We start from the raw sequence: 72,089 nt of genomic DNA, 5'->3' as shown, positions 1-72,089 counted from the left end.
TGCGATTATCAGTGGGAGTGGAAGGATGAGGAAGGAAGCCTTGGGATTCTGTGATTTGTGAATCTGCGATTTGACAACATGTTTACTTGTCTTGTTGGTCGCATTATATAAAGCAACTTTTTCCTAGATACGTATATCTATTGGAGACTTATACGTAGATTCAATTTTTTGTTGCGAGGTTTTGTGTATGAGTGCAGTGAACTTTGTTTCCAGTGACACTCCTTCGTGCTTTATCAAGCTGTATATTCGCATTTGTATATTCAATTGTAACTTCGCATTTCTAATGAAAGAGGGCGAGTCAAATGAATGTGAGATAAGCCGCCCCGTGCAATAATGGTTCGATTCATTATCTGCCAGGCATGCGCGTAGCACACAGGCATCTCTCATTTACAAAAGTGCTACACAGGTGTGAGGATAAATGTTCTTGAGTACTGTCATACACTGAGTTGAACATGGTTACGTGACGTAATGGACGCTGCAAAAGTTGAACAGCGCGGTGTCGTGAGGTTTTTTACAGCTGACCTGAGTGACGGAGCGATAGACCAGCTCGTCAAGTACCTAAACACGCTGTGGCAAGAAGGGAACGTTCCGGCGGAGTGGAAGCACGCCGTCGTCGTAATGATCCCCAAGCCCGGAAAGAAAATCCAGATTGAGAACCTGAGGCCCATCTCGCTGACGTCGTGCCTAGGAAAACTCTACGAGAAAATCGTCACCAAGCGCATCCAGCGGCACCTAGAAAACGGAAGATACTATCCAAACTCGATGTTTGGGTTCAGGGCCAACCTCTCGACACAAGACGTTCTGCTGCAGCTCGAGAAGGAAGTCCTGACTACAATGCCGAGAAAGGGCGAAAACGTCGTCATGGCCCTCGACGTCAAAGGGGCCTTTGATAACGTCAGCCACGAGGCCATCATGGAGGGCCTCAACAATACAAACAGCGGCAGGAAGACCCACGACTACGTCATGGACTTCCTCTCGGGCAGAACGGCGTCGGTCGGCCTGGGCGAGCTGAGGAGCGGTATCTTTGCAACGCCTAGCAGAGGTACGCCCCAAGGCTCGGTAATCTCGCCCGTACTGTTTAACGTGGCGATGCTGGGCCTAGCGAAGAGACTCGAAAAGATCCAGGGAATCCGGCACGCGATGTATGCGGACGACATCACGGTCTGGAGCACCTGCGGAACCTTGGAAGAAAAGCGAGCGGCGCTGCAACATGCGGCCAAGTGCGTCGAAGACTACGTGAAGGAGAGGGGCCTCAGGTGCTCCACCGAAAAGTCCGAACTGCTAAGAGTCGGCAGACATCCCACCAAGGCGAAACTGGAGGTCAGCCTCGAAGGACAACTCATCCCCGAACGCAACATGATACGCGTCCTCGGCATGTGGCTGCAAGGCAGCAGAAAGTGCAACCACACCATCGGCCTCCTCAAGAAGTCGACCGAGAACGTGAGCAGAATGATAAGCAGGGTCTCCCTGAAGAGGCACGGCATGAGAGAAGAAGACACTCTCAAGCTCGTCAACAGCCTGATCGTCAGCAGAGTCATGTACTCGCTACCCTACCAAGTGAGGACTAAAACGACCAACGAAGAGATTGAAGTCGTCCTGAGGAAAGCCTACAAGACGGCGCTGCACCTGCCGAGAAACACCTCCAACGAAAAGCTGATGCAACTAGGGGTGAGCAACACCTTCGTCGAAATGGCGGAAGCACAGCGGAAAGCGCAAATGAAAAGACTAACGGGGACCTACACGGGGCGAAACCTGATCGGTAAGCTGGGCTTCGAAATAGGAGACGTCGACCGGTACGAGGATGTACCGGCGGGAATTAGGAAAACCTTTAACGTAAAGCCTATACCGAAGAACATGGATCCCAGGCTCCACGAAGGCAGAAGGAAAGCTAGGGCCGAATACATAGAAAAGACAGTGGCTAGAGAAGAGAACACTCTTTTCACGGACGCGAGCATAAGTGTAATAGGAAGCGAGGCAAAGGCCATCGCGGTAGTAATGAACAAGGAGGAAAAGCTTGTCTCGTGCGTCTCGGCCGAGATATGGAGCGTAGCTGAAGCTGAGGAAATCGCCGTGGCGCTGGCGGCGATGCAAGGATATAGGGAGAATAAATCGCTAAATATTCTCACAGACTCGAAAGAGACCTGTCGCAACTACATGAGGGGCAGAATATGCAAAACTGCCCTTAAGATCCTCAGAGGGGGTAACCCCTCGGAGGAGGCGAAAATCAAACACAATCTGATCTGGATACCTGGACACGAGGGCATAAGGGGTAACGAGGCGGCGGACGGTCTAGCTCGCGCTAATAGATTCCGGGCTGGGCCGCAGCAGGAGTACCGCGCTAGTTACGCCGGGATCCTCAGTGACAGTTATTCGGAATTACTGCAACACTACAGGGGGACTAGATTCAAGTACCCACCGCCCCATAAAGCACTGACGAAGGAGGAAGCAACGAGCTGGCGTAGGCTCCAGACAAACACCTTCCCCAACCTTTTCATATTCAACAAGATGTTCCCAACGCAGTATAGGGACACCTGCCCCTGGTGCGGGGCTACACCCACACTCTATCACATAACTTGGGAGTGCGAACGAAACAACGCATTCCGCGATCATAAACCCCCGAGTGCGGAGCATTGGGAGAGCCGGCTCGTCAGCTGCGAGCTCGCCGTCCAAAGAAGGATGGTGGAGCACGCTAGGGACGCGGCCAAACTCAGTGGAGCCCTGGACTGAGGGACCACCCGTGCTGAAGAGGCTTCCCTTCGACGAGAAGACAGCGTGAAGAAGAGAAGACCTCGATCCGCGAGAATTCCATTTTATGATTCAATAAATGTTTCTCTCTCTCTCTCTCTCTCTCTCTCTCTCTCTCTCTACAGCTGAAGGCGTTTGCGAAAAAGAAATTAGTCACCGTATGGCTTCCGTGTACGTTGAATGTTGCAATTCATTCGCCACTGTGAAGCGTTCGTACAAACGGTTCAAAGAAGGGCGTGAAAGTTGCAAAGACGATCCAAGACAGGGATAAAGCCACCATATAATACTCCACAACACTATTGCAAAGGTTGGTGAGCTGATTAGACAAGCACAGACGATAAGCATCGATGAACTGGCAGGGTGTGTGAATATCGGTCACGGTTCGGTTCACACCATAATTAATGAACATCTAGGTTATAGGCTCTTGTGTGCGCAATGGTTGCCCAAGATATTGAAGCACCGCCACAAGAGGGAGAGGTTCGGCGCTGCCTTGACTCCTATGTCCGCTATCACAATCAGGGTGAGGACTTCTTTACTGCAATTGTGACTGGGGACGAATCATGGTGTCGCTACTACGAGCCTGAAACACGACGGCAAAGCTTACAGGGAATTAAACATTTGAATTCACCACCGCCAAAGAAAGCAAAGGTTGTCATTTCCGTCGGAAAGGTGTTGACTTTTCTTTCGATTGGCAGGGGCCATTACTGATCCAGTTAACTAAACATGGAGAGAATATCAATTGTTTCCGTTATTTTGAAATGCCGGAACGCCTGCGTGTCGCAATCAAGAACAAATGACGTAGGAAATTGACGAATCAGGTCAACTTGCTCCACGACAATTCCCGTCCCTGTGTCGTTGTTGAGGCTAGCACAAAACTGCCAAAGTTCAAGTAGGAAACGCTGCAACATCCGCCATACAGCCCAGACCTGTCGCCTTGAGACTTGCACATTTTGGAACAATTGAAGAAACAGGTCAAGGGAACCTGATTCGTTTCGGACAATGACGTGAAAGAGGCAGTTACAGACTTTTTGAAGCAGCAACCGAAGGAGTTTTATGAGACGCGAACCACGCGACTCGTTAGTCAATGGGACAATTGTCTCAACGCTCATAGAGGCTACTTTTAAATAAAGTACCCCCTTTTTCATATATTTGCATTGGCTCATTTTCACTTGCCTCGCCCTCATATATATCGCAGAACTCCTGCTTTTTATATGTGCTCTCTGCTGAGGCTATAATTTCGATGCAATTACTCACAATACACGACCGGTGACAGCTGCTCTTGCGTAATTCATTGGAATAAAGGACAGCCTCATTGAGCTTTTTCACTGGCCGTTACATATGTATAAAGATGTAAACGAGGTTCATGAATGACAAAATTTTATTAACATATTTGTCCTCTACTTCTTCGTTTCACGGCCTTTACATTTTTCCTATCAGCGGCATGCACTGCTTTGCTGGTTTCGAACTGGTGTAGTTCTAAGGTTAATTTAATATTTTCTTTGCTTATCAAATAGACAAAAAACAAGGAAGCATTGATATCAGTGATGTTCAGCGCCATTCTTGGAGCGTAAGGCTATATCCTTTTATAAAAATATAAATATTTTACTTGTTTCAACAGTGCGTAGCGTTCAAGAATTTGTTTGCAGAATCTTTGGCAATGGAAATGCAGTTATTATTCATGTATTTCATTCCCCGACAAATTCTATAAAGAGAAGGCCGAGCTGCAACGTGAGCCCCCCCTCCCCCCCGAACAAAATTTCTGGCTACGCCACTGGTCCACACTGTCACGTTTTGCGTATACTAATGAAATACCGTGTCTGGAATACCGACGAATTGCCACGCGAAAAGATATAGGGCAAATTTTAAGCACTATGGTAGACCCTTCTCCAAAACAGTGCTCGGTTATTTTCGTGCCTACTGGGAAACAGGAGGTGCGGTGTTCGAACAAAGAAACGGCGAAGTCATGGTCGCACGGCAAAAGTGGGAGTCAGGGCATAATGCGAAAGATCACCTATTGGCTAACGTCGTAGGTTTTACGAACATCGGTGGTGAGCACAGTCCGTACATTGCTTCATCTTCCCCTTTCTGCAAGCACCACGGAAGATGAATTTATGCTATCATAAATGCCTTGGACATTGTACAAGAAATTCTTTTAATCTAAAAGCAAAATATTAGCATAGGTGTCTTGTTTTATAAAACAAACGTAAATCGAGGAAATGCGAAGAATTTTGGCAACACGCACGTGAGAATTAGGCCTAAGACTTCTGTTTTGAATATCTTCGTTAGGCTCAGATAGTTAAATATGGCACAGTCCCACCGAAAGAGAACGAAATAATCCTCGGCGAAATGAAAAATTCTCACAAAGTCACGTGCTTCACACTCACGCAACCTGTGTACAACGCTCTAAAGAATATTACTTGGTAGCACTCTAAACCCAATATACGTTCCATACCTCAGTATCCAGAGGTAATCTTTCCACGACACAAAAGCAGATCGTAAAATAAAGCTCAGGAGCTCCACAAAGGCTTCAGCCGTCACTATGAATTATCAGCATCAGCCTGGCTACGCCCACTTCAGGGCAAATGCCTCTCCCATACTTCTCCAACTACCCCGGACATGTGCTAGTTATGGCCATGTTGCCCCTGCAAACTTCTTAATCTCATCCGTCGACCTAACTTCCTGCCGCCCCCTGCTACGCTTCCATTCTCTAGGAACGCAGTCCGTAACCCTTAATGACCAGCGGTTACCTTCCCTCCTCATTACATGCCCTGCCCATGCCCCCCAATTCTTTTTCTTGATTTCAACTAAGATGTCATTAACTCGCGTTTGTTTCCTCACCCATTCCGCTCCCTTCTTATCCCTGAAGGTTACCCCCACCATTCTTCGTTCCATAGCTTGCCGCGGCGGGCTCAATTTAAGTAGAACCCTGTTCGTAAGCCTCCTGGTTTCTGCACCGTAGGTGTGTACTGGTAAGACACAGCTGTTTTACCCTTTTCTCTTGAGGTATAATGGGAACCTGCTGGTTATGATCTGAGAATGCCTGCCAAACGCACGCCAGCCATTCCTATTCTTCTGATTATTTCAGTCTCATGATCCGGATCTGCTGTCTTTACCTGCCCTAAGTAGATGTATTCCCTTACCACTTCCAGTGCATCGCTACCTATCGTAAACTGCTGTTCTTTTCCGAGTCTGCTAAACATTACTTTAGTTTTCTGCAGAATAATTTTTAGACTCGCCCTTCTGCTTTGCCTGTCCACGTCAGTGAGCATGCATTGCAATTCGTCCCCTAAGTTACTACGGACTACGGTGCCTGTGGAGCTGCTATAGATATCTTTAAATATTTCCGTAAATATCGACAAAGTCAACCTACTCATTTTGTTCAGTGATGTTCTCCTTTGCAAATTTTATCAACTGTTCATGAGTGGGAAAGAATAGAATAAATATTTTACGTCACGACTGATAACGCTACAAAAGTCAATAGCTAAGCGACCAGAAGTGGAGTCTCTAAAAGGATCTTTAACATCTACAGGATTTAGGAGCATGCACAACATAGGCTTAAGGCCGATAAGCGGAAGAGTAGCAGTTTTATCAAGACCTTCTTTGGCTTCTGTATTAGTGCCACCTCAGCATGCTTTCATTATTCACAGAGGTCGTTGGTCGTCCAAATTGCACGTCCAAATTGCAACCAAGTCAAGCATCAACTGCAGCACAGAGATATCGATGTCCTTGAACACTTCCTAAAAGATCGCATCTGCGCCTTGCGCTATGTTTTGCCTGGTCAAAAACTGCCTGAAGCTCGGCAGTTGTCAACAACACTTGCATGCTTTCAATGTCTGATTACCTGGGAGTCGTGCCAACTTATGCAGGAAGAATATACGCAATGTCGAGTAGTGGTGGGGCTTCATCGTATTCAGGTAAAAAATGTTTGGCCACTTCTGGTGCAAACAGATTTGGCATGTAGCTATAAGAAAGGAATGCACTGGCTGTTGGATCCGAGCTGCGACCGCCAAATTCCATGTTGGGTAACGTTCGCAAAATGAGGCGAATCATAACCACCACATCATGTTGCCACTTGTTATACCGTGACAGCTGGGGAACTTCCGTATGGGGATAAGAAGTCGCAACATATTCTCTAGTCGCTGGCTTGGTGGTCCTGGCGCTGTGGTACAGCACCGATTGAAAATGGATGGGGAAGCATACGCCGTAAATCCGGGGATGTGTGAAAGAAAGCTTGTCTCCTGAGAGAGGGGGGGGGGCAGATAGCAAGGGAAGAGTTGTCCGAAAGCAAGGCAATGGCGAAGCTCCGTTACTTTATGGGCTTGTACTCAGCCCGCATGCAATAGCGCAGCGTTCCCTTCGAAGGAATAATAATGGTAGCGATTAAATATTTATCAATAGTGTATTTGATAGATCATGCAGTTTCCGGACCACAGTGTTGGCCACCCCAGCTGGAGTTAGTTTGTCCCGTGTCGATACACAACTGGCGGGTGGTTCAGATACAGTGCGCGCCAACTCTGTTTCACAGGTCGTATGGCGCATCGAAAGTGAATGGCGCTTCTCTAGACGAACCGCGTGACTTCCTTCTTGAGATTATATATCTGCTGATCCAGCTTCGCCATGTGGTATGCCGGTATAAGAGCCATTTCAGGCAAAGTTGTATCCCGCTCAGTGCGTGTTTTTCCCCTATTGACGATGTCGCAATACCCCGAACCATCGTAGTGAATCTGTCGAGGGATGGTAACAATGGTATGTCTTCTTGGGAAGTGCGGCAGAAATGCGAATCGACTGCTTGTCAAAACGACACTGTCGTTTCGATGCAGTGCCATGAAACTCTGGTAGCACTTGCGGTTTCGGAGGGCTTTGATAGCCTTATTTTTGTCTGGACAAACATCGAACGTGATATCATGATTATTTGTGTGGCAGAGTCAGTATTTGTATCTGCGTGTATATGGAAACTCTATAGAACTAACTGTGGAATATGGACTTGAGGCTCGCATGTGGCGAGGATTGAAACACCGATAGCAGTCTAGCACCCTTCTCCTATACACACGGAACTGCTAGTTGCATTGACAGTAGATATTACAGCTCAGCGAAGTCCGAGGACTCTGGATAGTGACAAGGACCGTGTGTACGTGACCAATGTAACCATGAGGCTTTGTGTAGAACAGAGCAAAAAGGAAACAAGGTTTTGCGGTGACTCTTCAGGCTAACACCAGTTACTAGATTCTGATGAAAGCCCGAGCAGATTGTCAGAGGGTTTGCACTTGTACAGTAGAATCGGCTGTGACCCACTGGGCAACGAATACCCTCCGGACATTCCGATTAAACCCGAACGTCCAAGTACCGGTCAGGACGCCCAGTGGCTAAGATGTGGACAATAATTTCGTGATGTCCTATTTAAGGCATCCTTTAGACATTCACACGATTGAATATCTGGGATCTAAACAGAATCCCATAACTTTAATCCCATGGATGTCCGAAGAATGTTTTCAACGGAATGTCCCATACCGGCTATATGTGGGACCAACACACACAATCGGACACGTACTACGTAATCAGATCGGGGAATGTTAAGTCTCTTCCACGGCTGACTTCAGTGCACGCTCTTTCGAAAAGACATCTCAGCCAGCAATGTGAAGCTGCTGCACTGCGAGTCACACTTCCGATGCAGGCGATAAATGGAAAAGTTGCAATGAACGACCGAAACTGCACAAGCATATCGGGTGGAAACGTAGGCAGAGCGCCGGAACAGCTGCGCATTACCACCAACCGCAAGGCGTAACCGAACCAATCTTGTCCTACACTCTCCGAACATGTCGAGAAGGCCGAGTGCGGCAGCCTCTGCAACGGCTTTAACCCGTCCCGTAGAACGGAGCAGTGACTGCCTTTACCCAGTCGAATCGCCACATCATGTTGCATGGACGCGCACGCTTTGTGCTGATTTGCCCGAAGTTGGTCACATGACATAACACCGCTGCCTTACTGGATCTCTTCGCCCTTCCCTGTAAGCTCGGAATGCCTGAAAGCCTGAAGGTTGGTGGGTTGATGCGTTCCGTGCTCTCACACGCGCAGTTCGCGCGATTTCTCTGAACGTGGTGGTTCTGTCATGCGCTCATGATTTCAAGCGTGAACTTTTGTCAGTTCCAGGTGAACGTTTTCTTCGTGCGCTTTGGAGCTCCGTTTCTGCTGCGCCTGTACGTCTTACGCCTATCAAGAGGTAAGTGACAGTTGAAGTCATTGTTTTTCTATTAGCAGTGCTGCAAGCATTGCGACTAAAGTGTCGTGTGTGCGCGTAATCGAATGAAGGGCATTGTACATAGCCACGGTTTGCGGCGACGGTAGCATCAATCGGCGATTGATCATTCATTGTGCTGCGTTTGTTCGCATTGTACTGGTTTCCTGCAAACTTCCGCTTACTTTGTCCTATATTTCTGCGCAGCGCTAAGATCCGCCTATAAAAAATTTCTGAATTCGAAACTTTAAAACCGCTAACTTCTAAGTAGCCCACAAGATGGGTCCGTGAGAGTTATCGTTCTCTTTCCTGTACAGTAACGAATAATGAGAAAATGAATAATAATAACAACTTCCCGACGCACACTGTGTGGAATAGCCTTGTTTGTGCTTCGTTTGCGTTTTCTTTGCGTAACCGCGATTGCGAAAGCTATAAATCGCACAAATGAAACAGTTGAAATAGCTTAAATTTTCTACGCAATTGTATCGCGGTCGGTGCATTCGCTGCAAGTTATGGCACGCTTCGGCCTCCGCGGCCCCAAACCGCGGGCAGCCCTGATTCTACCTTTGATTTTCCGCGCTGCCCCTTAGGTGACCTGGAGATCTTGCGCCGCCTCTTTTTTAATGATATCAGGTGGTATCCTGAGACCTCCATTTGACGGTTACATGTGGCCTCCTAGAGCAGTACCTGTAAAAAATCCTGTGTATTGACGCAATGAAAAAAGTGGCCCGTGACCTATACAACACCAGTCAGAACCTTGCCCACGTTGTCGTAATAACGAAACATCTGGGCGACTTGTTAGACTTATGCGTATTTAAACGTGAACAGATGCATGCTAGTATGATGCTAAGGTCAACTTCACGTCACAGCTCTGTAAGGACGAAACGTGCGCGCTCATTAGCTCGTTCGCACGTGGTCTCATTTTTATTATTACGAGAATTGTGAGTTGACTCTTATCGCGCGCTCGCAGTGAGCAAACGTGTAGCTTAACCTTCGTCTACCATTGATATTTTGTGTGCTTAACGATCGCGATAGCAATCGTAAAAATTGCGTAAGAGTGGATTAACTGAATTTTCCTTACTTATTTATTTCAATACTCTGAATGTCACGTGGGGCGTTACAAAGAGGGGTGGGATTCTATACAATAAGTGGAAATCATTCTTTCGAAGGATGATCTAACAGCTTGTCGCTAACCTTGGCAGGAATGAATAAGCGTGCAGTTTGTACATGAACTTTGGACGTTGAATACAGATGTAGACATCTGTATCCCAATCGGAGCACTTGCTGCACGTGATGATGGCTAATTGGCCAGCCGCACAGCTGAACTTTACCACGCTTGGTAAAGTGGTAAAGTTGTAAGTAAGAGAGGTATATACATATATATATATATATATATATATATATATATATATATATATATATATATATATATATATATATATATATATATGGTATGATGGTTATACGATCAAGCTCAGGTCTCAGCTTCCTGTAACGATCGACACATTTACGCTATTTATACTATACCTCGTTCGCACGGGGTCGTATTGTTTCATATTAGTAATGGGGAACGTTTGTAGATCTTCGTTCACTGCTAAATTTGTGTCACGCCCCCCCCCCCCCCATGACTGAATAACCATGTCACTTGAGCTTCATCTGCCCCGTCAGTTTTATTTTTTGGCGTAACGGCTACTACGAGAGCGATCGTAAAACGGCGTACGATTGAAATAACTACACAACTGTGGGCGTATGTATCGTGATCGCAGCACTTTTTGCACGTGATGGTTTGCCAGCCGCGCAACTGAATTTCCCCACTCGTTTCTGTCAAGCAATTCCCTACATGCTCGTTTCTGGGAATAAAGAATGCGCGACTTCTTGTTAACTGGTGCTTATTTACACTTTCTCGGGTGCATCCTAGTATGTTGGTGGCGTCAAGCTTAAGTCTCAGCTCTCTGTAATGATGGAAACGTTTACGCTTATTAGACTATTGCTCCGAATTAGCACGTCGTCGCATTTTTATTAATGGAGTCCCCACCACGGTGCCCGCATTTCGAGGAGGGCGATGTGCGAAAACACCCGTGTACTTTATATTTAGGTGCACGTTAAGAACCCCAGGTGGTCCAAATTAGTCCGGAGTCCCCTACTATGGTGCACTTCATAATCAGATCGTGGTTTTTGCTGGTAAAACCCAATAATTCACTTTTTTAGTAACGAAGAACATTTTTATTTTTTGCTGTTAATTAAATTTCTGTCAGGTGACTTACCATGTCGCTTAAGCGTCGATCGTCTACCGTTTGAGCTTTCTTTGCGTAACCGCGTTTGTAAGAGCAATCGCACAACCGCGGAAGTTCCGAATAACGGAACTATATTGTAGGCGTTTGTCTTTCAATGGCGGCACCTAGCACACAGGGCGGTTGACCAACCGTGCTGCTTCAGTTTTCTTCTCCCGTATGCTATCATCATTTGGGCCAGCGTATGTGCTGACATGTGTGCGCGACGCGCTGGACAAGATTGCGAGGCTGTTTTATCCCCATATTGCCATTGTATATTTACTGAAGTTATATAGTCGACATTCGCCTAATTTTTTTTTTTTTTTTTGCGACGGAAGTTGTAGGGACACTCCTGGTGAAATTGCGCTGACGCGGGCGTGCCCCGCGGTGGGTTGTGGCTTCGTGGGCGCTGTTCCCGCGCAGCTTAGTGTCGAAGGTTGCGTAAACTTGGCTCTGGAAATGCACTGTTGCTGGAAGCAGCAAGAAGTGATCGCTTGTCGCTGCTGCCCCGGCCGCTTCATCATGTCAGCGTTCACACAGCGTGTTTACCCTCAGTGAGATGTGTTTATGTTTGTCTTTGCGCACGAGACGAAGTTTCCTAGTTTAACAAGAAAGCGAACGTTTACTGTAACTTACATTTGCGATAACATGTACAGCTGCCTAATTATAGCTATCTTGTAATTGGCTGCCACAATCACTGCTTTTCTTTATGGACGAAACTGCGACATTTCTTACTGTTATCAGCTCACTTGACATAGCTATGGTGACGTAGAGATAGGATAATTCCTTCTGTCTTTGAACAGAGTCGAAATCATTACAACTTTTCTGATAACTTTTAGCTCAACGAGTTTGTATTAACCCACAAGGAAAGCAAAGTTGTTGTCAGAACCTGCAGGTGGCTGTTAAAAGTGGAGATTGTTAACATGCACATGGTGGATCTTCGCAAAGATTTCTAACACGTTTTACTGCACACTTTACAGCCGTGCTGTGTTACTGCCATCGGCTTGATGTCACTTTAGGTTGACATCATTCTTCGTTGATGATCAGCACAGAAACAAGGACACAGAAATCTGCTAAGTTTCCTAGCACCTCTGATCTTAACAGTGTATTTTCATGTCTGCTACCACTAGAAGGGATCCTGTATGATGAATAGTAAATTGTGTAGCTTACCCGTGATCTCCTCTGTTCTGAATTTGCAACCATGGATGAAAGGCTGCACCTAGCGTGTGGTAACATACTTATGGGCTGATGTACCTGTGAACCCTGGGTTAATTTTTGTCTCTGTGACTGTTAAAGCAAGTCCACAGAAACGCCCCACTAGATTTCTTAGTACATGTGAACTGCAATGTAGTTGTCTACGACTGCTAAGCCAGCCTGCAGTGAGACTTAGTAGAATGTTGTGTCGCCAAGATACCTATGATCTTTTCAGAAGTATTTGTATCTGCTGCCATGGAAGAACAGCCATGCTCTGTCTCTGGTAACTCCCATCGAGGCTGTCTGATACCCGTGAATTTTTAGGATGAAATTGTGTTTGCGTGTGCCCGCTGAAGCAAGCCCGCAGAAAACCTCTGTTAGCTTTTGGTACGAGTGAACTCGTACAATGCATTTTTCTATCTATCACTGCTGAAATGGGCGTGCTGCAAGCCTTTAGTTAATTGTGTAGTCGCAAAGGTACACAGCCAGGTATAACAGCTGTGTCTTACCAGTACTCACGTACGGGGCAGAAGCCTGGAGGCTTACGAAAAGGGTTCTACTTAAATTGAGGACGACGCAACGAGCTATGGTAAGAAGGAGGATAGGTATAACGTTAAGGGATAAGAAAAGAGCAGATTGCGTGAGGGAACAAACGCGAGTTCATGACACCTTAGTTGAAATCAAGAAAAAGAAATGGGCGTGGGCAGGACATATAATGCGGAGGGAAGATAACCGATGGTCATTAAGTGTTACGGACAGGATTCCAAGGGAAGGGAAGCGTAGCAGGGGGAGGCAGAAAGTTAGGTGGGCGGATGAGGTTAAGAAGTTTGCAAGGACAACATGGCCACAATTATTACATGACCGGGGTAGTTGGAGAAGTATGGGAGAGGCTTTTGCCCTGCAGTGGGCGTAACCAGGCTGATGATGATTATGAAAGGTACATGTGACGGCTTCAGCAATGTTTGGCTGCGACCACGGAATGGTCGCATTCAGCTTCTGTTTATTTTCTTCGTGCCTTTCAACACTTACGGTGAATTTTTGCTTGTGACCACTGAAGTACAGCAGGGATCTTGTAACCTCTATTACCTGTGAAATCAGTTTGATTTTGTGCGAAAGCAAGTATATTGTAACTGCTTTTGTATCTGTGCCCCAGTAATGTTGGTGTTTGTAACTGCTCAAGCGATCCTTTAGTAATTTTATTAATGATCAGTGTATCTATCAAATATTTAGTACATTTACTGTGTGCGACCACTGAAGCAACCCGGCGAAAAGTCTGGAGTAGCTTCCTTCATGGCTATGACACCTGTGAACTTCCGAGCAAATATTGCATGTGCCTGCGACCGTTGAAGTGAGCCAGCCCAACGTTGCCAACCTACTAACTTCCTTTGCACCCCGTCACCCTTACAGAATGCTTTTAAAGTTGTTTTACTGACTGAGGCGCATCTGGAAATTATGAGCTCAACTGAATTGATCTCGTCACTACACCAAAGTGTCAATGTTTGCTCTAGTGACCTTTGCCAGAGCTTGTTATAGACGCATAGCGCATTTACTCTATAAATGGAGGATCATACAGCAGCTTTTTGTGCCTATATGTCACCACTAGTATCAAGCTAGTATCAAGCAATCTTGTTAATGCCTAATGTAGTTGCGACATGTTTAGAATAACTCGTGTTTGTGTGCGCAACTACTGAATATGGCCTAGGGAAATGCTCTGGCAACCTAAAGTGGCTACACATTTACACAGTCCAGGAAATTTTGCACTGATGCGTCTGCGACCGCGGAAGTGAGCCCACAGCAGGCCTCCTGATAACTTCCGTAGTGGCCCCACTGCGAATGCTTAAATTTTTTTTCTACCCAAAGTGCACATATAAAGGGTTTAATTCATGTGCACTTTTACTAACCGAGGTGCGTCATAAATAACTAAATGGCTGAGCTTGTATGATGAAATTATTGAGTTTGATTTCTTTGCATTGATGGACTTTACAGAAAACTACTGAGTGCATTTAAAAGTTGAACTCGCGACCTTCCTGCAACTGTTTTATTGAAATAAATGCTGCATTTCAATGAGATAGCCAAATGATGCAGCAGCCTGCAGAAGTAAGTTCTGTAGCTTCGTTCCTGTTAGCGGATAAAAGTTTAGCTTGCATGTATATATGTTTTAAATTAATGCATTTTTATCAAGTTGTATGTAATGCACTAGCCTAGCGTAGAAAGAATTATGAGCACAATGCTTAGCTGCAGTGTAGCCTTCTTTTAACGTGCGCCGAGATGTGGTGGGCTGTATTCGTGGCCTGTCTCCTGGTACTTCACCTTTTGCATGACAACAATGTTTGATCGGCTTATTGGACCGCTGTGATGGATCTTCAACTACCATACAGATCCTCTTTCATCGTTCCCCACAAGCCAGCACAAAACATGTTGAAGTTTTCTTTGTTAATGGTATGTAAAATGTATCAGGCTTGCTGCACTCCTAGTGCACATTCTAAGGAATGTCCCACTTATGGTTATTTATAATCAATATGGGCGTCCTGTGGATATCCTAAATCCACAACCAACTGTCAAACGTACTTTGACGATTGGTTACACAAGATGGCCCAGACTCGTCCTACGTTCTGACAAAAGTGTCCCTAGGACGTACTCGGGATTATTTAAAAAAATAATCCATCTCTAAACATCTCTTGGATGCCCGAATATCCCATTATGACGTTCGCGGGACGTTTCTATGAACGCCAATCCACGTGCATGGGACGATCCCATGGACACCCAAGAATTATTCGCAGGCTTGTTAGATACGTCCTAGGGACATTCGAATGTCCCGTTTGGTATCTCTGCTGGACATCTGTACGATGTTGATAGTCCAATGGGGAGTGGCAGCACTTGCGAGCGAGAGAGGCTGTCTGCATACGCTAGTAAACACTCCTACACGGAAATTCTGTGCTGGGATGGTGAACCGAGAAGGCTTTAAAAACTGGTTTTGAGAGAAGCACCAAAGGCTGACTGAAGGAGAGTACTTGATAGCTTCGATATATCTAATGATTTCCTTCGTTTCACCACTACCTCAACAAGGAGCCGCGCAATACAGACGCTCTCAATGAGGGGCATTCTTGCTTGCTAACTGCTGTTTCCATATCAGAGGAACCACCTTCGTCCATCTGTGGTTCATCCGTTGGCTTCGCTTGTTCATTCGCACCGGAGGTAGATGGTGATGGTAATTTCGTCATTGCCTCCGCTATAGGCACCGGAACAGTTACGTGTGAAAAACATGGTCGCGTTGCCACCACCAGTCGCAAATGGGGAGCCGCTGGCTCTGCCATGGCGAGCGCCTCTTGCAGATCTGTGCGAGTAACACCAGTGGTGGTCAGTGCAGGCCATCAAAGATGTCCAGGAGACAAAAGCCAAGGTGTAACACCACGTCTCCGTCCAAGGATTCTGCCTCAACACTATGTCAGTGTTGAGACGTAGTTATGTTAACGCTTAGCGAAGGGCGGGGCCGCAGTCGTAATACATACATGCAGGCGATGCTGCAACAGTCGGGTTGGCGGTGACTTGCGAAGCGTCGCTATCAGCTGAGATTCACGTAGCGACCGGAACAACTCCGCTCTTATTACCAGCTGAGGAGAAAGTTGTGTAACCCTTCTACAATACTGAAAAAGTCACTCTTATACAGAGAATCTTGCTCCGCAAGAAAAGGCCCATGAGTTGAAGAGATGCATCTTGAAAGAGCGTAGGTTCGGGCATGTTGGTATTCCATAACTTTTACGTTTTTAACGCACGAAAAGGGACAGGAGACAGAGGTACGACGCGAACGCAGCGCTGTGTCTGCGTCGATTTATTTATTACAGATTCCAATTCTTCTTAGGGAGTTATTTCGAAAAAAATTTACCGTAATTTTTCTGGGGTGACCGTAAAGTCAGAAAAAAAAATATTTTCCGCTGGTATACATATGTACTCATCTTTCGCGAATAACAACAATTAAAAAGAAATAAACTTTTAGGAATTGAAAATTTTATGCATTTTTATACTTGAAGGCTTTGAAAATGCGCAAACGAGAATATTTCGCAAGACTCAAATGTTCCTACTCTTACACTAATATCACCCGCCGTGGTTGCTCAGTGGCTACGGTGTTAGGCTGCTGAGCACGAGGTCGCGGGATCGAATCCCGGCCACGGCGGCCGCATTTTGATGGGGGCGAAATGCGAAAACAGCCGTGTACTTAAATTTACGTGCACGTTAAAGAACTCCAGGTGGCCGAATTTTCCGGAGTCCCCCACTACGGCGTGTCTCATAATCAGAAAGTGGTTTTGGCCCTTAAAACCCCATAACTTAATTTTTTTACACTAATATCGTACATCCATAGCGTAATCGAACTGCGTAGGTGCGCGCACTCAAGAAGACTGAGTGGCCGTGGGCTCGTAAAAAGAAGGCAAAACGTGTGACAAACTTCCTCGAATCATCTTATCGCCAACCAGAGGCAATTAGTTTGCCCAAGAGTAAAATGAATGGGAACATGGAGGCCACAGCTAACAATTCGCGAAACGAAAAAAAAAGCAACGGAAACGCATGCACGGCGACATCCTTCCTGTGCGCACACCTTGAGCACTAAACGAGCGAGAAACAAGCGGTCGCCCTTTGAGCGATCAGTAACAAGATAGCCATCAGAGTTGCAAGCGCGAAAAGCCGAAACCGGCCGCGGAACAAAACCCTAGCCGCCGTGCGCCCGCCCGCGCGCTCGCCAATGCTCGAGCTGTAGTATATAGACGCGCGGGAGCGAACTGGCGCTAAAACAAGCCGTGCTACGAAAAGTGGGAGAGGGAGGTGCACGAAAGAAATTCCCTGTATTCCCACATAGTGACAGCACATGACAGAAAAGAAAAAGTTAGGAAATTGGCGCGTATTTAAATATACGGATGGCGCCGTAAATATACGGCTACGACCATTTTGGAGTTGGTTCGCGGCGCCGTATATTTACGTCATTGACCCTCAAAGGGTTAATAATAAATACCGACTACATTGAGGTGGGGAGAAGGTTTCTCCTTATTTTGTCTTTTAAATGTGAAGATATTATCTCGAAATTAACGACAATAGAGCTCTGCAAAAAGCGTTATCAATTTCACCTTATCCACCTCCCTATTCTAGAACGTTGCTGCACTCAGCACACCACCTCCACTCGTATGATAATAATTATGGTTATTGTCATTCCCTTGACGCTGGGCGGTGTCAAATAGTCACTTAGACTGCTTGGCTTATTAAGGCATGCTTTCTAATCAGGCATACTGAAAAAAAAACTCACGCACGGACAAAACTGGTCAAATCAATTCATTGACTCCCCACTGTCAACCCGCATTCTTGGTAAGCTCAACGTGCCCTTCAGCTGAAGGGTGACGCTGTGCTCAATTCGGTTGAGTGAAGGAGCAGTTTCGAGTCGAGGGTGGTATGACAATGCGAGTGTTAATATTTGTCTCTATTTCCCTTTAAACGCCAATGCCGATTCAGACTATCGCCAAGTCGACTTGGTGCGATATCGTTGTCTAGGCTTTCTTTAAGCCCAAGCTTGCATCGCAAGATGGGCAACATGAGGAAGACTTTCAGGTTATTTCACCGTCAATGTGAGTTCCGAGATGACACTTGTCTTCTGCAAATTTGTATGACAGCAGTTTAAATTGTGTGGCAAATAATATCAGACAGTCTCAAACAATATAGTTGCATCGCATATTGTTGGCGGAGCTTCAGCTACATTGGTGCACAAAAATGTTCGACTTGAATTGTAACTCACTTGCCAGATTTTGATCTTGCCTGTGACCTTCTCTGTGAGGTCCACTTTTTCCCTGCATTGCTGGACGAACTAAAGGAAAGGCGCGGTTACACAAGCGCAGAAATGCACGAGGTAGGAAATAGGCGAGTGGCATCATTCCCCAGCCGCTGAGCAAATGTACAAGGGAGGTATTCTTGTGGCTTGCCGATTGGCGCCACTAACGAGACATAAAAGGCGCTGCCGATTCAGTTACGTCAGCATTCACCGTGGAAATGACCGCGCTCTCTCTGTGTTACGTTTCGCCTACGACGCGCGGTATAGCCGGCGCGGATGCAGCGGACGCCGGGGCTTCGTTCAAAGCGGCGGACATTTTGGCCCGTTCGGCGCCGCCGCTACGCCTCCCCTCCAAGCGCGTCCAGGCATGTTCCAATGCCACGTGTCTTCAAGTGTGCGTGTGTGTGTGTGCATGTTGGTGCCCACGCTTGTCAAAGCGCGGCAGCCGGGGAGAGGAGCTCCCCCAACTGTGAAGCGAGGAGGTCTGAGCGGCGCCGGCCCGGCGGATGCGTCACCTACTCGTCTCAACGTGCCCGAGCGGCGCGTCACGTGCGCGTCTATCGAGGCGTTCCTTCTTGCCCTCAACTGCGAGAGTATAAAAGCAGCTGCCCCCGGACGCCAAGAGAGAGGCTCCGATTTCTTCAGTTGAGTTACGTGCTCTCCCGTCTCTCCACTTCGGTCGACCTGACCGCCCGCTCTTTTGCCATGCTAGAATAAACAAGTTGTTCTGTTACCAGTCGACTCATGCTTTGCCGGGACCTTCGGATGCTTCCAGTTGTGCCCCTGGCCGCCAGGCCAACGCTACCCTTGGGGCTTGCGACCCAGGTGCAACAACGGGTGTCAGCGCTGAGATTACAACAACTGTCTGCCAGCGGTGAGATCGCGACAACGGAGGCCAGCAGCGAAGATATGCAGTTGACTGTATGCTGAGCAGCACAACGACCATCCGGGAGCAGTGCAACGAGCCCTGTGTGATGACTGGTTGCCTGCAGCGGAACGACTGCGCTGAATTCTGGGCTGCGAGGTTTGGTGAGTGCGGGACTTTCTTCTTCTGAGTTTTGCCAGGCTTTTGTTAGTGTCAGAAACAGAGCTGGTAATTGTGGTTGTCGTTGCTGCCGGGTTAGTTTGCGGCAAGACAATAGTAGGCAGTAGAGAAAGCAGCATTCAGAGCAGCCATGGATTTGAAGTCGTTGCGCAAACCGAAATTGCTGGAGATTGCAAGAGAGTTGGGTCTGGATGTCTCGGACAAACTCAGAAAACCAGAACTGCTAAGGGCTATTCTTGAGTTAGAAGCTGAGGATAACGAGCTGTCGGAATGCCTTGAGACCATTGAGGAGAGGGAGACGGCAAAAAGACAGGAGCGCGAACTTAAAGAACAGAAAGAGAAACAGGAGCGCGAACTTAAAGAACAGAAAGAGCGAGAGCAACAAGAGAAAGAAAAAGAGCGCGACCGTCAACACGCTTTGGAAATGAAGCGTCTCGAGATAGAGATGGAAAACGCTCGTAATGGAAGTCAGGCACACGGTGCAGGAGAACGAGTATTGTTCAAAATGACTGACCTGATGCGGCCGTTTAAGCTTGGAGAGGACATTGGTTTGTTCCTGGTTAACTTCGAGCGAACGTGCGAGAAGCAGGGGTTCTCTCGGGAAACGTGGCCACAGCGCTTGCTCACTTTGTTACCCGGCGAGGCGGCCGACGTAGTCGCTCGCTTGAAGAGAGAGGAGGCAGAGGATTTCGACAAAGTGAAATCGAGTCTGCTAAAGAAGTACAGGCTGTCAGCGGAGGCGTTCCGTCGGAAGTTTCGGGAAAATGAGAAAGGCAAAAGTGAGTCATACACAGAGTTTGCCTACAGGCTTATGTCACACATGCAGGAGTGGCTCAAAGAAGAGAAAGCGTTTGGTGACCACGAGAAAGTTCTGCAGTGTTTCGGGCTGGAACAGTTTTATAGTCGGTTACCTGAGAACGTGCGGTACTGGGTCTTGGATAGGCCAGGCGTTAGTACGGTGGCTAAAGCCGCCGAGCTAGCCGAGGAGTTTGTGACGCGTCGGGCTCGCGGAGCTAAGGACGGTCAAAAGGGTGAATTTGGCTCCAAGTTTGAGAGGCCGAAGTTCACACCCATGAGAGCAAGGGGCGACACACGTAGTGCGGATGTGAGTGAAAGCAGTCCGACCACACGTAAGGAGACGGCGGCAACCGAAGCCGAACGCAGAAAGCGGTTCGAGACGAGGCAAGCGCGCGTTTGTTATACGTGCCAGAAGCCGGGTCACTTTTCGGCGCAGTGTCCGGAAACAAAAACAAAAGTCGTGTTTTTGTCATTATGCAGCACTGACGAGAACATGAAGCTTCTCGAGCCTTACATGCGAGACCTCCTCGTGAACGGGAAAGAGTGCCGAGTGCTTCGCGATTCCGCAGCTACGATGGATGTAGTTCACCCCTCTTACGTAGAACCCGATATGTTCACGGGCGAGTACGCATGGATCAAGCAAGCCGTAGAAGCTCATAGCGTGTGTCTGCCCGTAGCAAAAGTGCTTATTGAAGGACCTTTCGGAACACTCGAGACGGAGGCCGCAGTGTCAACTATGCTGCCCCCCCCCCCCAGTACCCGTACCTATTTTCGAACAGGTCCGATCACCTCCTGCGCGAGAAGGGGCTTTTGTTTGGTGAGGCTAGCGTTCAGGCCTTAACCAGATCGAAGGTTCGGGAGCTCGCTGCAAAGGCGGTAGTTGCGGGGCCGACATTGTCGAACAATGAGAAAGGGTCAGAGGCGCAGCAAGCTGATATTCAGAGCACGCCCGAACTGAATAAAATTGAGCCTGTAGCGTTGAAGGCACCAGATACTGGAGAGGAAACGCCCGACACGGGAAAGTTAGGAGAGCTATCTGCAGATTTGCTCATCGCGCCTACGTCAGACGGACTTAATAGGTTGCTAAAAGTCAGCCGGTCGGTTTTGATAGCCGAGCAAAAGAAAGGATGGCAGCCTAGAAAACATACGCTGCATTGTCAAGGAAGGTATCGCCAAGAAAAATGCTCGCTTTGTGGAAAGAGGTGGGGTCCTGTACCGGAAGTATCTAGACCGCAGGGGAGTGGAGTTCGATCAGCTGATCGTGCCTCAGTGCTACCGTCAGGATCTGTTGCGCTTGTCGCATGGGGGTTCGTGGTCCGGACACCTAGGAGTTAAGAAAACTAAGGACCGTCTCTTGCAAGAGTACTATTGGCCAGGGTGTTTTCGGGACGCAGACCACTTTGTGAAGACATGTGACACCTGTCAGCGGGTGGGCAAACCAGGGGACAAATCGAGGGCGCCGTTGAAATTGGTACCTATCATTACGGAGCCTTTTAGACGGCTCGTTATTGATACAGTGGGACCTCTGCCGGTAACAGCGACGGGGTACAGACACATTTTGACTGTGATCTGCCCAGCGACAAAGTTCCCTGAAACAGTGCCGCTTAAAGAACTCAGCTCAGTTGAGATAGTCAATTCACTACTGTCCATATTTGCGCGAGTTGGTTTTCCTGCTGAAATCCAGTCAGATCAGGGCACAGTGTTTACTAGCGCTTTGACGACAGCCTTTCTCGAAAGGTGCGGGGTAAAGCTGTTACACAGCTCAGTGTACCACCCACAGTCGAATTCCGTTGAGAAGCTCCACTCCGTCATGAAGCGCGTGTTCAGAGCATTGTGGTTTCAACAACAAACTGACTGGGAGCTGTGTCTGCCTGGGGTGATGTTTGCATTAAGGACCGCGCCGCATGCGGCTACGGGGTTTTCGCCAGCTGAGCTGGTGTACGGTCACTCGCTGCGATCTCCGCTTCGCATGCTTCGAGACGGATCACTGCCCTCTCCAATGGCTGCAGACCATCTCTTCCATAAATGGCCTCCTCCTGCGCTGGAGCCTCGCTTTGCAACAATATTCCTTTGAGGTGCGTTACAAAAAGGGGAGTCTCAACGGTAACGCCGATGGCTTAAGTCGAAGCCCCTAACGTAGGAATCAGCCTTAAAGTTATTTGTTACTGATGTTTTTCTTCCTGAGGCAGGATTTTTAACATATTGCTTTTGTTTAGTGTTTCAAAGTGATGACGTGCTTTCTAGTGCAATTTTCCAATTTGTGGACGCGTTCTGAGTGCTGCTAGACTACTGTAAGGAACTAGGCAGTGGTATAAAAGGGGAAAGAGCCTGGCAGGACTTGGTGAGGGTTGTTTCGTGCTTGCTGACTGAGCGGTTGAGTTTCGGCGTAGTTCTAACGCTTGCCGGGAACGAGAACAAAAATGTCAACTCTCCCGAAGTCACTTTGCAGTGTCCTGTGTGAACCTGAACGAGAGAACGAGGCCTTCTCTGTGCGCTGCGCTCAAGAAACGCCGAAGGACGCCCGACTTCGGTTATGAGCATCATTGAGCGACATCCCTCCGGACAGCGGATGCAGTCCCCTGACCATCGGGATCTCCTTCCCCCGGCGGGGCGGTCTGTTACGTTTCGCCTGCGACGCGCGGTATAGCCGGCGCGGATGCAGCGGACGCCGGGGTTTCGTTCAAAGCGGCGGACATTTTGGCCCGTTCGGCGCCGCCGCTACGCCTCCCCGCCAAGCGCGTCCAGGCATGTTCCAATGCCACGTGTCTTCAAGTGTGCGTGTGTGTGTGTGCATGTTGGTGCCCACGCTTGTCAAAGCGCGGCAGCCGGGGAGAGGAGCTCCCCCAACTGTGAAGCGAGGAGGTCTGACCGGCGCCGGCCCGGCGGATGCGTCACCTACTCGTCTCAACGTGCCCGAGCGGCGCGTCACGTGCGCGTCTATCGAGGCGTTCCTTCTTGCCCTCAACTGCGAGAGTATAAAAGCAGCTGCCCCCGGACGCCAAGAGAGAGGCTCCGATTTCTTCAGTTGAGTTACGTGCTCTCCCGTCTCTCCACTTCGGACGACCTGACCGCCCGCTCTTTTGCGATGCTAGAATAAACAAGTTGTTCTGTTACCAGTCGACTCATGCTTTGCCGGGACCTTCGGATGCTTCCAGTTGTGCCCCAGGCCGCCAGGCCAACGCTACCCTTGGGGCTTGCGACCCAGGTGCAACAACGGGTGTCAGCGCTGAGATTCCAACATCTGTTAGTAACACTATTGCACGGTGCACTGAGCTCAGCGTGACCCCAGAGGTTATCTCAGAAGTCGTGGCTTGCAGAACAAGAAAAGGCGCCGTGGCCATGTAGCGTGAATGATTGGTTGTCGTGCACCAAAACGATGAAGGGACCGTGTACTGTTTGGTTTTGTCTACTACAGGGACTACGACGGTCTGCAACAGCTGATGTGTTTATGTCATGTGGACATCTTTTGACTGCCGAATTCGGAGGAGCGCTGTCTATTGCTTCGAAGGTAATTATTTATTGTCACCTTGTCGCGTGAACTACACTTTTCTTGCTAATTGAGTGCAGAGCGACGCTTCCAATCTGGCTTTAAAAGATACTCTCCATATGAGTCAAATTTTCATCCGGATCTGCTAAGAATCTGTCTTTCAAGTTCAGTGGTCATGTATCTTTGTGCTACGACGAAGTTGTGTTAGGACACTCATGAGGCTGAACTTTGTAACTTGGATACATTTAAGCAGATGTTCCCTGAACAGTTCAGCGAGCCCTCTGGTCGACAAATTGCGGCGAATAAAGATTTTAACCAAGTACCAAACTTCCACGTTGATGCCTGTCATACATACAGGATATGCTGGTCATGAGCCATAAAACTAACCACGGCATGCCAGAGTCTGCCAAGCTTGGGAACATATTGAAAGGGTAAGCGGATGATGCATTTAACCTCCTCATGTACAGAAATTTGGCTACCAATGATGCCATCATCGAGAAGCCGTATTGAGCGACCATTTTCGCAGTTTCCCAACACCGCCGTAGTGTCTTAGTGTTAGCAGCTCCCGCCAACACACCGTTCACTCAATTTGGCGGCACTGACAAAGATTGTCCGCCGCGTAAATGAAGGGAAGACTTTGGCTGCGGCCGTTTACCAAGTCCAACACTGGCGGCTGGAACACGGCGGGCGTTTAAGTCGTGGAAAACATCGCGCAAAACGAACTCACTAATGTTCGCATTAATGCGATAGCGTTAACGAGCCTGCGTCCGCGGTGGGAAACTCCCCGGCTTCGGTGGCAGAGGTAATTGGCGCCACCTATGAGGAGGGCGACGCCGAAGTTCCGCTTCCTTCGTATGCCCTCGTAGATCGTCGCGCGCTCCCGCGCCGATCCATGTGGCCGAGCCCTTCCCCCCATCTCCTCTCCCCTCGCCCTCCCTCGTAACTCACTCGCAACTCCCTCACCTTCGACTGTCTCCACGCGTGCGCCGTGCGGCCCCGCCGGCCCGGCGCCAGCTTAGCCCGCTGCATGACGTTTCATGTTTCGTTATCTGCTGTTATCGGGAAGCGTGCGCTGGTTGTGCGTTGACCGGCGTGGGTAGTTTGGTCCTCGGTAGCTGTGTGCTTGTCCTCCGCGAAGTTTCACCCGTTTCTCGACTCCTACCGCTCATGCATCGTGCAGTGGCGCACGAATACCTCAAAAACAAGCCCTGCAACGTTGTTCCGGGTGCCCAAAGACAACAGGTGAGCGCGCACACCCAAGGACATCAGAAGGCGCATGTACACGCACACAGGCCTGTCCAGGTGTGTTCTCCCTGAACCTCCGGACGTGGTTGCGCCTTGATTGTGATACACTTCCCTCTTGCCAGTAGAGAAAGCTGACAAATAGATGTTCCTCCTCATTGTCACCAGGTCTATGACTTGTGTTTTTCTGTGCGAAGTCTCATTCTGGAACTTCGGTTACTTGCTCAGCTTTCCATTCCGCCCTCAGTGCTTTTTCTGTGTCACGTTCTGCAAACGCACTAACAGCTGAAAAATTACTGTTCGTGTTTGTGTACTCTCTCAGTAATCACCGATGGGAAAACCGTGCGAACAGCCTTCACGTGTAGGCATGATACGCTTTTGTTTTCTTCTGGAAAGCATGAGCATTGAAAGTGTCTTACATGCATATTTTTGCAGTTCGTGTTTATCATACAAAGGAGTGCCCAGTAGGTACGACTTAGTGCCTTAAGTGACGTAATTTTACTGCTGGGCATTGCATTCGGGGCGAAAGAAAAGTAGTGTTGTTGGCTTATTTTACCTGATGTTTAATTGAGGAATAGGTCTTTCTGCGAATGTTTTCTATGTGCAGCTGCAAAAGCCGAGTATCATCTGTTCCCTCTTGCCACCGTTACTCAAGTTGTGGCCAAGTGCAAAATAATGTGATAATGTGTATTTCAGTTTTCAGTACTATGTTATTTCTGTTCTGCCATGTCTTTTTCATTTTGTTCAGTAGTAATGAACATGTCACTTATTTCATATACTTTCGTGCAGGTTTATAAGTAAGCTTTCTTTTTGGTATGGCTGTCAATCAAACAAGATTAGCGCTTTATTCTATTTTTCGGGTATTTTGCGTGTCATTGTTCTCGCCATTACCAGTGAGTTTTCCCTTTCTATAGTTGTCATGACTATGCCATACATGTCGTCCAGTTTTCTGCAATATCTTAGTGCATATATCGGAAGCTTGTCTACATTTCAGTCTTGAGGACGTTATATAATAATCTTGTTTTTTTTTTATGCGTGTGTGTAAATGAAACGGCCTTCGCGTTTTGTAGGGCCTTTTTTGTAATTTCACCGTCTATGAACTTTTGTGTCTAGTACTCTTGTATATGTCATGCAACTTTCACTTTTGCTCATTTTCTGAGCCTGTATCACCACCACGCTATAAGAAAAATCTGTTTTCGGAAACGAAGTCAATAAAGCCAGACCAAAGATCTGTTGTGTTGGAAGTGAAACTTTTTTATGTCTCGGCCCATGCTGGTATAATATAAGTATGGAAAAGACTGCGGGCGTGCCAACGCATAGCCCACGGCGCACCAGGCGCCAGCTCCCAAGCAATGCGAATGCGCGGCGTAGCGCGCGCGCATTGCTTGCGAGCTGGCGCGTGGTAACCCGTAGCGCGTGCGCGATGAAAAAACAAAGCACCACGCACAGGTAAAAACAAGAAAAGCGGCGCGCGTGGCAATGGGGAAAAGGGAGCGGAGCGACACGGCATAATAAAAACAAAAAGAAAAACGTTTGGGAGAGGAGGCACCGCGCGGCTGCTGCTCCTGTTGCCATGACAACGTAAACAGTCGTGTGCGCCACCATTTTGCTTCTGCGTCACCCTGATGTTAGGGCCGTAACTGTAGGGGACCTTGGCGCTAACGTCGAAAGAGCATCTGCTGGAAAACAGCCAATGGCAGCCATGTGGAGATTCACCCCTGTGCCTGCGTCGCAGAAAGTCCGGCGGTGGCGGCGACATCCTGCGTGCAGCGGCCGGCCTCAGACGTCGATCCGGCAATACGATTTTTGAACCGCACATACTCGGGCCGTTCATGTGACGCAAGGAATTCGCTGAAATAATTCAATTTCTCAAGCCAAAATACGTGAGAAAATCGTAAGCTATGACATACATTAGAAGAATTAACTGCTGCGCTAGTTGGTCATCTCAACCTGCCGTGGTTGCTCAGTGGCTATGGTGTTGGGCTGCTGAGCACGAGGTCGCGGGATCGAATCCCGGCCACGGCGGCCGCATTTCGATGGGGGCGAAATGCGAAAACACCCGTGTGCTTAGATTTAGGTGCACGCTAAAGAACCCCAGATGGTCGAAATTTCCGGAGTCCTCCGCTACGGCGTGCCTCATAATCAGAAAGTGGTTTTGGCACGTAAAATCCCAAATATTATTATTGGTCATCTTGCATACTGACAAAATTTTGCGCCAAAAAGCAAAACAAACAAGAAAGACGATGACGCCACGAGCGCCCGTGTTGTCATCGTCTTTCTTGTGTGTGTTGCTTTTTGGCGCAACAGCTTTTCAGTATACGACATACGCACAACCTACGTTTATGATGGCTCTCGGATTGTAATTTGAATACACGAAAAAACATCATTTTGTTTCACGAGAACTAAAATCCCCTTTCTAGCGTTTCTACAATCGACAGACCAGAGAGGGCGTCTGCCATTTGCGCACTCCGGCGCGTAAATATCAGTCCACGGAGCAGCGCGCCCGCTTCGTTAAAAGACTTCCAGATGACGCTCGCCTCCGCCGCATCAAACGCGGCCTCTGCAAGAGGCCGCGTTTCGATGAGAAAGCCTGCCTTTCGCCGTTCGCCGCGAGCATTTCCCCGTAAAGATTACGGTAACGTAAGCTGCAGTTACCGGGAAGCGTGAGAAGCAGTGACGGACCTTTGAATGCTATCGCATTCTACTCTCAAAGGCGAAGCTTAAACGTGCTCCAAATTTTGCTGCCTGTTAGCACGATGGTTAGCCCTACATCCGCGTCTGTGTAGATGACATCTTGCCGTTGTTATAAACGGTTCACTCCGTGCTCTAGAATTCTGGCTGATTTGAGGGCTGAAGACGAGCCTCTTACCTGCTTTATAATCACCCTCGTGCTGGTCAGCTTGCCAGTAACTTACACAATCCCTGGTCTTTCTCACAAACGTTTACATTCGTCGCTGATGCTCACCGCTTTGAAGGCAGCCCTTTCAACCACCATCGACGACACACCCATCCAATCCTGATGGTGGCACGACATGATCCAGCCACTCACGGTCACCAAAAGGAAACCAGTCACGTTAACAACTTTTCCTCGTCCCGCTCGCTTACCACCTCGCTGCCGGCCGTCACCTATGAACCGTTGCTCCTCCACTCTGGTAAACTAGGCGATCCAGCACAAGGAGGCAATGCTGCGTCCCCAACCACCCCACAAAACCCTCTAGTCAATCTGCGGACACGTCGATTCATGCAGGACGCTGACGTTGACAGGAGACCATGACTCTACTTGTCAACACAGGGGCACCTGTAATGAGTTCACACCTTCTCCATCGATTGTGTCTATTGTGTCTCTCTCGCTGAACTTCATGTTATTGAAGGCGACGTCAGTAACTTGTACACAAAGGCATTATTGAAACTTATTTTAGTTTATGGGTATCCCCTTGTGCTAAGCAGATGGCGAGTTTGCATTGATTACCGATACGTGACTGACATCATGCGCAAAGACTTATACACCTAATGCCCCGAATTTATGATGCCTTTGACATCCTCCACGGAAGCACACACTTTTTCTCCCTTTTCCTACGCTCTGAATAAGTGACGATTACCGTTGTAGCCACGGGCAGCAAGAAGAATGCGTTCGTCATAACGAATGCACTGCGCCAGTTCAAGGCTATGCCTTTTGCACTGTGTGATGCCCCCGCAGCATTCGGGTGGGTGATGAGTTCTCTCGTTAGAGACTGCAAGTGATACACTTATTGTTGCTATTGTGATGAAGCAGTTGTCCCGTCGCCTACTCTTGCAAGCCACTGACCCGCCTGCCGTCCACTATTGGATGTTTTTCGCTGAGCTGGCCTTTGCAGGTTACAACGCAGTGAGGTTGATTGTCCGCTTGTGCCTAGCATTACTGACACTGCGAGCAAAATTTCATCAAGTGGGGTATCTCTTGTTGCTCAATGGATACCTTCAGTCGTAGGAATTGCCGGAAATGAAGAGGCTGATAGCCTCGCTTCCACTTGCGCTCATAAGAACTGTGACTGCACATTGGATTGGAGCCAACTTTATTTGTGCCTGCAGTTGGGCGCTCGCGCGCCCCGACTAGGGCGTACGTCATCTTCGAGTTCACCGTTACTCGGCGCCTCGTGCAAGCTTCATGACGCTCGTCTGCTGATTCGTCGCCACCTACTCAAGCAACATCCAGACCAGCGCATCTCAAATGTTGAGTTCACACCCCGTGTTCGCGGTCGAGGCTTCCCTCGTCACGCTAAAGCCCAAATACTCAAGCTGAGAGTTGGGTGCGTGAACGTGCACGAACGTTTATACAGACAAGGACGTGTGGCAAGTCCATCATGTACGTCTTGTGGCTGCTGCGAGACACTTCAGCACCTTATCTCTTTGAGGGTCGAATTATTTTGAAAAAAACTTTCTCAGGTGGTCAAATTACTTTATTGCGGATCTTGAATGTACAAAGTATATAAAGACGGGAATAAATAGTAAAAAATTATTAGGAACAGTATTCTGGTGTCGGCATCACTCAGAACTGCAAGATGTTCAATAGTATGTCCGAGCATGGTACTCCTTGAAACACGGGTCCACGCACAGCGCCTTATCGCAGTCTGCACACCTAAAATGCGTGTCTGTTCTCTTGGAGCGAGGAGTTGTGTTGGCGCACACATGACCTCTCTACGTGCGGCTGCCTTGGGGAGAGGTCTGAGGCACCCTCTCGCGTAAGCGCGTTGCCACGAAGAGCGAGAATACCTCGTGAGCGGTGGCGATAAACAAGGTAAGAGCAGTGCCAATCAAGATAGAAATCAACTTCCGCCGACCCTGCGAGAGCGTGCCGACAAAGAGAAAAATTACCGACGATTACGTTACTTCCTAATGCGAAATTTGAGCGCAGCAAATAAGCTGTTTCACCTTTTCGATAGATTGAGGCAAAGAAATCGAGCAACACATGTATGCGCTATCACAGAATTTTTTTTTTTATTTTTCACACGTATTCCTTTAACAAAGACTCCACTAACAGTTCTTGACAGTCATGAAGGAAGCTTTGTGGTCGGAGAAATAGACTGATATATGTTCGACTTGGTACACCAATGCTTGATTCTCAAAGACGAGATCTATACAAGTGCCTCGCGAGGTTGTCACAGCCGTGGGACGCGTTACGAGCGAGAGGAACGGGATGTTCTCCCGCATAAGTGTTAGGAAATTGCTGTTTGTCTTTATGTGAAGCCGCCACCGATCTGGCTTTCTGATTGCCACCGCACAGGGCGAACGGCAGCGGCAATTTCGGCTCGGGCGGTGCACATATACAGATCCGCCGCCACCGATCTGGCTCTCTGATTGCCACCGCACAGGGGTTGCATTGGAGGAGGAGGGAAGAAAGGAATTAAGTTCGAGCCGGCGCTTTGACAACCGGAGACTCGCAGGAAGAGGGGGGAGGGGGGCGGCGTGTACACCCAGCGGCAAACGATGGGGGCAGAAGCGCGCGCAGCAAGCGGACAACACGATAAAGGGAGGAGGGAAGAGATAGCAGCGACTGACTGATGCAACTGAAGAGCACCCTATCCGCCACACAAGAACAGGGGGGGGGGGACCCTTTCCTCCTCTTTCTGCATGGCGGCGACGGTGTTCTATGCAGTCACGTTATCTTGACTCTCTAGCGGCGACAGCGGCATCCAGCCATAGAGTTTCTCACTACATTACCTAGAGGGAAATCTGGCGCTGCTGCGCTGTGGTATGCATGGGAATGCCGGTATATTGTGGATTCGGATTGGCATCGTTCTCGTAGAGACAGGACACCTTGAAGACGCGCTTGGCAAACACCGTTCCGTCTGTCACAATGATTCGTTTTCTACTAGAACAGCATTTGAAAAGCTGTTTTAGCTTTATTATTACGCGAAAACATGTTTTGTTTAATTATGAGAACTTGTTATTGTGTGTACGACTTCATGTTACGTAAAAAGTATCAGCGGGCCGCTAAAGTTGGAGGACAGACGACAAGGTTCGCGCTCGCTTTGAAACAGTTGGTCGTCTGTTCTTGCTTTTCTTCGCTTGGTCATGCATCGTGAGTGAGTAAAGATGTAATATGCGTGAATGGAAACATTTTATGAACATTTTACTTTAAGAACGCGTTATTTGCGTAGCCATATCCACGTTTTAGACGAATCCTCTTACAACATCAGCCAACACGAGCCTCGCAGACACATATACCGCCATTCCCATGACGGCACGGTGCCCCCTTAAGAAACTCCCATAGACGGTGGCGCCAGATTACCCTCTAGGTGTTATAGTGAGAAACTCTATGCATCCAGCGGTATCAGTCGGTCGCTGCTAGCGCTGGGGGGATGAAAGGGGGGCGGAGCTGGTTACGAGGCCGACGACAACGCCGACGACGACGCGAAACCCAGGAACGGACGCCAAAGAGCTGCGCTCTAAAAAAGCACATTTTGCGCGCCTCCGTTGCGACCACGCGGCGGAACTGAAACCGCAAAAGCGCGTTGGCACTGAGAGCGAGAATACCTCGCGAACGGCACTGATAAGCAAGCTAAGAGCGGCGCCAATCAGAATAGAAATCAACTTCCACCGCCCTGCAAGAGAGTGCCGACAAAGAAAAAAAATGACATTTCGCGCGCCTCCGTTGCGATCACACGGCGAAACCAAAACCGCCAAAGGGGCGTTGGCGCAGTCTGAGCGACGCGCTGAAGCTAGCAATCAGTTCTGTTTATCTCCCCAAGAAAGTAGCACCAATTTCAAACGCATCTTGTAAGTGCTAAGAGGTGGCAGCACCTCCCGGTGAGCACGTATCGTCATTATGGCACGAAATTTCAAACGGAGGGTCGGAACCGCACCCGCATGGCAAAGAACTTGCGGGACAGAAAACCGCCGCCGTACATGTACGGCTCAACCTTCAAAGGGTAAGGTTGACAACTGCTTAGAGAAAGCCTTAGGTGATAGCGTTTTCAAGGTATTTCGTTACGTTGATGATTACCTGATTTTCTGCAATAGGGAAGAATTCGATTCCGCTGCTACCTTAGTGAGTGAGCAATTTAAACTGTGTGGGGGAGGATTAAAGTTTACCAAGTAATTTCCTCAGCGACGCGTAATTCAGTTTCTTGACATTTCCTTGATCTTCGAACAAAATCATGTTGGCAGTACTCCCCAAGATCTTCGAAGCCGTTGCTAAACTTTCAATCCAAGCATTCTAAATTAGTAAAAAACGGAATTGCCATGTCGTGCCTTAAGTCTTCCCTCACAAGATCTTGCATGCACAAAATGAGCGCCAGTTTTAATGTGCAGGTCCGGCGCCTACTAGAAGCAGGTTATCCTAGTGTAGCGGTGGCCACTGTCGCTGAGCGCCTAAAGAAGTCGGTTTCGATAGGGACGGACGTGATTACAGAAAACAGTAATAGCAAAAAAAGAGTAGTGTCTATTCCGTATATTCATTCAGTGTCGCACAGGCTTAAAAACGTTGCTAGTAGATATGTTGTTAATGTTGCTTTCACTGCTCCCAATAAGCTAGGTAAGATATGCGCTGCCGTACAGAATAAAAAGGAGCGGGTAAAAGGCAAAAAACGAACAGATATATGTCCAGTGAAGCACAATAAGAACAAAAGTTTTACTCACTGTCGTATGGGTGTGGTTTATAAAATTCCCCTTAGCTGTGGCCAGTTCTACGTAGGGCAAATGGGACGGTGTATCAATCAGAGGGTAATGGAACATAAAAGGTCGTTAACCGGTGGATCGCCTTCTAATCTTTCGCTACATTGCCGAGATTGTAACTGCACGCCAGAGTTAGATGAATGCGCGATATTGTACAGGCATAAGAATGAAGATACGCGTCTTATGGTAGAGGCATGGCGTATCTACAATGGTGGAAGTGCGTGCGTGAGTCAGCCTTCGATTACTTTACATAAGGAAGAGATTAAGTGCCTTAACAGTTATCTCTCACGTAGACCGGCACGTGTACCCGATTGACACGTGGTGTTACCATTCCTGAGCATGCGCAGATGAGTTTTGTGTCTTCTTTCTTTTCTCGCCTCAGTGCTCCCTTCAGTTGATAGTTGGCGTTCGTGTTGTCTACTTCTCTACTCTTGTGTCCTGTCTGCACGCCTCACTTCTATTTTGCATAATGAATCCTTACCAACTAGCTCAGCTTTCTGTCGTTCTAAGCATCAAAGGGTGTCCTTCATTTGAGTGTCCTGCTTTCACTGCGCGGTGCATGTCGCTAGTGAGAGAATATAATCTCCTTGGCCTGCGATGTACGACACTTGGCGAATGTTTGTACCCCAGTGGTTGTGCGTCTAAACGTGATCAGCCTCATCGCGCTCTAGTTACATTTCTAGAGTTAACTAACTGAGGTTTACGTTTGTAGCGTCGAAACTATTATATTCAGCATTCTGTAGTAACATGGCCTTCAGTGACGGGCGCTACTGTGGGAGCTGTACTTTGTTCTAATTTATTCTTTAGATTTGTCATGTTGATTTTCCTTTTATCTTTCCTCCCCTCTTTCATATCTTGCATTTCTGTGTTGCTGTCACCTCCCTTCGGAAGGGTAGGCAGCCGTTGTGCCCCTTGCCAGCCTGCTCCTCGCTTTCCCTTTCCTGTTAACTTGTATATATGTGTTTAAAACAAATAATAATAATAATTTACTGAACTTCTACAAGTATCGTTTCGCTCTTTCTTATATGACCGTTCTCGGTCTCCGTGTTAGCGTTACGGGTGTCCAACATTACCCCGACAAGATGCGTATAGTTCAACACTTTCCGGTTCCTCACCTAGTCAGAAATGTTCGAAAGTTCCACTGCTTTGTCAGTATAGCCAACATCGCCCGATCACTTATTGCCGAACAAAAGAAGAACGTCTCTCTTTTCTTTTTTGGGGGGGAAGGGTTGTGAATAAGCTACCTGATTTGCCCCTTCCCCCTCCGTAGGGTACATTTATCGCCACCCATTTTGGCACATTTCTACCGGTTAACCCCTTACAGGAGTTCGCACTGCCGCTAGTTGCAGCGACAAAGTTGTAGTCCTCGCCCAACGCCAGCGCGACGAGGAACGTGTCATTGCCTACGCCAGCCTCCTTTTCTTGTCGCTGGATCGGAATTTTAGATAACTGAGTGCAAATGCCTTGCTTTAGTCTAATCTGTGGCGAAATTCTACCCCTACATATATGGCCACAAGTATTATATCATCACAGACCCTTTGTTTGCTCTCGTCAACAAAGGAGGTGCACACTTCTGTCATCCTCTGTGAGTTTTTCGGGTGCATCAAGATGCTAACGGTTAATAACTCCACCTTGTCTAACCTCCTAACACCACTGAGCGTGTAACCGATGGCTTCCTTGTGACTGTTTCGGATAGGGTTAACGTGCGCGCTGAACAGATCTGCGATGACACGTTATGATATTTCAACAGAAGGCTTCACTCTCATGAACCCGACCCCACGCTCCGTCTGTTCGAGCTTTATGACAATATTATTTACTGTCGTAGAACCACTGCCGACGGCCTGGAGCTTCTGCTTGTCCTCCCCACGCGACTTCCTACGATTATTCTCAACGAACTCCTCGATGCTCTAACTGCCGATCATCTTGCAGCATCACACATATACGACCACGTGTGGCGGCAGTTTTTGTGGTATGGTTTTGGCCTATCTATCTATCTGTCTGTCTGTCTGTCTGTCTGTCTGTCTGTCTGTCTGTCTGTCTGTCTGTCTGTCTGTCTGTCTGTCTGTCTGTCTGTCTGTCTGTATGTCTGTCTGTCTGTCTGTCTGTCTGTCTGTCTGTCTGTATGTCTGTCTGTCTGTGTTTGTCTGTGTCTGTCTGTCTGTCTGTCTGTGTTTGTCTGTGTCTGTCTGTCTGTATGTCTGTCTGTCTGGGTAGATTTATCCGAGACCCTGCGTTCAAAAAAATAATCTTCGCGTGAGAACGCGACGGAGTCACATAGCAAAGAATGCTTTCTACAATGTGTAATTGCGGCACACTGTGCTTGAGCCTCCTGAGGCAAACATTAAATGAAATGAAAAATCCAGAAGCCTTACATCAGAGAGGCATGCGTCTGATGCAACGTTACCTTTCTCTGCGCTTTCAGAACCAGGTCTCTGAGGATGCAGTAAAAGGGAAGAGTGATACTCACTGCAGTTTTCATACAGCACGCAAGCCCTGTCACTCCTCCGATACGTTCCAGGTCTGCAGCCGCAAGGTCTTTTGCCGTAACCCTCATACGAACTGGTACTGCATCCTGTCCTGTATACTCCTGGGCACGTACTTTCACTTGTCCCACCGGTGTAGCATGGCCTTCTTTCTTCATTCGGCCGGCTGCAAGCTAATCATCCGAAAATAAAAACGAATAAAAACGAAATAAAAAGGAAATAAGAACTTACTAAGGAAAGGTTGTCTTCTACCATCTGGTAAAATGTATTTTTGTACTGCTTACGCTAATGAAGCTAACTTTTCCACGCAAAAAAGCGTTACCAAGAATGGACGGGCAGAGTACAGTTAAGAACTGTTGTTACGGAAGGACGCATTCTGCAGGAGATTGTTCCATTGTTTAATTTTGTTTGCTTAATATGCAATATTGATGAAACGTATTTGTAGTTATTTTTATTATTTTGCTCTGAAGGCGAGTTTGTGTGCTTGAGGAAAGTGTTAGACTCCCGAAGGTTTTAGCGGCGCTGACGCCGAGGAATTGTTTTATCGACAGAAAGCTCAACCTGTAATGAGGCGCACGAAGAAAACACTTCTGAAACTGTGACTTTTGAGGCGTCTCTTTTTTTTACTTCATTTTAAAATCTCATCTTTTTTATCAGACCGCCAGATTCCTTACATGGCGCTAATTTTCAGCTTCAGGTAGGTAAGCGCTTGACGGTACATATGCAAGACTATATATGCGGTATTCAGAAGGGACAAAGATATACCTATTTACCTTCAGCATGTAAAGGCATGGGTTAATTAGGTTTGCACAAATAAAACCGTCAACAATTACACTATAAACACGGGGAACGCAAATTCGGGGAATTGCCTCTGATTCACGTCATCAACTTATTCCGGAGAACAGTGAAACCAGCGCCGGAAGTTTACCAGAAACTGCGCATAAACATATGCTGCATGAGGACACGGATACCTATTTGTCATTTTCTCGGGGACTGCATTTCACCTGCTAACAACTGAAGTAATCGCTCAGCGCAAGACGCGACTGTGGTATTGGAACCTACTGGAATGCTATCGATGGGTCTATGCGTTGCCTGTTGTCACTGAAGGTTATACAATATAATTTCATACGCGACGCGAATTGTGCAGTACTTTCTGGAAGACGCGGCCACGAGCGATTATTCTGAAAACTTCGATGACTCCTTGATAAAAGCCGACGCCCTTCCATTGCAGATCACATTTCGATGATCGTAGAGTGTATTCGCCGCTATGGTTGTGTTTGAGTGTACCTTGCTTTTGTGGGCATAGGTTCGCCCCAACAAAAGTTATTCACAGTTTCGCTGCTGTGTTTTTCATGCTCACTACTACGCGACATCTCGTGCCGTTGCTAGTCTGTTCATCTACCGAACGCCCCCGCAAAGCCGCGACCTGATCCCGAACCGCGAAGAATACCCCAACGTAGCAAGGGACCAGCGAGCTAGCCTCAGACTGTAAGGACTGTCCCTTCAGCACGGACTTCCCCCTGAAACGACCAGGAAGATCGAGGCCATCTGAACAACCAGAATGGCAGCCCCAGCGTCCTCCATCGTGCTTCAAGAAATCAGGGAGCCACCTACCTTCGTGGAGCTTCGCTGGATGATCCGAAAGCCTAGCTCGAAACCTTCGAAAGGACCTCAACCTTCAACAACTGCACCTCTGCGTATAAGCTACGCCATGTGTACTTCTCCTTGGAATATGCCGCGAGGACTTGGTTCAAGAACCGGGAGTCCGTCCTGACAACGTGGGACCTGTTAACTACCTGGGGACCATCGCGAACGTTTTCCGAAAAGAAATAGCGGAACTTATGCTGGAAACCGTAGGGCAACTGCCCAATGAGACCTACGTCATCTACACGGAAGAGATGACGCATCTTTTCAGGCACACCATCCCGAAAACCTCCGCGAAAAAAAAGGCACACTTCCTGATGCCAGTCGTAGAGCGTGAGATTGAGCAACTCACCGAAGACCCTAGCTGACTTCTCGACGGAGACAACGACGATTGAGAAAATTTTTGAAAGGCACACTAGACAATATAACCGCCATATGCTCACGACACAGTGCGCCCTCTAAGCAAGGGCTCCGACGACCTCCGAGAGACCATCACGGCCATTGTGCGCGAACAACTGCGCAAGATATTGTCTTCATCGCAACCCCATGTGTCATCCGTCCCCGAGATGGTCAAGACAAAATACAGTGATCATTTGTAGTTCCTCAGGTTAAGGTGCAAGCGCCCCAACTCCAGCCAGAAGCGATAACGTACGCTCCCGTGTCACGCCGCCGTCTCACGCCACCATGGTCTCTCTCCACGCCCGCGCCAGGGCACCGCAGCGCCGCAATTCCGTCATTCACCACCACCGCTGCCAACACGCCCAATCGTCGCCCAGTGCAGCGTTCCAAGGAAGGCCGGCGTTTGGCGCGCCCGCGATCACCGTCCGGTCTGCTATCACTGAGGAGAAGCGGGCCGGATCATGCGAGTTAAAAAAAAAACGAAGTTGAAAGCTTCATAGGTTACGCTAGCCTGCCACTGTCAAAAGCGGAAGCGAATTATTTTACCCCGGGGAAACAGGAGAAATGGAGTTACGACAAAATTTCCGCCTTACATATGCGGTAGGCACTACAAAGGGGTAAGCGACCAACTACTTGTGTTGGCTGGCCAACTTAAATGATTTATCAGGTCGCCTAGCGCGATGGAATCTCAGACTCCAGGAATACAACATCAACGTGGTGTATACCTCCAGGAAAAATGATTCTTCCGACGACTCCCTGTCGCTCGCCCCTATTCACCCGCCAACGCAATACGAACTGGACAACGACACCTTCCAGGGAACAACTGCCGACAACTTCGCCGAACAGCCACGAGTAGACCCGAAGGCCTTGCGGAGTACTTTCGAGAACGCACGCGGGCACCAGCGATTACTCTGGAGACTTCGATGACATGTATAAAATCCGACGCCCTTCACCGGCAGATCAGATTTCGAGGATCGCTGGCTATATTCGCCGCTATGATTGTCGTTTGAGTCTAAGTTGCTTTTTCGGCACAGGTTCGCCCGGTAAAAAGTTATTCCGTGTTTCTCTTCTTAGTTGTTCCCTGTCACTACTACGCGACGACAGCGAAACCTATGCACTGACAGTCTTTAAATGAGATTACTGCCTGGTGAATACGGCGATTATATGGACAGGCCGCTGTATGGGTGAATGCGTCGAGTCTCAACTATCTGATTTAGAGAAAGGCTGCGAATAGTAAAAAATGACAACAACCTCAAATGGGCCTGTTTTTTTTCCAATTGTAGAAGCGGGTGCAAAATTTGTGACACGGAATACTTTCTTGGACGCACTTGTACGTTTTCGGGGCAATGGATCTAAAGTAAAGCTATGCTACGGCTGTCCCTATGCAGATAATGTGCATTGCATATAATAGAGCATCTGAAGCTATCTAAAACGTAATTCTGGTTATGTTGATAATAGTTACTTTATGAAGGCGAAAGCTTAATTGGCTATATCCCCGATAGTCTGAAAAACGCAGCGTGCGGTACGGAATCTCGTGTGAGCTCGCCTCGCGCGGACATGCGTTCGTGGCACTGCTCGTGTGTTCGCCGTCGTCTTCTACCGCAGCAGGCTTTGATGACACTCATTAGGCCAAAAAGGGCAAAGTTAATTAGGATATAGTTAAGTCAGACACTCAAACTCATGACCTCTAGTGGGAATCGAACCGTCCAGCTTTTACGGCAGTCGAACCCACGACGTTTGGTGCTAAGTCGAAGGTAATTAAGGCCGAGGTAACAAATATAGAGTTAAGTGCTCTAACCCACAAATCTCGAGGTTAATTAGGCTGTAGTTAATTAGCGCACAGTTAATTAAGGTAGCGTCATGAAAGGCCTTGAACGCGCGAACATTGGTGGCAGAAAGCAAGTTATAAGAAGTACCAACACATCCGAATAAGAATGTAAAGTAATTTAATGAATGTCTCTTGAGCACGGAGGCTTTCCCCATCAATCTATTTGGCGTACGCTGAAGTGACTGTCGATTTTTTGCCGAACCAGGTCACCCGATCTAGCTTTCCTTTCATGACTGCTACCGAATGCAAGCAAGCTAACCGCTTTATACATCGCCAAAAGCAATACTGTGATTAGGTTCTGCACCATACCTTGCTATCATTTCGTTATACAGGGTGGTAATATTTAAGAATTCTGGCATTTTCAAATATAGCCTGTTGTAGATAACGTTGTTTTAATCCTCAAGATAAATTGTTCTGAGAGGTAGACCTTAATTACACGAGAAATAGAAACTCACACTCAACTATTGAAGAAAAATAAATAATTACATTTTGAAATAATTACATTGTGGAACATATTGCAATTTTCGAAATGTAGCTGGTGAGTTTGCAAACCGTATCTACTTTTAATGAATATCTAGAGTGACGCTAGCTTGAAGATCACCATCATCATCATCATCATCATCATCATTATTATTAGCCTGGTTACGCCCACTGCAGGGCAAAGGCCTATCCCATACTTCTCCAACTACCCCGGTCATGTACGAATTGTGGCCATGTCGTCCCTGCAAACTTCTTAATGTCATCCGCCCACCTAACTTTCTGCCGCCCCCTTCTACGGTTCCCTTCCCTTGAAATCCAGTCCGTAACACTTCATGACCATCGGTTATCTTCCCTCCTCATTACATGTCCTGCCCATGCCCCCATTTCCTTTTCTTGATTTCAACTAAGATGTCATTAGCTCGCGTTTGTTCCCTCACCCAATCTGCTCTTTTCTTATCCCTTAGCGTTACTCCCATCATTCTTCTTTGCATAGCTTGTTGCGTCGTCCTCAATTTGAGTAGAACCCTTTTCGTAAGCCTCCAGATTTCTGCCCCGTACGTGAGTACTGGTAAGACACAGCTGGTTATACACTTTTCTCTTGTGGGATAGTGGCAACCTGCTGTTAATGATCTGAGAATGTCTGCCAAACGCACCCCAGTCCATTCTTATTCTTCTGATTATTTCAGAATCAGAATCAGAATCAGAATCCACTTTATTTCCAACACACTAGTTGGGGGCCCCCAGGCAAAAAGCTGTCGCAGACAGCTTGACGGGACCTGGGGGCCTACAGAGAGCAGCAGGCAGTGGATTTCACAAATTCGAACAACTGTATATACATATAGACATTATGAAGAAGAAGTGAACTTGTTTCATACAGATGCAGCATACAGATTATGACATTGCAGCATACTGATGCAGCATACAGATACAGACATTATGAAGAATAAATTAACTTGTTTCATACAGATACAGCATACAAGGTGGACACTATCACAGAATGCATAAACGGTGCAGGAAAATGTAGCAGCCAGGGGAAAAGAGAAAAAGTTCATTGCTTCATCAGGTAATCACGCACCTCCGATTTAAACGTGCCAAGTGGGGCATTGAAATTAATGTATAATTTCAGTCTCATGATCCGGATCCGCGGTCACTACCTGTCCTAAGTAGATGTATTGCTCTACCACTTCCAGTGGCTCGCTACCTATCGTAAACTGCTGTTCTCTTCCGAGACTGTTAAACATTACTTTAGTTTGAAGATATGTGCCATCAAACTTGCCCTAAATATGCATTGCAGTTCCACTTACTTTTTTACGAAAACGCAGTTTTATGCATCGAACCACTAAAGTAATTAGACCTCCATTTATTTCCTTCCACACATTGGGAAATGAAATATCGAAACTGATGTCATCCTGGGCATTAATTTCAACAGCATATACCTTGCAAGCTCACTAGCTACAATTGTTGAATTGCAACTATGCCGTAATGTAAATAATTCAGAAGTTAATTATTGATTGTGTTTTACATATTTGAATATTTACTTTGATTCCTCATGTTAATAATCTCCGCCCCTTCATATAATAAAGCCGAAGGACTATAATTATGCTATGCGCCTTAGGCGATATTAAATATTCCGTTAAACTTCATAATGATCACCCAGTACTCCGTATGCAGCGGGGAATAACATGAGCAAAGCTGCATATGAGAATTCGACTCCATTAGCAGCTATACGTTAACACACCAAGTTCATGCACAAGCACAATTTCAGTATTTCGAACTTTTTATTCGTTGGGCATTTTCAAACAAGGTGAACACACTAGTAATGCCTCTGCTTTGGACGTAGCCTTTCTCTCTACGCGGATGTCATCTCTCTTTTCAATCTGTTTCTTTATTTATTGGGCTAATCAATACCAAGCATGCTACAATCCGCCGAGACCCACTTTCAGATTTGGCTGTCTCCGTTTTACAGCGAAGTTGTATATACCTAGCCGATACGTCCGTCTGTCCATCTGTCGCCTGCACACCGAAAAGTCCTCCGGTACAACCCCTTGCGTGAGCCCGAAATAAAAAAGAGAGGCGCGCGATTGGCTGTGCCAGTGGTGACGTCGTTGCTCTCTGTTGCTGCAGAGCGTGGGCGCAGCAGTTTTTTTGCGGCTCCGAAAGGGGGGTCATACCACGCGTAATGCGTACTCCTGATGATCAGGCAGCTTTCGATCAGCGACTCCGTGAGGACAAGTGGAAACGATCTCGCCTACGCCGTGCCGACGCTGCAGCCCGTGCACAGGAAAAGGCTCGTGCAGGCGAGCGCAAGCAGCAGCTGCTCACCGCGGAGCCGGCAGCCTACCAGGTCGCTGTGCGATGATCCACCAAGATTAACCCAATTGTGACCACATAAACCGCACGTTTCAGCTTCGCTCGGGAGCCATTCCTGTGGAGTGTTTGGGCGGTTATTTATTTTTTAATACCGGGTTCGCCTAAACTTGTTTCCAGTGCAACAAAACGCGTCGCGATCCCGTATGCAAGAAGGGGCATGGTTTTCTTTAATTCTCATTATTTAAATTAGATCACAACATTACACCTTCTGAATAATATGCATAGCAGTGATGCAATCGCAATGAATATGTTTTCTACGTTCGCCTTTGTTCTTAGCTTGTACCTTTGACGAGTTGTAAAAAAATGCAACGAAAATTTTGAGAATTGCCCGCTAATGCGTAAACATTGTTTGGCCCGAGTGATGCGTCGCTTTTGCTTCTTATTTAGTGAGTTTATGCATATCTGACCATCGCCCTTATAATGATTATCACACTCCTATCAGCATTAAATATGTCAACTTTACGAATTATGCATTAATTTTGCAGATATAGTGTAACAGCTTAGCCGAACTGCCATCAAAACCCGCTTTCTTTTTTTTTTTGCCGCACCCGACGTTTTTATTTTCTTTTTGTTGCGCATTTTTTGTTACGACCTTGACGCCGTGATTGCGACGTCACCAGCTTTTTTTTCTGAGCGCTAAGAATCATCTACCATTACGCTACTGTAACGACTATATTCGTTGACTATATTATTTTCCTTTTTCTGTTACGACCTTCACGCGGCGATCGCAATGTAACCAGGTGTTTAGGGCCTTAGATGCCCGATGATGGTGATGATGATGAATTGGGGATAAGAGTTAATGGAGAATACCTTAGTAACTTGCGATTCGCTGATGATATTGCCTTGCTTAGTAACTCAGGGGACCAACTGCAATGCATGCTCACTGACCTGGAGAGGCAAAGCAGAAGAGTGGGTCTAAAAATTAATGTGCAGAAAACTAAAGTAATGTTTAACAGTCTCGGAAGAGAACAGCAATTTACAATAGGTAGCGAGGCACTGGAAGTGGTAAGGGAATACATCTATTTAGGGCAGGTAGTGACGGCGGATCCGGATCATGAGACTGAAATAACCAGAGGAATAAGAATGGGCTGGGGTGCGTTTGGCAGGCATTCTCAGATCATGAACAGCAGGTTGCCATCATCCCTCAAGAGAAAAGTGCATAATAGCTTCGTCTTACCAGTACTCACCTACGGGGCAGGAACCTGGAGGCTTACAAAAAGGGTGCTACTTAAATTGAGAACGACGCAACGAGCTATGGAAAGAAGAATGATGGGTGTAACGTTAAGGGATAAGAAAAGAACAGATTGGGTGAGGGAACAAACGCGAGTTAATGACATCTTAGTTGAAATCAAGAAAAAGAAATGGGGGGGGGGGGCATGGGCAGGACATGTAATGAGGAGGGAAGATAACCGATGGTCATTAAGGGTTACGGACTGGATTCCAAGGGAAGGGAAGCGTAGCAGGGGGCGGCAGAAAGTTAGGTGGGCGGATGAGATTAGGCAGTTTGCAGGCTACGACATGGCCACAATTAGTAGATGACCGGAGTTGTTGAAGTATGCGGGAGGCTTTTGCCCTGCAGTGGGCGTAACCAGGCTGATGATGATGATGATGATGATGAGGATGATGATGATGATGATGATGACCCATGAAGCGAAGATCAGAAATCGGGCGTTAACATCCGATGGCAAGAAAGCCCACGTCACCAAGCGATAACATTACGTTGCCGAGACTGGACCTGCTGCGGCTCGCTCTGCGAAATCGCGCGGTGAACCTTCACGGCGTCGGATGGACGCCGTGGCTCACACCCTAAAAACGCACTTGGCTCACTCCCGAAATCGGCTTCACTTGGATTAGAGTGAAGTAAGGAGGATTACGGTAGATAACGGTTGGTAAAAATTAGAGCAAGGTCTATTAGGGTGCAATAAAGTAGAGCTTTAATGTAAAGTCATAACTTAGAGAAGTCATTATGCTTTCCGATTCAAGTCACGTAAGGATACGTACCTAAGTGACTGTCAGTTTTTTTTCTAATGCTAGCAATAATCTTATATTACATTGTTACGCCTTCACGGCTATGATGTCGCAGCTACTATGTAAGCAGCATTTATTTTTCTAGCGTTTTCAATCATCCTTTATTACACTATTAGAACTATTATTTCTGGGATCTTGATCAATTGTGCATTTATTTTGCAGACGTAAGGCGTCGTGCGTCAGAGAGATTTTGCTGGGGTATTCGCTAGATTTCTTACGTTCGCTGCCATCCAATGTGAGAGCCCAGTGGCGAAGCTGTTTCGCTGATGAGTACAAGGTAACGGGTTTGACTCCAGGCGCGGTGGCCGCAATGAGAGAGCGTGTAATGTTGTAAATACTTCTGTGCCGCGTATAGAGCGCACATAAAAAAGCCCACTCTAGCGATAAAGGGGTAAAAGTCCTCGACTGCGGTATGTCATAAGTTAAACCCCCACTGTGCAGTTTATGCACGCTAAACGCCATCATTTTCATCCATCTCAACAGCCATCAAAGTTTGAGCTTCTTACATAAGCCATTAACATTTGTTATCATACTACTGACGATGGTTACTTACAATTGGTGCTTGCGCTCGATAATTTCTTGATAACATTTACGGTTACACAGCTGGTACTCTCTATCATCAATGTTATAAGTCGTATTGGTGTCCTGTATCTCACAATAAACTTGAACGCAAAGAACTCTGCAGTGCCGATAGCGCGAATGAAGGAAACCTTTTTAATTTGACTGCTTGGGTTGACTGCTGTCGGCACTTCTATTGCGTAACGTCAGTGCATTCATGCGGCCACTCATGCGCTTGCGTTGTTCGCTGACGATGCAGCAGTAGATGGCACCCTTAACGAGGGTGCCATGTACGTTTTTGCACAAACTTTTCGTACCGACCTCTCTGCCTGCGCGTTCAATTAAGGGTGATAAGGAGACGATCGTAAGTGTTGGATGCCATTATCGTACATAAATTCTCGGAACTGGCTACCTGCAATAGGTGGGCGTTGTCGGAAGCAGTGTTTGCGGCAGCCCAAATCTGCTGAAAATGCCCCGCAAGGCCGTAGTGGAACAGGTTCAAATGGCGTCGCGTAATAATCCACTAAAATCATCAACATGTGCTAAACCACTGGCCTTGCGAAGTCAACGTGTATTCTAGACGATGCTTGTATTTAGTCTTTCATAATTTTCTTAGTTTTTATAATTTTTTAATCTTTCATAACTTTCATAATTTTCTCTTTCACAGCGACAACAAACGCCAGCGTACCACAAGAAGCGACCGCATTCGTCCCCGCAACGCGTCCACTTTTTGGTGACTGCACACATGGATCACCTTTCCTCGACGAAGACTGGGTAACCATGCTTACAGTTCCATCAACGCCGCCTCAAGCGGATACAAGTCTCCCACCATCACCGGGTTCCTTCAGTGGGCCTGTCGGCTGGTCTACTGGCAGCAACATGATCAAGCCTCTACTGACATGGTGAGACTTTCCCAAAAAAGTTTCTCTCCTGAGTCGAGTTAGCAGATTTACAGGCTGCCTGAAAACAAACCATTTCTATCGGTTCAAAGAGAAGGAGTTATTCAACAGAAGTTATTAGCTCCCGTGCGCTGATTGACTTAGGATCAGGTGTGGCTTGGCGCAGCAGCCTCTACTCGCCAGCAGCAGAATGATTCGGCACAGTCCTCACTTGCATCGGTCAATCGCACTCGAGAATTCAACACTCAAGAAGAAATGGCTTTCTCATAATTTTTGTAGTTATTCTGCAATTGAATACGATCTGAATAGCAAATACTATAAGATGAAACATGTTTCGACTACATGTCAACTGCTGGCACGTACAAGTATATCGCCTGACCTGCCATGAAAATTACATTCATTTCTACTTCCGAGTCTCCCCGTTTCAGTATATAGGTAACATCCTTTCTCTAACATTGTTGTTCATATGCGCGTCCTATCATAGCCGTGTTTGCTCCTAGCCGAGAGCCCATTCGTTCTCTTGGGGCTGGTTCCATCTAGAGTGTACAAGAATTGTAGCACACTCTAGTTCCATTCATGATACGCCCTCAAGCCATAGGCCATCCCACGAAGCTGCCGTGCGCGCTTCCATAAGTGGGCTTCTTTGGCGAATTCCTGGCGGCACAGAATTAATGCAGCTGTATGCAGCTCTACGCTGCGAGTCTTTGCTCGGACCCTTACACGAGGCCCCACCGGCGCTCTCCGGAGATGCCGTCGTCCGCCGAGGTCTGTGGTTTTGGGAATATGGGACATGTGGAGCCACCAGCAATAGCGCCGCGCAGCACCACGGACCACGAATGCCACCGCAACTTGGTCGTTTCCGACACCAGGCTGGATTTCCGGCACGTTCACCTGAAGTGACCGCGCGTGCGTCCGCGCACTCGTTCTTTAAGAGCAGTGAGCTTCGCGTTGTTTTATTCGAAATCCCTTATGTTTGCACGATGATGCTTTGCTACTGTCACCCTTACAATTTGCCTGGTTTGAGGCGAGCCTGTGTAGAATAGCTTATAGCAGTACTTAGGGTACAAAGTGTAAACCTGAATCCGTACAACGTATTTCCCGTTAACAACCTCCTACCAATGGGTGATCGATGCGCAAATAGCAGCCAAGGTGCACGCGCCTGTATGTACTGTTCCGCCAGATGCTGCACAGGTCACGGCACTACCACGTAAAAAGCCTGGCGGTGTCGTGGTTGTTACGGCAAATAAGATTATTCAAGTGGAGTATTTTCACTTGTTCAATTACTGCATTTAAAGTATGTGATAATTTTCCTGTTGTCTCTCTCTCTCTCTCTGTCTATAAATATATATATATATATATATATATATATATCGTTGTTACATTGTACTTGCGGTCCAAGGGTTCCCAGGAACCGTCGGAACTTATTGTTCTCGTATTACGGCGGTGGGTCAATAGAAGCGCGGGAGAGGCAGTCGGGGGCAGAGTGTTTTCGGCCGCAATTTTATGCTATGGTGAGGTCGAACTCTTCCAGTCAGAGGCGCGACCATGCTAGACGTCCTGTAGGGTACTTTAGGTTGCCTAGCCAGCACAGTTCGTGGTGGTCATTTGCATCTTTGAATGGCCTGGCGTAAAAATAAGTGCGAAATAATGTCGTAGTTCAAATTATGGCAAGGTGTTAGTTTCCCGTAGTTGAATAATTTGCTTCCGCCTTCGACAGTAACCGGCTGGCATAAGATATGACCCTTTCAAGTCCGTGTTTTATCTCGAATAGGACAGCACTGAGGCGCACGCTGCTTGCGTTGGTTTGGATTTCTCGTGGTGACCCCAAGCGTCGTTTCAGTTCTTCAAATGCCTTAACCTGGGGTGTTTCCCGCTTAAACTCGACGTCGGATTTCGTGACAATTGTCAGAGGTATGGTGATGCAATAGAATTTCTTGACAAAGCGTCTATAGAAGGCACACACATTAAGAATTCTGCGCACTGCCTTCTTCTTGATGGGCTGTGGCAAATTTGTAATGGCAGCTGTTTACTATGGATGAGGAAAGGCACCAGGCTTACCTATGACGTGCCGGAGAAGTAGACTGTTTTCGTAAGCAAAGCGGTATTTCTCTGGCTTCAGGGTCAGCCCAGATGACTTGGCGGCCTCTATAGCGATGTCGCAAGGCGTTTAAGGCAATCGTCGAAGTTTGAGGCAGAAACGACGACTCCAGCAAGGTAGACTAAACAGGTCTGCCATATCAAGCCAGTAAATAGCCTGTCTATTACGCGCTGTAAAGTTAAGGTTGCCAAGTGAAGGCCAAGTGGCATCACCTTGAATTCATAGAGGTCGTCTCGCGTGATAAAAACGGCCGTCTCTCTATATCTCTCATCCACTTCGATTTGGAAGGAGCCAGTCTTGAGGTCCATCGACATCGATCGTCGAACATTTCGTCTGCGGGTCAAGCGCATCGGCTTTATACATGACCCTCTGAAGGTTCCAGCGTAATCGCTGAAGCCCGCCTGCCTTCCGGAAAGCACAACACAATTTGTGCCGCGCACAGAATTTGATTACACAACGTTCGGCGAAAAAACAAACAATTGATAAAATCAACGATAACATTCGCGTAAATTCTAAATAATGCTGCTGCTTCTTTCCCTGAGGGATAACTTTATTTTGCAAGCGAGCGATGGAGTCCCCCGCAAAAAAATGGGATAAATAAGTACTCGTGTCGATACGTCGTGGATATGTCTATGTACCCTTTGATTTGTCCAGAACTTTAGCCAGCACTTCTCCTTTTCACTCTACTCAGTTATAAACTAGGTTTACTTTGCTATAATAGTGTTTTATTCGATTATTGTACCAGCTCTTTATTATTCCACCAAACCATTCCTACAAAAGATTTCTTACTTACGTTCACGGCGCGTGACACCTGATGAGGGGGATGCTGTAACAAAATGGCGGGTTACATTTAGAAAACATTGTTGAAGACAGCAGTGCAATAGGCAAAAATTGCAACTTTTAACGGCCGACAAGAGCCATAGGCATAGCAAAGCAAATACAGACAATAAAAAATGTACCCTTCAAGCTTTCTAGAACAGAAACAGGGCGTGCACGCAACGAATGCGCACACGCTAGCAGATGACGCATCTAACAACAGCCAAATAGAAAACGTGGTATCCTATGATTGAATTTGAATTCTAGCGTTTTACGTGCCAAAAACACAATTTGAGTATGATCCGCGACGTAGGGGGGGACTCCGCATTAATTTTGACCATCAGGGGATCGTTACCGTGCCTCCAATGCATGGGACACGGACGCTTTTGCGATTCGCCCCCATCAAAATGCGGCCAGGATTTGATTGCGCGAGCTCGTGCTTATCAGCGCACCACCACCGCCGCTAAGCCACCGCGCAAGCAGGGTTATAAGATCCATGCCTCAAATATATATTTCTGGGGCCAAATCACGCATATATAACATTTCAGATTAAATAAAGTAGTATTTTAAGAGCCCACATGCCCAATGAGTCTCAGCGCTCGCCGAGAAAGTACGCTGAATATAGCGCGCAGGGCGCGTCACCGCCCCGATCCAGTTCTCTCGCCAGGGCCCTCGCACAATTTTTCCACACGCGGGGCCTCAGCCGGAGAATGTCGTCAGGCCCACTCAACCTTGTTCTTGTATGTACACTCTGGGTGCAGTCCTTGCCGGCGCGGTAAGTCATACGCTTAACGGGTTCTCAACAACAACATACCGCTGCGTCCCAAAGCCGCAGTCGAGGCTGAAAAAAAGAAACGCAAGCGCGCCGAAGCTGCGATTGCGGGCAAATGGGAATACCGACGGACTTCAACTTCATCTTGCAAAAGCACGCGGCAACTACGCCAAGAAGGCGCCCGAAGGTCACGGGGCCCGTCTCACGGAAATGCGTGAATCCATATCTTAGCCGCAGAATCAACGACTATCGATTCAGTTGAACCACAGGGCACGTCGACATAGTCTTATTTACAATTGACACTTGCTTGTCCTTGTCCTTTTTCTGACTATCGTGTTTTGAGGTGATGAATAGTTCTGTGACATAAAAATTGTTACAGCGCAAACACATGCAACCACAAAGAATCAAGGACGAATTCGTCCTTGATTCTTTGTGGCTGCATATGTTTGAACTGCAACAATTTCTATGTCAAGTATGCACCAACTCGCCCAGAAAGAAGTTTTCATGAATAGTTCTGTCTTACGTAGCAATCCGACGAACGTGCGATGTACGACTTGGTTAAGTCACGCCTGTTTTCATGTCTGGTTTTCCGGTGCTCCTGAGGGCTTGCACACATTCCTCACATTAGTTCATGCACACTTGATAGGATTTATCTAAATTATGAGGTTGCTCTACTGCCTGCCTACAGTCGCTCAGACCCGCTGGTTACGATGAGTTAGTAACTGCACGCCTTCGTTTTTCTAGCTAAAATTCATGAATCGTTAATGCCCACTCAATTTATTAGAAATTGTAGGTAATCCCTAAACAAGGAGACAAGCTGGAATAATATCTAGGCTTTATTTGTCTACTTGATCGTGGTTCGGCAAGCGACTAAGTTGGACCGATCTGACTTATAGAGTGTAGAATGTATTGACGGCACACAACAGATGTGAACATTTGCGCGCTTCAAGCCATCGCTATCCTCTGCAATAGGCCCGATGCACTCCTAAGATAACACTCGCTTTTTCGAGGGAGATGACGGCGAGAATATGGGTCCTACTGATCTGAAAGCGGTCAAGCCCCGGAACCCTAGCCCTCAACAAAACCGCGGCATGGCCGTTTCCGTCACCAACCTGGAGGTACAGTGGCCAAGAATATTTACGGACAACGGGATCTGAGAAAATGTTGAATATATCCGCAGGCTCACAACGAAGTTTCCTGTCCTCGTTTTCCGCCTCTGCTAGTATACGCGAACAACATAGTGATCTACGGTTTTGCTGGCTACTTTACAGGCTGCTGGGAAATTCAACGTTTTACGAGATCCTGTGGTTCGTAAAATCTTATGTTCGACTGTATGTTACAATTCAGTAGCCGCATGTGTGTCTGCCAGGCTGCCTTTCCCCGTGGGGTGGTGAGCCACTGCATTGCAACACTTCTCTTTCGTTGAATGCAGGTGCCGATGCGGACACCAGTGCTATTTATGCGCATTTGAACGTGTTCTTAAAAGTATGGCTGAACCTGGACTCATTGCAGTCAAAATTCTCCATGGCCCGATTTCTATAATGATGTCGCGTTACAGTGGTTCCTTTCGAAATATCTGAGTGCCTTATTCTGCAGGTTTGCCTGTTGGTGAATCGCGAAGTACACGTAGCAGGGCGCTTTTCACACATTTGTGGCACTGAGATGGAAATCACGGTTAAGTGTGTCGTCAGCGTGCATAATTTTAGATAGCAAACACAATGCTAGTGGCACAGGCATTTACGTCATGGTTGGTGGGTTCATAGCGCAATGCGAACCTAAAATACATTTACCAAATCCGCGATTGGTACATCCATTTGACAATTTGTTAGAATGCACGATTAAACCTAGAATGCTATGCTAAGTACGTGTCGCTATTTGCTGCCGTACATGCAAGTATACCTGCACCAAGAGACATATAACCCCTCGGTGATTATGCTCTTAGCATTTTCCAGAAAGTTCACTGAGTCACTTGTATGTATCTTTGTAATTATTTATCTATGTGCGTATATCTGCGCCTAACCCATTAAGGCAAGGTTACACCCATGGTCAGTGAGTGGTTTGCTGTGATGATGGACTGGGTTCAATACCAACCATCAGATCAGCTTGTTTAACTAGGTGTGCCACTCTTGATGTGTAGTGCTTTTCTGTTGACGTTTTTGATCCTAACTTCAGATCTCCCGGTAATCAACTCTTGAGTGTGTGCTGCTATCCAACAGCCATCTTTCGCGACAACTTCTGTCACCAGCTATCTGCCACTGTGTGTGCCGCTCTTCAGTAAACATATTTGATGCTAATTTGAGACATTGGGTGTGTTCCACCTTTCACTATGATGATTATATAAAAGATATGAAACCGCCAACCATAAAACAGATTGCCACTAGAAATAAATGTACCAGTCATCTTGATAAGATGGATATAATGCGAATTTTCAAGATAGCGAGGGAAGTCGGCGACAATATCGGTCTTACGATTCCGGAAAATTCGGACGGACGCGCTTAATTTTCATTTTAATCAAAATAGAGTTCGTAAATTTCAAACTAGTTCTGCCGAGTCGGCTTGGTACAAGAAATTGCATTAAAAACTGAAAGTTTGTATCCACCCGGGAGCAGCACGAATGTTCGAACTCCGAAATTTTAGATTCCTGGAACTCTTGTTCTGGAAGCATTCCCAACCAAAGAGATTGCCGCAGAACTAATTTGCAGAACTAAGCGTTTGTCCGGTTCAAGTTGTGGGTATTGCTGCTCCGCACTGTGATCTTCCAGCATTCTTGTTACCTCAGAATGTAGAGCTTCCATCCTAGAAATGTTTTACTCAAGCCTTCTTTCTACAGAGCAGTATAATATTTTTTTTTTCAATTGCCACTTTTCATTTCGTAAACATATCAGTAGTTTTACTTTGTTGTTCTTCTGGATGATACTTCCCTTCAACAGTAAGCAGGACAAATTGTAGGGCTTTGTTTGGAAAACTACATGCAGCACTTGTGCTAGGGCTACCTAAATCTAGTGGCTGCATTAGAGTAATCGTAGAAGCTTTCAGCAGCATCTGCGCAGACGCCATCTGTCACTTTGGTTGCACAATGGAAGTAGTAAAGATTACTCTAGGAAGCGTTTCACCGGAAAAGAAAAGTTAAAACTGGTGATATATTAGAGGATATAAGATGGTTTGAAATATTGCAATAATATGCAGTAAGGAGGCGGATTTTACAGCAGGCATAGAAACTATCTATCTTTTTTTTTCTTTTTGATCAGCTTGCGTAGCCCAACTTTCTTTTTAAGCCATCTCCCATATCGAAGGCTAGGAAAAGCGTAGTATTCACGCCAAGAGCACCACGTCTCTGCTATTTCTGCACACCATTTCTCGCTGCGCGACGCACTTGAAATGATGGTTTTGCACGTTCAGCAATACATGATTTAAGGATGTGGGTTCAGGTGCTTGGTTTGCGTTATTATTGTTAGCAGGAAGCGAGAGTCCCACCTAATGGAAGGATGCACGGGATGTTGTTTAGAAATTGAAATGTTATCGTACTCTAGCGCAATTTCAGACAATGCAGACCCGATCGTTAGTGCGTACTTCACAGCGCGCGCCTGTCTTTGTGCAATACCGAAACCTGGCGAGGGTCCCTTTCGAGCCATGCCAACGTTGCAAGAAGACAAGAGGGAACCTTACGGCTTTTCTCGCTTCAGTCGCTACATGTGAAACACACTTCTAGAATTATGCATTGGCTAGAATGGGCAGCCTAATACAATTGCAATGAAGGTTTTGCGGTATCTTTGGTGCTTTTATAAATATACTTATAAAGACGTATTTTATAAATTGCGGCACCGGCACGTGATCTGCTTAGATCGCTGACATGCATTACCTACGTACTACAATGCCTTATTTTACTTCTTGTGAAGAATGGTTAAACATTAAATAAACTTCATTATTAGAAATCAGTGAAAAAGACAGAAAATATACAATGTAACTAAGTATTTTTAACCTATACTTTTTCAAGGTAAATGTGGAGTAACGTGTAGAGCCCCAATATACTTGGCGTGCATAACGCCAGTTGCAATCTCATCAAATCCTATGTCACATTTATGTTCTGTAGAAAAAAAACACGTCACACATACACTGTTTCTGATTCCTATTTCTTAGCAGAATAAAAGGTATAACGCACCGAAAACCATGAAGTATACAAAATGTCAAGTTCTTCCGCAAATCATTACTTACATTGGTATGTATATGGCACAGAGAATGCAAATAATGTAAGCAAAACATCCAGCAATGCCTTCATTTTCATTCGGCTAATTCTCTTAGCCATCAACTGTATAGAAATATTAGCCTGTAAAAAACGTGAAGAATCTGAGTTGCAGCATAGTCTGTCGTAAAGGCGGAAGACATCTTATGTTCACACGCACAGCTGTCATCCCGCCAAAAAATTGTGTCCTAGCGCGATAAACGCACAAACCGCTGCTCCTCCTGCTGCAGCCTAAGCAATGTCTACGCCATCAGGCAGATAGGTGGATAAAATTTGTAACAAAAGACGAGCTGGTCGTATTGAGGGTGCAGTTCGACGTACCGACAGGGCGATAGATTTAAGACAAAGATTTCTGCCACGCGTTGGGACATTGCACATTCCTTCCCAAGGAGGAGGAGGAGACAAAGGAGAGGAAAGACAGGGAGGTTAGCCAGTGTAAGTACCGGCTGGCTACCCTGTGCTGGGGAAAGGGGTAAAGGGAATAAAAGGAGAAAAAAGAAGAGGAAAAAATAGAAAAAAAGAAAATTCACACAGTAACGCGAAACTACGCGCTACAACAAATTATTCAGGCTGGCATTTGAGAAGAATTGAACACAAATACAACAACAAAGAAACATATAGGTTACACTTCTAAAAACTTCCGACTGCCCGGAAACGTTCACATTTTTTTGCCGCAATACGTACCCAAATCGAGAGAGAATGGACGACGCATTTTAAACTTTTTACGCTAGTTTTATGAAACTAAGAAGTTTACAATAATTTCTCGGCAACACTGCTTAGTTGCAGTGCAACCTGTCTGACCGCCATGTTAATAAAATTGATTTCTGTGAGTAGTAATGCGGCTCCTAGCTGAAGGATCCAAGGAAGAAGACTTGCATTATTAGGAAACACCTGTATGTACACCTCTTTTGTTTTCACCGTTAACATATGTAAACAATACCTATTGCTTAAAGTACAATTCTGCCCATTGCGCTGGATAACTGGAAGAGGCGGGCATTACATACAATGGAAATCAAAATGAGTGAAAACCTTAAGAGCAAAATTTTAGTAATCAACTTTTTAACTGATTAGGTTAGCCCACTTATTGCAATGCATGTCATAGACCCGTTAATTGTAAAAAGCACATCCACTTACAATATACTTCCCCATCCCAGGCCCTTGCGCCAACAGAATAATTTCAAAACGACAAGCACTATTGTAAGTTATGTCGTGAGAATTCACGCTTGTTCTAAAATAGGCCGCTGTTCAAAAAAAGAACACTGACTTTTTTATTTGTTGAAGGTAGAAATGTTACTGCAATACCAAGGAATTATAGCTAGAGATGGGCGAATATCAGCTTTTTCGAATACGAATAGTAGGCATCGAATATTCATTCGAATATCGAATAGTCAATGCGGACCTGTATAATACAACCGAAATACTTATTTCGGCATAGTAAGGCACTACGCTTACTACGCAATGTTTGCTGTACTTTCAAGTTCGAAATAGTAGTGTGAGCAAATTATCGCGGCACCTTAGGGCCAGTTTGAGGCGCCCAAACATAAATGGCACATTTAGTTGGTGTCTACCGCACTCTGACTTGAATCGCAACGCTGCAGAACCCACACTTGATCGGAGTCGCAGAAAGCGTGTCTGAGCCGTACGTGTGGCTGCTCGTCATAGAAATCTGAAGCCGGAAAATGAGACATGTCTGCGCGTCTTCTGTTCAAAATAAGCAAGGCGCATGAAGACCTATTTTCTCGTATTAGCCCGAGCGTCTCGCGCATGCGCATACTCTAAAAATGAGTCATGGAGCGTACATGAAGCATCTGCTGTAGCAAAAATGCACTTATTCCTTAACAACAATTTTTTTTAGCGGTGGAGCAGAGGGTCATAGAGCATTCGCAGCACATACTCTATCGAACGCGGAAATGCTCATCAACCACGAGAATTCTGCGATAAAGTACGGCGGAAAATTTTTAGCAACAAAGCGAAACCATAAGCCGCTACTGTACCACAAACGGCGCACTGAAATGCTACGGTTTGCGCAGCAGTTGGCTCTGTTCGGTTGACCAGCTGCGTCCACACTACAGAAAATTGCTCCCAAATGCGGTTACCGTAGAGCTTTGCGGCTTATTGCAGGAACGAAACGTGCCTTGAATTGCATCGTAAGATGAAATCACGAAAGAAATTTCGACACTTTTTAGGGATGACGTAGTTTCTTACTAAGCATAGATTGCATATTAGTGAATTCAGCCGTAGGTAAAACGTAGCTCAGCAGTGCACGTTTTCGAAAGTTTATAATAAATTTTTTTCAATAATGAACAAATCATATGTAAAGTGTACAATACGTCCTACCATTTCATTCAGAACTGACGTCCCGTAGCACGAAGTTATTCAAGTACTTGTTTGCAACATTTTTGGTGACAGTTTACGATTTGAGCTAGGGTATCTGTACAACAATGCGGGATTGCCATGCAAAGCAGTACGCGACATAAACATCAAAATCGGCTAAAATTGCAGCCATACGTTATATCATTACCATGATATTCATGCTGATTTGCGTGACTAATAAATGAAGAAAGGACAAAACTTGTCGAAGGAATGCAGAAAGAAAATTGAAAATTAAAGTTGTTTTCTATTTCGCGACGAATGCCTACGTGCATAGGCAACCTACATGGGGGGACAGGGGAATGGGCATCTGCCGCCCATCGTCTGAAGGACGGGGGGAGGGGAGGCAAGGTATGCGATTGAAGCCCGCGCCCCCCTTCGAAAGCAGTGACTATCTGCTGCACACTGGAAAATCCTACAAAACAACAACAGTGGCCAAGTTGTCTTTCAAGATAGCGCCCCGGCAAGTATGCTTTTTTTACAACGTATTCTCTGTTTTGGCAGTGATTATTGTCTATCGGCTTTGCAGATGGCGCTCGGCCAGCAGCACTAAGCGGAGTACGGTTCTTCGCGGCTCCAGTCGTCTGTGCGACGCACCTTGCACTCCTGCATTGCTGAAGAGGCCTGAAACAAGTTTAATCTTCCGCTGCTTGCATACTCCCGTGTTTTTGGAGCACTATAACTTATGCACCGAAGAAAATACAAAATCCGTTTTGTTTTTTATTATTTAACTGTCCGTAATCAGTGCTACCTATTAAGCTATTTTGCCACTAGTTTTAGCGACGTTGTTCTCTTTTATTGCTTCAACCTTTTCTTTTTAGTGATCGGTGACTTTAGCGACTTGAAGCAACAAATAGCGACATTTTAAGGGCTGGGAAGCAAGCAAGTCGCTTTAAGCATGGCTCCTACGACGCAGCTCATTATTGAAAAGCTACATGTGGGCGGCCATAAATTGATGTATGGTACTAGGCTCCGTGACCAAGATGGAGTAGCGGTTGCATTGACATTGGCAGTGTCCCATTGTAATTGTGCTTCACAGCACAGTGGTCAATCACAGATCTAATATTGCTTTCAAAAAATTCACTGACTATGAGTGTGGACGAGCTCCGCCGAACTCACCCAAGCCACAATCCCGTCGCGGCGTATGACACGTCGCGCATGGTCGTGGGATATCTCATTAGGATTCAGGTGACCCGCTAATACGTCTGGTCCCATGTGAGCTGGGAACCAGACTATGTAGTGAACAATGTCAGAGGGGTGCTTGCCGTTCAGAATCCTGGCTGCTTCTTTCGATATCAATCTCGATGCGACCTTTCTAACGGCCGTTTGGGAGTATGTACACCATAGTGCGTTTTGTGTCAAGTAATGTGATAGCTATAATAGCTATAGCAGCCTGTCCCGCCACGTTAATCGAGGGAGTCTTCAGCGAGGCTGCCGAGAGGAGTTGTCCCCTGTCATTGACTATTGCTACGGAAAACTTGTTGGCTCTGGCGTGTCGCGCTGCGTCAACAAAGATCTCTGTTCCGGATACGTTCTTTAAGAAAGCTGTAGCCCTCGCTAACCTTCGACCTTTATTGTGTTGGGGGTGCACATTTCTTGGAAAAGCGTCTACAATAAAGGAGTTCCTTGTTTGAATATCAATACACGTGGTATCTCCTCGATTGAAGATGGATGGAGGGCTGCCATATCCAACAGTCTTCTGCCTGTTTTGGAGTTTGATAATCTAATAATTTGGGCTGATCTTTGTGCTTCTGTTAACTCCGAAGTTGTGTTGTGTACTCCCAACGGCATGATTTTCTCTGTGCTAGCCATGATTGGCACGCCGATCACCCATTTGATACTTTCAATCTATTTCACAATTTATTTAAGCTTTGTCCAATTGACGGCCGCGACTATGTAAATGCCATGGCTCATGACAAAAGCATGGTGAACCCCGAAGAGTGTATCCTCGCCTATGCCGCCTTTGTTGTTGGACAATCTCATAATTAATCTAAGAATGTTCTCCGCTTTCGTCGTGAGATGGGCTATAGCATTAGCGTTGCAGCCTTTAGAGTCTATTGAAAGTCCTAGGATTTTGGTAATGTCGACTCTTGGTATGGTGTACTCAACTCTGGTACGAACGCTAACGGGCACCTGATCGAATGGGATGAGTCCCGTAGCACTTCGTCTAGCCTGTCTCTACAGCAAAAGTTCCGACTTACCAGGCGATAGTGCCAGTGCCGTACCTTCCAAGAAAGACTCTGTAATGTCCAGAGCCTCCTGTAGAGCTTGTTCTACCGTTGCCTCCGATCCTCCAGGACACCAGATTGTAATATCGTCAGCACATAATGCATGACCTACGGAAGGAATTGCTATGACTTGTGAAGTGCTATAATTAATACAAGGGGTGAGATAACTAGCCCATGGGGAGTACTCCTTCTGCCGAGTGTGAAAGATTCCGAGACAGATTGCCTCAACTTTAAGGCCGCCATCCTGCTCTCGGGGAAGGATGCAAAGAAGAACTTCACTCCTAAGTTCAAGTCCGATATCTCCTTAAGGATATAGTCAATAGTGATTGTATCGAAGGCTTTGGATAGATCCAGTGCGAGGACCCCGTTTACATATTTGCTTTGAGAGTGAATTATCTGTGTTTTGATCAGGAGCATGACATCCTGCGCTTGAAAGCAAGGACCTGAAACCAACCATATCTTAGGGGAATAGTTCGTTCCGCTCGATGTCTCGATATCCTGTTCATGCATGTTCTGCATGTTCCACTACTTTGCCAATGCAAGAAGTAAGAGAGATAGGACGGAGGTTCTCCAAGCTAGGTGATTTGTCTGGCTTGAGGGACTATGACAACTCGGGCCTTCTTACAACTCTCCGGTACAACACCCTCCAACCATACCTAATTTATCTCCTTCACTCAATAAGGCCTGAACAGCTTTGTCTTCCAAAATCCGTAAGGGCCGTTTTGTAACTCCGCCGGGGCCTGGGGCAGACCTTCCGTGTAGCTTGTGCACCACTTCCCTTATATCACCTTCTAAGAAGGGGGCGTCCATGAAGTTCTGGCGCTGGCGCGCCCTCAAACTCAGGGGGGGGGAGAACCTGATCTTTGACCAAGTAGTGTATTTGTTGGCTAGTTTCCGAATTATGCCAGGTAGCAAATGGAGACGCACTAGTTGCACCATCTTCCCGCTGCACTTCACGAGGAATTCTCGTGGCTCCTTGTCTCATCTTGTTTTCATGTGGCCTGCAACACAACTCCAGATACTGTGCTGTTGCCCAGAGGGATGGCCGTGGCAACCTTCACCGACTCTCCACTGATTTCTGTAGCAGCGTTTTCGCCTTCTTCGTCGCCAGTACAAGCCTCATGTTTGGATTCTTCTCTCCAAGCCATAATTTGTTCTGACCTTGAATTAGTAAAGGCAAGGCGCAGAAGACCAGGAGTCAAGAAGAAGAACACAAACGACAGGACCGGCGCCACTCGAGACTGGCAAGCTGAGACGGCGATCAGGTTGACGCACAAAATGGCAGGATCGGTGCGGAAGCTTTGCTGAAAGAAAGGGCACAATGTAGAATAAATATGCTTAAGTAAAACTCTTGCTTGGACTAGATGGTTCATGCTTTAATTAGTAAAGGCAAGGACCAGAAGACCAGGAGTCAAGAAGAAGAACACAAACGACAGGACCGGCGCCACTCGAGACTGGCAAGCTGAGACGGCGATCAGGTTGACGCACAAAATGGCAGGATCGGTGCGGAAGCTTTGCTGAAAGAAAGGGCACAATGTAGAATAAATATGCTTAAGTAAAACTCTTGCTTGGACTAGTTGGTTCATGCTTGAATTAGTAAAGGCAAGGCCCAGAAGACCAGGAGTCAAGAAGAAGAACACAAACGACAGGACCGGCGCCACTCGAGACTGGCAAGCTGAGACGGCGATCAGGTTGACGCACAAAATGGCAGGATCAGTTCGGAAGCTTTGCTGAAAGAAAGGGCACAATGTAGAATAAATATGCTTAAGTAAAACTCTTGCTTGGGCTAGTTGGTTCATGCATGAATTAGTAAAGGCAAGGCCCAGAAGACCAGGACTCAAGAAGAAGAACACAAATGACAGGAACTTCTTCTACATTGGGCCCTTTCTTTCAACAAAGCTTTTGCACCAATCCTGCCACTTTGTGCGTCAACCTGATCGCCGTCTCAGCTTGCCAGGCTCGATTGGCGCCGGTCCTGTCGTTTGTGTTCTTCTTCTTAAGTCCTGGTCTTCTGCGCCTTGCCTTTACTAATTCAAGCATGAACCAACTAGCCCAAGCAAGACTTTTACTTGTTCTGACCTAACCGCTGCCCAGTCAGATGCGTTACCGGCCTTTTTTGGTTAAGCACAAATCCTCCATTTATACTGTGCTACCGCACTGGGTCATACATCTGTGGCTGCACACCGCATCGAAATAAACAGTTCTGCAATTATACATCGTCGCCTTTATCGTGCTTGGCAGTCGGAACGGAACGTCATTGAAGAACAAGTACACGACATGCCAGCGCGAAAAATTGGTACGACCTTCATACAGTTTCTTGCCTTCTCGTGTCGTCCTGGTGAAAAAAAAAGATGGTTCCGTTCGTTTTGCATTGATTACCGAGCGCTCAATAAGATTACATGCAACGATGTGTACCCTATGCCCCGAATTCTGGACCCCTTAGACATACTGCAAGGAGCGGAATATTTTTGCAGCCTTAAGGGAACAGGGTAGGCAAATTTTCCGAAAAAAATCGATTTTTTGTTTTTGTATAATTTACAATCTCTATTCTTTTCTTAACATGGCCCAGTGTTTCATTTGCGCGTACGCGAAATATTTACCTGAAAATCAACATTTTTCGAAACCTAGGCAGCATCCAGCCACGCCCCCTTTGACACATGCTCGGGATCTTTGCCTCTCCTAAACTGAGAAAAAAATTTTTTTCACCGCCTATTTTTTGTAACGTTTAGCGTAATGGCTGCCACTCATCTGGCAACAGGGAAAACCTAGCTAGCATATTTCACTTAGCCAAACGAATCCTAAGACGCAGCTGGATTACTCGCAACGCGGGGCGTTTTGCTGTGCTTTGGCGTGTTCTCGCGGACAATCGAATTTATTCATACTTTGGTGCTAGTTGTTTAGCGGTAATGCAATGACGAAGCCAAGGAAGTGCTTTAAAAACGTCTCTTCCATGGAAACCGGCATAAGTCGACCTCCAACGACGCCAATTCTCCGCAACACAAACCAGGAGTGGGCGCCTCGGCCACCACGTGAGCGTCTGCATCGAAGCTTTCGCGCTCGGCGGAACGCTCGAAGCAGAACGCCGGTGCTTCAGCAGCTCTCAAATCCTGAGCTTCTACAGAAATGTCTCCATGGAAAAATTCAGAACGCGAATGAGGCGTTCAACAAGGTTGTATGGGAGCGCGCTCCGAAGAATGTCTTTCTTGGCCTCAAGACGCTGAAAATAGCGACAATGGATGCTGTGCTAACTTTTAATGACCGCAGCATTGCTCGAGCCGACATTTTGAGGTCATTAGGAGTTTCTCCAGGACGGTTCACAGTCCAGTGGTTGCGCGAAGTTGACCGGCGGCGACTGTACTTTGCAGAGAGGGCTACACGACTGGTAACTAAAGAGGCCCGGAAAACAAGGCAGCTAGCACAGAAAAGAAGTGTTGACGACGGAGGGGACTACCAGGCCGGTGGCTATTGAAAAAATGCGCCAGAATTTGTTTCTATAGTCCTATATTGCAATAAAGCTCTTTCTTCCACTTCAAAGCCAATTATCTCAAAACAGCGAATTTTGCTGCATTTGACCCTTTTTTTCAGAAACTACAAGTGCTAGGGCGATAACATTTTCCAGATATTGAGCAAACATTACAGAAAGTCTACTGAACCAGGATTTTAAATATTCTTATAGGGGATTTTTGTTTACATGATATTTACTGCAGATTTTGGCTCTAAAGTTTGGTGGGTCCAGTAAAAAAAATGGAAACAAAAAATCTGATCTCTAAAAAGAAATAATCCTGGTTCAGTAACTCTACCTAACATTACTGATTACAATGCCTCCAAGAATAATGTTCTAACCCCAGCAGATCACGAGAAAAAGGGTCGCGAACATAGCCGAAAATGCATGGCTAGAATAGGACCTACCCTGTCCCCTTAATCTGTCGTCAGGATATTGGCAGATTCCCATAAACGACGCTGACAAAGAGAAAACCGACTTCACCTTGCTGGACGGACGTAATGAATTTAATGTAGCGCTATTTGGCCTCTGCAACGCTCTAGCCACGTTTCAGCGTACGATCTACAGTCTTCTTCGTGGCCTAAAATGGAAGACCTGCCTGTTGTAGCTGGATATCATCGTTGTTTTTTCTTCCAACTTCAGCCAGCATCTGCAAAGATTAGGCGAAGTTCTTCAATGGCTTTCAAATGCTGTCCTCCAGATTATTACTAAAAAGTATTCGCCAGCAGGAGCATCGAAATCGTGGGTCACGTCGTTTCAAAGGACGGCATCGAACCAGACCCTGACATGATTGCTGCTGTGTTTAAATTACCTTGCCCATCGAAACAGAAAACATGGCGCAGCTTTCTTGAGCCCTGGCATTTCACTTTCGCTTTTAATGTGCAATATTGCTACAATATGAGCTGGTCTACATAAGCTACTGATCACCGGCGCCTCTTTCACATGGTCTGAAGACTGTGAGTCGGCATTTCGAGCCCTTAAGAAACATCTCATTTCAGGACCGCTGCTTATCCACTATAGCGCCCACTATACTCCACACTGACACAAGTGCACAAGGAATCGGAGCAGTGCTCCTATAAGGGGGTCCCGCATCTCAAGAGCAGGTTGTGGCACACGCCAGCTGGACCCTCTCACCATCTGAGTGGAACTACACCATCACAGAGCAGGAATGCCTGACTAGGCTCTTTCAAAAGTTTCGTCCCTACCTGTACGGTTGCCACTTTACCATCGTCACCGACCGTCATGTTTTGTGTTGGCTGTAATTTATGAAGAACATGTCAGGATGCCTGGGAATGTAGATGCTGCGCTTACAATAATATGAATTCACAATAACGTACAGCTCTCGTGCATTATTTACATTTTGTGCGTTTTTGGTACGCATTTTCGCCTTCTCTTAATCATGCGCACTCAGAGTATCCACCGCCTCGCTCTGACGCACTGCCTGCCTCACACCAGCTCTCACTAAAGTCACTGCATCAAGCTCAGCTTTCTTCACGCTCCAATTTCTATTTCACTTCTACTGTCGAACTATCATTCATCGCATTCGCGCCTTAACTAAACGATTACGATGCCAGCTTCGGCAATTTCGCTTCACCGTTATATTTATCATCCCACAGGTAACAAGTGGGCCCCAGTCCTACCTCGCTGCCTTCGTCTTAGAGTTTTAGAAGGTTTTTACGATGACGTTGCCAACGGCCACTTGGGCTTCCATGATACCTACGACCGCATCAAGACCCGTTGCTTCTGGCCTGGATTGTTCGCAATGGTACCGAAATACGTTGCCTCGTACGCGTCGTGTCTGCGCTGTAAACGTTCCACATCCCCTTTAGCCGGGCTTCTCCAGCCACTCCCGTGTCCGACCAAGCCTTTCGAATGAGCTGGAATTGACTTATATGGTTCTTTGCCATTGACGCGCTCCGGTCACCGTTGGATTGTCACGGCGGTAGACTACTGACAAGATACGACGAGACTTCACCTCTTCGATCTGGTGCTGCTTCTGAGGTTGCTGACTTTTCCTTGCGATCTAGTCTTACGCCATGTCGCTCCTCACGTTCTTTTCACTGATCGTGGCAAAGCCTTCATGTTCCATGTTCTAGATGAAGTCTTGCGTGCAACTAATACGAAACATAAAACCACTCCTACATACACCCGCAAACGATGGCCTTACTGAGCGCTTCCGCCGTACGCTCTTTAACAGGATTTCTATTTATTTAGGTCCTGACCACGCAAACTGAGATAGCATTCTTCCTTTTTGTTACATTCACCTACAATACTGCGACACAACGGACTACCTGCTTCAGCCCTTTCTTCCTCGTGCATGGATGATGTGCGTCCTCCGTCTTCGGCACAGAATTATTTTACTCTCCTGCTTCGACTAACGCCTCCCTACAAAAAGAGTTTGCAGCTCGAGTCGCGCATTGCCGTGGAATTTCTTGTCGAAACACCGAAGCACCCAAGAAGAAAGAAAACGTCACTGGGAGAGTAAACACCACAACATCGCCTTCCATCCTGGGGACCAATTCCTCCTACGAAGGCCGGTTCGAAGCTCTGGACTTTGCGAGAAATTTTTTCACCGGTGCATTGGGCCCTACACCCGCACACAACAAAATTCCGAGGTGAAGTGAACTATCTCGGCAGTGCCTTCGAAATAAACGGGTCTCCTAGCGCTGCCTGTCCTGGGCATCTACCGTCTTTCAGAACATATATATCATAAAGGAGGTCCTCTATGTGACGTTCTCTCTGTAACTGGTGAATGTTTCACCCGTGTCCTGTGCGCGTGTGCGCAAGCGCTGTTCGGCTCGGAGTTAGCGGACGGCGGGACGCTTGAATACTTCTGTAAAAGCCGCCTTGAACGTAGACCACGTTTGGAAATCTGCCTCGTGTTTCTTGATCCACAGGGTGGCCACGCCCGCGAAGTAGAAAACGACGTTGGTTAGCTTGGTCGAGTAATCTCATTCGTTATGAGCGCTCACCCACTCGTAGGAGGCGAGCCAATTTTCAGCGTCGTTGTCGTCCCTCCCGGCGAAGATAGTAGGATCCTGCTGCCGAATAGAGCCAGCGCAGAGAACATGCGGCGACAGGAGCGTCCGCTGGTCGACGTCTGGCATTGCCGAAGGTAGCGTCCGAGTGCGGAGTTCCAGGACTGTCGAGTTCAAAGGGACCCAGCATTTCCACCAATTATAAAGGAGGTTTATTACGCGGCGGACCGATGGCGGCTAGAGCGCTTCACCGAGCACAGTCTGAAAGCTCGAGCCCATGCGTTCTTCTTCATTAATATATATATATATATATATATATATATATATATATATATATATATTGTGAGACGAGGTTTAGGCAGCCAGTCTCTTCTTTATTCTCTCGAGTGAGAGCCCCACCACCAGGGTCCAAAACGGTGATGATGAGTATGTACAGGTGAGAATATGAAGCGTATGAATAATGCTCACACTAATTTCCCCGCACGCGCAAGCGGCCAGCCAGGCCGTGACTTAGCCAGGAGGGGAACGCCGAACGAATCGTTTTAGGCGCGAAACGTGAACGATCTCCGAACCACGACAACGATGGTCGGAAGAAACGTCTACGGGAGTAACGCGATAGTTCACGGGGGATGTTTGTTCGTTAATAATATAAGGTCCAAGAAAGCAGGATTCAAACTTCTCGCACAAACCGGGTGTACGAATGGGCGTCCAAAGGAGCACTTCCTCTCCAGGACGAAAGGAGACGTCGCGACGAGAGATGTCGTAACGTTGCTTGCGGTCTAGCTGACTGACTTCTGTGTTGAAGCGAGCGCGTTGACGGCATTCCTCAAGTCTCGAGACGAACTGTTCGGGTATACTGGCCGAGGTGTTAGCTGGGGCTTTGAAGAAAGCGGCGTCGATGGTGAATGTCGGGGAACGGCCGTAAACTAGGTAGAAAGGTGAGTATCCCGTAGTTCGTTGGATAGCGGTGTTGTGAGCAAAAGTTACGAAAGGTAAAAGTTTGTCCCAGTTGTCGTGGTTTGGCCCGATATACATGGATATCATATCTATTAGTGTGCGATGAAATCGCTCGGTTAAGCCATTTGTTTGTGGGTGATATGCGGATGTTGTCTTATGAACTGTGCCACAAGCTCCGAGTACTTCTGCTAGCATTGTTGACATGAAAGTCTTGCCGCGGTCGCTTAACAGTACACGAGGTGCACCATGGCGCAGCACAATGGCATCGAGAAAGAAGGTGGCAACGTCGGAGGCCGAACTAGAGCGTAGAGGAGCGGTCTCTGCGTAACGTGTGAGCTGGTCAACAGCTGTCACGACCCATCGATGACCCGCTGGCGTTATGGGCAGAGGGCCGACTAGGTCTATCCCAACGATGGCAAACGGTGTCTCGGGACATGGAATGGGCTGTAAAAGCCCAGCAGGAGGCGAAGTCGGACGTTTCCGCCGTTGACACTGAACGCAAGAAGCGACGTACTTGGCCACAAAGGTAGACATGCCTGGCCAAAAGAAACGGCTCCTAACGCGGTGGTATGTTTTGTGGAATCCCAAATGGCCAGCAGATGGGTCGTCGTGCAAGGCTTCAAGGACTTGTGTGCGCATCGAACGTGGAAGAATAGGTACCCAGCGGTGTCCGTCGGAGTTGTATACGTAGCGGTACAGCACATCGTTGACAAACTTAAATAGTCGCAGCTGTCGACGTAATCTGGCATTTGGTGCAGATGTAGTTCCGCACAGGCGTTGGATGATGCTGTCGCAGTAGGGGTCAGAACGTTGACACGAGGCGAGGTGAGTGACGCGATTGGAAGATAACGTGTCAGTAACCGATAGAGGTAATAACGGTAATAGCGGGAGTGACGACTTAGTCTCATCATCAAGTGGCGAGCAATGGGGAGGTGTACTCGGAGCTAATAGTGGCAGCGGGCAGCGAGAGAGAGCGTCGGCATCTTGATGCTTTTTCCCAGACTTGTAGACAACGTCAAAATCGTACTCTTGTAAGCGTACCACCCAGCGACCAAGTCGTCCGGACAAATTTTTGATTGACGACAACCAGCATAAGGCGTGGTGGTCGGTTATGACCGTGAAATGGCGTCCGTAAAGATATGGTCGAAATTTTTGGATTGCCCAAACTACTGCGAGACATTCCTGTTCTGTGATCGAGTAATTCTTTTTGGCAGGTGTTAGTGCGCGACTGGCATAGGCAACAACTCTCTCTCGTGAGGTGGTATCACGCTGTAAAAGTACAGCACCGATCCCATGGCCACTAGCGTCGGTGTGCAAGCAAGTTGGTGCGTTCTCATCGAAGTGACAGAGGACAGGGTCGGTGTTAATGCCTGCTTGAGGGCTTGAAAAGAAAGTTCGCATTCATCTGTCCAAGGGAAAGCAGTGCCCGACGTGAGCAACTTGTGTAGCGGCGACGCCACGGCCGCAAAATGACTGATAAAGCGGCGGAAGTAGGATGCCAGGCCCAAGAAACTTCTTAATTGCTTTTGATTTTCAGGGCGAGGGAAGCGAAGCACGGCAGCAACCTTTTCGGGATCCGGTCGAACGCCATCTTTGCTGATAAGATGGCCCAACACTGTGATGTTCGTTCTGGCAAAAAGGCATTTCTTTGTGTTGAGTTGGAGTCCAGCGTTGGAAATGCATGTGAAAACTTCGTCCAAGCGCTCAAGGTGCTGACGAAAAGTTGTAGAAAAAATAACGATGTCATCTAAATAGCACAGACAGGTCTTCCACTTAAGGCCACGTAAAACTGTGTCGATCATGCGTTCAAATGTTGCAGGGGCATTACATAAACCGAATGGCATGACGTTGAACTCGTAAAGTCCGTCTGGTGTTGCAAAGGCTGTCTTGTCCTTGTCCGCATCGTGCATGGGGATTTGCCAGTATCCGGATCGGAGGTCTAGACTAGAGAAATATTCTGCACCCTGGAGGGAGTCAATGGCATCGTCAATTCTTGGCATCGGATATACGTCTTTGCGCGTGATCTTATTAAGGGCTCGATAATCGACGCAGAATCGTACAGAGCCGTCTTTCTTGCGAACCAGCACGACAGGAGACGACCAAGAACTGGAGGATGGCCGAATGATGTCTCTCTTGAGCATGTCATCAACGTTATCCGCAATGATTTTCCGTTCTGCGGAAGACACGCGATACGGGCGGCGGCATACAACCGAACTGCCTTCGGTTTCGATGCGATGTACTGCGACGGAAGTGCGCCCCAGAAGCTTGGAGTGGACGTCAAATAAGGCTCTGTGTTTGTGCAGGAGTGCCAGAAGGTCTTCTTTCTGCGCAGCGGTCAAATCGGGATTTATCGCGGCCGTTAAAGCAGCGGTAGCAGTGTGATAATCAGTTGTGGTAGACAAAGGTGGTGATTCGGTGTGAAGCGGTACCAGCGAAAGAGGTTCGGTGTCAGTAAAGCATGTCACAGTAGAGCCCTGGGAGAGCACAACTGGCGAAGAAGTAGGGTTATGAACAGCGACTAACACTCTACCGTCCTGAAACCGTACTAGGCTAGGAGTAAGGCTAAGCCCACCAGAAATGCAGTAACCGCTCGGTGCAAGGAACACATCACCATTAATAATAGTGTCGGAAGTCAGCGTCAGAATATGCTCATTACCCGCGGGAATGAAACAGTCGGTAGACGTGACAAAACGCAGGCTATGAGCATTGACAGCGGACGAAGATTCAGTGTCCGTCATATGAATAGTTCGCTGACGGCAAGAGATGAAAGCTGAGGCGGAGGACAGGAAGTCCCATCCCAAAATCATCGCGTAAGTGCACGAAGATAGCACGACGAACTGAATGTGGTGGAGGATGCCATCAATGAAAACGCGCGCAGTGCAAACACTGGAGGGCTGAACAAGAACTGTATTAGCACAACGAAGGGGAGGGCCATCATACGGTGTCTTCACTTTTCGCAATCGAGAACACAAGTCAGCACTAATAACGGAAAGCGATGCACCTGTGTCAACCAAGGCTTCGATTCGGACACCTTCAACACACACCAGAAGTACATTTGACGGGCGCTCCGGAGGAGTTTCACGTTGTCCAAAAGATGCAGCTTTCCCTCCTGAAGCTGCACCATTTAGTTTTCCGGGCGGTGATCGGAGGACGAAGTAGCCGGTCGTAGAGGGGAAGAAGAGCGCCGCATCGGTGATGGAGAGCGACGACGCGGGAAACGCAATGAACCGGCAGTGTTGAAGTCCTGTGGAGATGGGGAACGTCGTGGATAATAATCGTAGTCAGAACGCCGACGTCGTGGTACAGGGCCAGAAAACTGATCCCTTTCAAAGCCGTCATAGCCACGTCTTTCATCTTGCTGACGGCGTCGGCAAAACCTGGAAATGTGGCCACGGATGCCGCAGTAGTAACAAACCGGTCGAGGTGGGCTCCATGCGTTATAAGACGGAACAGGCGATGGTCTTGCAGTGATAGGATTCAGGGACATGTGCGGTGCAGGTGCCTGTTGTGGTGGCTGCTGGGAGGGTGGCGCTATAGAGGCAACCTGAGCGTACGTTGGCGTATGGATAGGGCGCGGGCTCGTGATTTGCGGGCAGGTCACGGCAGCTAGCTCTTCCCTCACGATATGGCGTAGGCCGCGACCAGGGGGCATCAGATGGACCTCAGGAGGGTTTGACGAAGCTTGGGAGTGCAGTTCCTCACGGATGATGGAGCGAATCAAAGCACGTAGCTCGCTGTCGTTGGACGCCTTGCAATCAGACGTGTCAGGGTGTAAGCGGAGCATATGAAGGTCATCGAGACGCTGACACGTACTGATGATGTCGGCGACGGTAGTGGGATTCAGCACTACAAGAGCATTGAATGCCGCAGTCCCAATACCCTTGAGCAGGTGGCGCACACGGTCACTCTCTGCCATCGAGGAGTTCACGCGGCGGCAGAGGGCGAGGACGTCCTCTATGTACGAAGTGTAGGACTCGCCTGAGTGCTGTACACGCTCAGCAACCTTCTTCTTAGCGATATCGGAGCGGACAGACGAGTTCGCGAAAATCTGGCGTAGATGGTGTTTAAAGATGCTCCAGTTGACCAAATCGAGCTCATGATTGGAAAACCAAGTTTTCGCAACTCCGGTTAGGTAGAAGGCGACGTGAGCAAGTTTTGCTGATTCGTTCCAGTGGTTAAAGTCACTCACGCACTCGTATAGCTCCAACCAGTCTTCAACGTCGTCGCCTGGAAGCCCAGCAAAGAGCGGTGGATCCTTCTGAGGGGTGGTGACTGTCCAAGAAGGGGTTCCCGCAGGAGTAGGCAAGGTGGATGTCGTGGTACTGGTCTGCTGGTCTTGCGACATGGTTGAGTGCAGTTGGTAGAGGCGGCGACCCGAGCGGAGCTCCAGGGATGTAGCGTAGGTGAAGCTGGAGAGAGACCGGGAGCGAGAGGGCGAAGGAACCGGACAGCACACTCCACCACTTGTGAGACGAGGTTTAGGCAGCCAGTCTCTTCTTTATTCTCTCGAGTGAGAGCCCCACCACCAGGGTCCAAAACGGTGATGATGAGTATGTACAGGTGAGAATATGAAGCGTATGAATAATGCTCACAATATATATATATATATATATATATATATATATTTGTGTGTGTGTGTGTGTGTGTGTGTGTGTGTGTATGTGCTAATGGTTAGGAAGCACGCTGCAAGAGAAACAAGAGGACGAGAAAGGCAAGCAGAAGCTTATAGCAGTAATGAATCAGGTGAATTGTTTGCTTTTGGAACGGCTCAGATTTGGACGTGTAGTCTGCCGGTTGGAAACCATTCAAGGCGCCGGACTATTGTTACATTTAGGTAGAAGCGGTCATATAAACCCGCAGCGAGACGTCCCTCAGGGTGGCTCCTTCGCTCGCATTAGCGCCACCATCTATTCCGGCACCGTCATCGAACACTCAAATGGGCCGCGCCATTGCCGCGAGTGACGCCACCACTACGCAACCGTCGACGCCATCTCAGGTTTCCTACTCTGGTACGATACCTTCAAAGATTCCCCCCTGCCGATTGCAATTCCACTCGCCGTCAGCCTACGCCTGAACTAGCAGCTCTATTGAAGCAGGCCTTGACCAACGACTGCACTCCGTTGAGAACTGTTTAGTCCAGCGTGTGTTTTCCGCGGATAGTCGCATCGCCGACCTAAGCACACGTGTTTCGAGCCTCGTCTCGCCTGCTTCCACTGATGAAGCTCCACGTGTCTCGGCGCCTCAATCTCCCTTTCATAATTCCTTCACGCAGATCTGTCAGCGAGCTTTCGCAAGTCCACATGCCTTTGACGGTACCGCGTCATGTTCTACCTTTTGTATGCAGCTAAAGTCTGTCGCTGCTCGTAACTTCTTGTCACTTCAGCTGGAAGCTCAAATCCTCCTCGCGCAGCTTCGTTCCACTTCTACCTTATTTATGGAGTTCCTGCCGGCGTCCGACCATTCCAACTGCGCAAGTCTTGTCTCATCACTCGAATGCCACAGTGGCGATACCGATTTTTAGCGTTTATATTTCCCATAGTATAGCACACGCAACAAGGCAACTACAGCATGCAAGTGTTCCCTGTTCATCTTGAGCGCCTTTCGTGGTAGGCCCTGGCTGCTTGTCTGAACAACACCGCAGACTTAATTGCTACCAAAGCCTTCATAGTCGCCATCACTCACCTCAACGTTCAACGCTTCGTCCGCCTCACCCGCCCGTCTGCAGTTCACGCTCCCTTAGCTTTTGCCTGGGAGACTCACATGGTTTAACGCTTGACTGCAGTGCACCGCCCCCGCCTTTTTCCAAGTAAACAAGTGTCAGCAGGCCAAGTCAGTCTCTCCAAAACATACCAATCTGCACTCTACGACCATGCGCTGCTATCAATGCAACGAGATTGGCTAGTACAGTCCGGACTGTGTGCGTCGAACCCCTTCGTCGGAAAACCACCGTGGCCACCCAGGGCAGGCCTCCCCTTAAGTCGTTAATTCGCTCTCCTGTCAGTGGGCCTGTTTAGAGGTATGCTCACATTGCAAGTCCAGTTAGGTGAGCCACCGGAAAACGTTGAAGTCCTAGTGAACACCTGTGCAGGTTTTTATTTCATGACCGCAAATCCGCTCCCCATTCAGTGCCATCTGACGACGGCTAGGGTCACACCAACCGGCCTCCTCCTAGCCAACGGATATCCCTGACTCTGACTTCTTTCTAGAAAAGTGTAAGTGCCCCCTTGATTGCGGTGTAACACATCTGCGAGTCATTATTGGGCTGCAACTGGTGCTCAGCATTGGGTGTACGCATGAAATTTGACCACGCCGGGTCCATAACAGGATTGCTCCCTCACGATCCAGCACCTGAACTGGCAGCCAACACAGTCGCACATAAAGTACTGGCCTCGTGTGTACTCTCTATTTTTAGTTGGCCAGCCACGTGGCCCCAGGAGCTGACTCCTTTCTGAGCAATGACACTTCGGCCTTTTGTAAGCATTTATGTTAATTTGCTACGAGAGTACGCACCCTTTGAGCATGAATATGTACGCCAGCGACCGCGCATCCACCAAAGGCCAACTAAAATGAACGTGTTCGCCCAACACCACCACTTTCTTTTCCTGTTGTGGCCACATCTACGGTAATTATACACTTGTAACCTGCTGCTTGGGTGCACGTTCATTCCAACAATGGACGCATGCTTAGATGCGGATGTCTTTGGTGAATGCACTACCTGCTCGCGCCCGGGCAATGAATTCACCGTGCCACGCTCTTTGCTGCGCCTTTCTTTTTAAGCATCTACTGTCCTAGTGTCCAACCCATGAGACAGTCTGCTGCGCCTGCACTCTGGAACTCTATTTGCTTCCGCGGCAGCCCTTCGTCCCTGCTCTCTCCTCACAGCAGTGCAACACTGCTTTTCCAGAGAGTGGCAATGGCTCCGTCGATTAGAATGTGTTCCATTTCGTACTAAACCTGACGTCATCGC

The sequence above is a fragment of the Dermacentor variabilis genome, chromosome 8 (genome assembly GCF_050947875.1).
Source record: "Dermacentor variabilis isolate Ectoservices chromosome 8, ASM5094787v1, whole genome shotgun sequence".
NCBI classification, from domain to species: Eukaryota; Metazoa; Arthropoda; class Arachnida; order Ixodida; family Ixodidae; genus Dermacentor; species Dermacentor variabilis.
The sequence above is the reverse complement of the archived record's forward strand: the minus strand, read 5'-3'. Positions refer to the sequence as shown.